Source organism: Helianthus annuus, chromosome 16 (assembly GCF_002127325.2).
Source record: "Helianthus annuus cultivar XRQ/B chromosome 16, HanXRQr2.0-SUNRISE, whole genome shotgun sequence".
NCBI classification, from domain to species: Eukaryota; Viridiplantae; Streptophyta; class Magnoliopsida; order Asterales; family Asteraceae; genus Helianthus; species Helianthus annuus.
In genome coordinates, this window is record NC_035448.2 from 202,299,145 (window position 1) to 202,371,233 (window position 72,089).

Sequence of the window (72,089 nt, forward strand, 5' to 3'; positions counted from 1 at the left end):
AAAAATAATAAGTGTTTGGTTGAAGTCGCGTGTTACGCGGGCATTAGGCTAGTATGTATATGTATATATATATATATGTATATGTATATATATATATGTATATATATGTATATGTATATATATGTATATATATATATATGTATATATATATATGTATATATATATACTAGCTTAGAACCCCGTGTAATACACGGGTTAAATAAATGTAATTTTATATATCAAATAAGAAGAAAAATATCTTTAAAAACCTCGTTTCACGGGTTGAATAAATGTAATTTTATATATCAAATAATAAAACAATATATCTTTAAAAATCTCGTTTATTACATGTGTTGAATAAATGTAATTTTATATAGTAAATAAAAGAAAAGGTATATCTTTACCAACCCCATGTATTCTATGAGTTGAGTAAATTTAATTTTATATATTAAATAATAAAAGAGTCACATTTTTAAGAAACTTATGTATTTTATGAGTTGAGCATATCTAATTTTACATATCAATCAATAAAAAGTTATATCTTGTTATATCTTTATAAACCTTTGGACTAAAAAAGACATTTAACACTTTACATTATATTAATTTATATTTAGTATACGTTTTTTTGTTAATTTCAAGACAAATAAGTTTGAAATCTAATAAATATTTCAAAAGGGTAAAGTATCTCCTATACGAATTGTTTAAATTTATATTAAATTTTATTTTATAATTATCTTTTAATTAATATTAGTTATAATTAAGTAGGAGATAGAGATGAGAAAACTAAAAAAATAGATGGCTCCAATGAATGACACGTGTCCCCTTATTGGTTCAATCACCTTCAACCTCCATAAAACACTATTTTAACCCAACAGTGGTTTAAACACTGTTATAACCCAAGAGTAGTTTCAACCACTGTTTTCTCCACAAAACTCTGTTTTAACCCAACAATGGTTCCAAACATCCATTTTCATACATCTGTTGACCAAAGTCAACAGATGTATCAACCACTGTTTTATTTTCAAACATCTGTTCACCACAACAGAGCTTTCAAAAGATAAACAGACCTTTGCCACTATTACAAGCTTTTAAACTCTCAATCCTAAATATTTATTTTATTAATTTAAATAACAAACATGATTAATAATTTTAACACAACTAATTATATAAAATATGAGAGTGTAATACAGAGCTAACTATATACCAAAGAAAGTTCGAAAAACCAAACACCATTCAGTAAAAGACAGCATAATAATTTCTAATCAATGGGCGCAACAGTAGCCTCGATAAATAAAGCTCCTTTCGGACCATTGTAGTTTTCAACATGTTGGAGGTATTTTAAAACATGATTGCTCAGATCAACTTCAACCATATCCCCCCCCCCCAAATTCTTGTTATCAGCCACTTGTTTTTTTCAATTATATTAGTCCTTCGGCGCCTATCTACATAATCAACTACACGAGGATTATTGAAAGCAAACACCTTGATCCTTCTTCATATCTGAGCAAATCAGCAGTTAGCTCAGCAGACTTTCCAACAACAATCAAATGCAGCCTCTTTGCGATGGTCAAAAAATGCCCTTGGCAAGGATTGACTCCGATACTCTCGGGAAAATGAAGCATTCTGAAAGTCTCGGAAAGAACATTGAAAGCAACTATGTTCCTCTCACCTGGTGGATACCAATAATTTGAAACCATGAAATATATGGTTTTACCGGTATAAATTCTGGGAGACCATGAATAACTGCTTGAACCATAATTATCTACGCTCAAGAAAGTTATTGTTCTCCATGACTCACGACGTCGTGAGTAAACACGAGCACTAACCACATTACGGTAACATCTGATGTGAAGCACTTTCAGATCAATGGATTCATCAAAATACATTCCACTTGTATCAGAAATTCGATCATGACTATTATTAAAGTAGTCGTCAGATAAAACCTTATAGCGCCTGGTTGTTGGATTCCAAAGGATCAGCTCACAACAAATCCGTTCATTGCAAACTAACAACAGCCCATTAAATGATGATAGAATACGTAAGAAGGTAGGGAGGACATTGTTAGGAAAACTTATGGTTTTGCTTGTAACGACATCCAAATTACCAGCTACTATGTTGTCAACGATAATTGACGTGTTTTTAAATGAGAGTAGTGTCTATTGTAGTGAATCTCCACTTCGGAGAAAATGTATCATCTCAAATGCATGACTTGACAGTTCCCTATGAAAATTTTTGGAAAGACATATCAAACGACCAATAGCTTCTGCAGGAAGCCTTGTGAAAATTTCGTCAACGATCATTTGAAACCTAATGTTTTCCAGTTTATGATCTATATGTTCTACAATAAAAAATACAACAAATAAAATATAATTGTATATGTAAATGTTTATAAATAAGAAATAAGGATGTTACTATATATAAATATATCAAAAATTTAAAAAACAAACATCATATTTGTAACTACAAAACCGATCATAATTTTGATGAACAGAGTAACTACAATGACAGCTAAAACAAAGAATTTTAGAATTAGATAAGATACATTTTTTGTGGAAGCAGAGTTTTAATCAATATTCTTGATTACTTTAGGATTCATAGTTTGATTGTAAAATCTCAAGAGAATAAAAAAAAGAGACATTTTTACAATTGTCAAGTGAGACTATACTGTTAAAGAATATGATGCGACGATGCTTCAGTTTGTGTCTTGATTTTGCGGTGAACAAATGTGTGTTTGGAAGCCAAAGAGATTGTAATTATATTGATAAACCAAAAAAATTGAAGATGATTGAGTAGATGAATGAAAGCGGTAATGATGAAAGCAGTTTCCGAATGTAAGGCAAATAAATTTATTTTTATATACCCAATGAAGGCGGTTGTGATTAAATAGATGGTGAGACTAACTTACTGTTAAAGAATATGATGCGACGATGGTTAGGCTTTTAATGCAAAACATTTCAAAAATAAGTTTTCATGGGAAAACTATAAAATTAAATATCAAGATATCCAAAGGACAAATTTTAAACCTTAAAAAAAAAACAGGTTATCATAATTACAATTAACCTCTTCATTTACCATAAGACGCATTTTAAACACTATAAATGATTATTTACCATTATCCGCATTTCAAAACTTCAACAATTGTCTTTTAAAATTTTCACATTTGTTGACTTACGAAACATCTGTTCAAGCACAATTCAACATCTACATAATTTAATCAAACTCACAGACAATGAGAAGAATGCTTTCATCATCATGCTTTTATAAAGATTGCAATTACATCTAATAGCCTAACAAAATCCCTACATCTACTATTAGCCAAAGCACTATTACATTAAAAACCTCTGTTGAGCAGCATCTACTGAATATCATCTGTAGTTCTTTAACATCTGTTGACCCATAGTAGACATTTGCTTCTTCAAACTTTCTTCAGACTTTGTCTTCATCAACAGATGATCACTTCAAACAGATGTTCTCTTTGGGTAAAATTTACCTTTGACAGACACTTAGAGTAGCAGATGTTGAGTATTTGTAATTGACATGAGGAAATTCTTCAAAAAACTGTTTACTTACCAAACATCTGTTCAGAAACAATTCAACATCAACATAATCTAAATCAATGATATTATATAGTGAAATATCTTACAGCCCGAAGGTCAGATTTCAATTCACTGTAGGTTAAACAATCTAGCAGGAAAAAAACGTGTACATTTTAACATAAACATGTAAAATTATATTAAAAAACAACAGCTTTTAATGCAAAACATCTATAGCCTAACAAACTCCCTACATCTGCTATTAGCCTATGCACTATTACATTGAAAACCTCTGTTGAGCAGGATCTATTGAATATCATCTGTTGTTCTTTGAGATCTGTTGACCCATAGCAGACCTTTGCTTCTTCAATCTTTCTTCAGACTATGTCTTCATCAGCAGAGGATCACATCAAACAAATGTTCCCTTTGGGCAGAGTTTACCTCTGACAGACATTTAGAGGAGCAAATGTTGTGTATTTGTAATTGAGAGGAAATTATTCAAAAAACTGTTGACTTACCAAATAATAAAAAAATAATAAAATTTCAAGCCTCTGGCATAAAAAAAAATAATAAGAAAAATATCTTCATTTAAAGACCAACAATACTTTACATAGTAAACAAATGCTTCTACAACTTCAGTAGACACGGATGTTGGGAACCTCTGTTAAGCAACAACAGATGTTGGCAACAGTAGCAAGTCAAACAACCGTTAGATTAACAGAGTATCAATTCAAACAGATGTTCTCTTTGGGCAGACTTTACCTTTGACAGACATTTAAAGTAACAGATGTTGGCAACAGTGGCAAGTCAACAGTCGTTAGATTAAACAGAACTTATGAGAATAGACAACACCCTTCAGCATTGGATGACTTTTTAGCCAAACAATGGTTTAAAAAAACAGATGATGATTTCGAGCAGATGTTCTCTTTTGGCAAACTTTAACTTTGACAGATCTATACAGTAACATAAATTGATTCTTTGTGATTCTTCAAAAAATTGTTCAAGAACAATTCAACATCAACATAATCTAAATCAAACTCAGCGATAATTTCACATCTACATCAATATCGATTTGCAATACTTGATATTAAAAATTACATAATAATACTTATGCACCCTAAAATTAGTAAAAATAAAATGCTCCACAAAGATTAATATGATTAAAATTTAATTATGACACTAAAAGATCAACAATTACATCGAGTACTGAACAACGAAACTTTAAAATCTAACAACAACACCAAGAAATTTAAGAATCTAACAGCAAAAATCTTCCAAATTTAGCTTCAACTCCATCGAGTACTGAACCTCTCGATGTATATCTTTGAGCATTACCATGAACTCCATGGAAGTTGAAAGCATCGCCATCAGGTTTCTGGAAACCTGGTCTCTCGTGAACAGACCAAGATGTAGTCCATCAAAACATCTCTTCAGCTCCTGAAGAGTAGCCCTATCCTCATATACTTAATCCCCAACTTGCTTGATAAAGAGCTGCTTTAAATCATCGGAGTTTGTAGAAGTGTATGCATCTTATATGTATACATTCTATACATCAAAATTCCCAACTTTATGCATCTTTTAATACAAAAAAGACAGAAAAAACAAACATAATCTACTTATATATCTTTTTAAATAAAATCTAATCTTACAGCAGAAGCAGATACTTTCTTGCGTTTAGTAGGAACCACTGTAGATTCTACATCATCATCGTCTGCCCAAATCATTCATAATCATCATTTACTCATAACCCAGATTAATTTAACTGTACATTTAATAATATTTCTTTGTATTTAATTCATATTAAGTTTTTAGTCTTACTTTCTATTTAATTTAATACTATCATTATCCATATTAACATATTCTAAAACCATTATGGCTCCACAAATGCTTCTACCACTGGCCACTCGAAATATATGTGAAATATATTGATAGTTTAAAATAAAAATTATCAACAGTTTAAAAAATCCACAAACCTAAAATAACCCGCAAATGATTGTATGAATTTCAAACAACTGTGATTAGACTGAAATATAAAGCGAGAATTAGAGTGGATCAGTTCAAATTTCAAAACTACAAAAAAAAAACATACTTTCAACGATGTTGGAACAATGATGCTGGAACAATTATATGAAGCACAAAGATCTGTAATCGGAGAGTTTCTTGCAGCAGAAGCAGAGAGTTTCTTGCATTTGGTAGGAACAACTGTAGAACAATCGTCATCATCATCTGCTCAAATCATTCACAATGTATCATTTAGTCATAACTCAGATAAAAAACAATTACGAAAAGTCAAAAACAAAAACAAACATAATTATATATGACATTACCATCATCAAGTCAAAGGACATATCCCCAAAATTTGTTCTGAAAGTGGGTTAGAGAGAGCTTCGGTTTTCTCATTTCCTTTATGAACAAATGTCGAGTATTGAGAAGAATGATTTGAGGGAGAGATACGTTGGAAGTGTGGTTTGAAAATACAAAAGCAGAGAACACGAGAGTGTAAATATTAAGAGGGAAATGAGAAAGAAGAGAAAGTTAGTACACAGAGTCTTCCCCTGCCTAATTGATCTAATGATAAAGAAGTAGGCTAAGTAAAATAGAAAGTGTGTGTAAACAATAAGTAATGACTTGCAATCAAAAACAAAAACAAACATAATTATATATGACATTACCACCATCAAGTCAAATGACATATCCCCAAAATTTGTTCTGAAAGTGGGTTAGAGAGAGCTTCGTTTTTCTCTTTTCCTTTATGAACAAATGTTGAGTATTGAGAAGAAGGATTTGAGGGAGAGATACATTTGAAGTGTGGTTTAAAAATACAAAAGCAGAGAACACGAGAGTGTAAAAATGAAGAGAGAAATGAGAAAAAAATACCTTTATATAAGAAGATTTTTGATAGAAGTGAGTGAGTGACATGCATTAATTGCAAATTACGTATCCCCAGGCATTTTGAATTTGAAATTACCGGCAATTTCAAAACATCTGCTGATATATATATGCATACAGATGACCTTCAACCTCTGCTGACTTTAAAAGATAGATATGGGCAGAGGTTTTGGATGGCAGAAGTTTATATAGATTTTAAATGATTTTATATATTTAGGCTTTATGATGCACCAATGACATAAGAAAAGCATTGTTGGACAGCCTTTCTGGCTGCCACATCAGCTTTTCTTGTGTCACTCAGAAAATAAACCTACTTCACCACCACCCAAAAACATAAAAAAAAACCTACCCTCCCCCCTACCCCACCCCCAAAAACCTAAAAAAAAAACCTAACCTTCCCACCCAAGCTAAATGCTAAAAACTAAACCATAAACCTAAACCCCTCAAAAACTGCTAAAAATTAAACCATAAAGATAAACCCCCCAAAAACCTAAAAAATATAAAAAAAACACACATAATTCATTTTTTAAAATTTTTTATAAAAATTCGCTACCTTTTGTCAAAAAAAAATATTTTATGACGAAAGTAGCGATTTTTTATAGACGATAAGAAAACGTGTGTTTTTTTAGATTTTTTAGTTATTTTTTGTGGTGTTCACATTAGTTCTCGTAATAAAAGGTGGTTCCTAACGGAAACTTCTCCTATATATATATATATATATATATATATATATATATATATATATATATATATATAAATATACACACACAAACACACGTTATTGGGTCTCTTTTTTATATTTTTTTTTGTCTAATCACTAACATGTGATTTACTTAACATTTCACTTATTTTACCCGTTATGGTTTGCACAATCGGGTCTCTATTTGTATAATTCGTTGGTTTACACCAAAAACTCATTTTTACTTTGTATAAACAAAGTTTTAATCGGTATATATATCACATATAATGGGTAGCGTTCATGCGAGAACCGTGAGAACCAATGTGAACACAGCAAAATAAACCCACTACACTACCCAACACCTAACAAAACCTAACCCCCCCCACCACATGTCACGTACGTTAAAATAAAAGTCAATACATAAAGTAAAGGTGAGTACACCAGTTTGCATAGATATAGTATAAAAGCGTTTGCGCATAACCAGCATGTAACACGTAACGGGCGAAGCATGTAACTACCAACAATGATACAACCTAACCATGTGACTGTGATGTAGAGTATGCGCGACACATATTCACCGAAGCAAACACGTGAAGTAAAGTAATGTGATCCATAGGAACCCCTATCACAACAGGTGCTGAGTCCAAACTATAGTACTATCGTTGCTACATGAGCTCTGTCATAACATTGTGTAAGCATAGTTTCGATGGGAAACAAAAGCTTCGTACGAAGCTGGCGCCTTCGTATGAAGGTGGGTCTTCGTGCACGTGGGGCTTCCGTTGTCCAAAATCGAGTGTCGTCGCGTCTGTCTTCGGGAAATCGAGTGTTCATCCCTCCAACCTTAAGCTACTGATTAAACTTAAAGTCGGAGAGGTCTTTGATTATGTCACGAGTGGGAATCGGGCTGTTAGGTGTAAAACCAGTGCCTTCATACGAAGCTGACTTCGCACAGAACAGTCCCGTTCACAAACGAGATTGTTTTTGGCATTCGGCGCTGTGTTTTCGCCTGAATTGGATGTGTTTCTGGGTCATTTTCAAGCTGGTTTCGACATTACCTCGTTCCACTATTCGGTGAATGAGATACATGTCGTTTTTCGTCCGGTTTGGTGTAAAAATCAAGTTTAAGAAAGTTTTGAAAGGTTTTCACTTAGACCTAACACTTGGTGAGTGAGAAACCAACAGATTTCTAACTTGGGAAACCGAAGTAAGTCCCAATACACTCGGTTAATTGTAAATCAATGATGAAAGAAGAAGTTTTGATGAAAAAGATGAAGAGTTTTTGTAAAAACAGGAATTTATGAAGAAAAGAAGAAGCTTAAGTGTGAAGAAGATGAAGTTCTAGATGAAAACCTTGATGTTTTGATATAATCAAAGTGATTCTTGTGGAATTCGAAGTGGAAAATGTTGTATAATTGAATAAAACTGGTAAATCTTACCTGAAAATGGTCGGACAACAATTCAGCAGAGTTTCGGTATGAAATCAGCAAGTGAGTATGAATGAGGGGTGAGGGAGTACTTATAGAGGAGCTGGGTTCGAACAGAATGCCTTCATTCGAAGTAGCTGCCTTCGTACGAAGGCAGTGCCTTCGTACGAGGCAAGCTGGCTTCGTTCGAAGGTGTTGTTATTGCAACCTTTTCCTCGTTTCACATGCAGGATGCTCGTTTAATGCGTTTTGTTGCATTTGTTAGTATTGGTACTTTAGGTATTTTAGCGTAACATCGAGTTTCGAGTTGCGTTGTGTTGTGTTGTGTTTTTAGAGTGATAGTATCGAGTTGTGCGAGTAGCGTTGAGTTTGCGTTGCGACAGTGCTTGCGAGTGTAACCATGACAAATAAAGCACACACAAGTAAGACACATAATAACACACAACAAACATTACTACTACTAATAACAGCGTTTGCGATTTAGCGTGTTAGTCGTGATAAGCGTATGCGAAGGCGTGAGTGGTTACCGAGCAAACAAACACACTCGGTAATTTAAATAGTATAATTCTCCGTAATTCATGTTGCATAAGCGTTTGCGAATAAACGTACAGTGGTGCGGTGTGATGAAAATGCATTTAGTATAACATAACCCTTTTTTTATATCGAATCTCGAAATACAAGACGATTACAAAGCGAAGCAAAAGCTAACGGGTAACGATCCGAAAAGTCGGGTTGTTACAGCCTCCCCTACTTTAGGAAATTTCGTCCTGAAATTAAGGAGCAGACGTAATAAAGAGTTGCGGATATCTAGCTTTCATATCACTTTCGAGTTCCCAAGTGAACTCAGCGCCGTGTTTGCCTTCCCAGCGAACGGGAATGCGTGGGCGTCGAAGTTTCTTGGTCTCTTGATCCATGATTTCTACAGGCGTTTCCACAAAGTACAGGGTTTCGTTTACTTGCAAGTCTTCGAGAGGTACATGAAGATTCTCTTCGGCTAAGCACTTCTTGAGGTTAGAGACGTGGAAAGTCGGATGCATGTTGCTGAGTTCAACCGGTAATTCGAGTCCATAGGCCACTTTACCAATTCTTTCCAGAATCTTAAAGGGACCCACGTATCATGGCGCCAGCTTTCCTTTCTTGCCGAATCGGATCACCCCCTTTCCAAGGTGAAACCTTTAGGAGTACGTGATCGCCAACTTCAAACTCAAGGGGCTTGCGCCGTTTATCAACGTAGCTCTTTTGACGACTACGAGCTTTTAAGAGATTTCCCTTATTTGGTGGATCTTGTCTGTCGTTTCTTGTATCAGCTCAGGACCAGTGATTTGTATGTCTCCGATCTCGTCCCATACAATAGGCGATCGACATTTTCTACCATATAATGCCTCAAAGGTGCCATTTGAATGCTAGCGTGATAACTGTTATTGTACGAGAATTCTACTAAAGGTAAATGCAAATCCCAATTACCACCAAAATCTATAACGCACGAACGAAGCATGTCTTCAAGGGTGCAGATCGTGCGCTCAATCTGACTGTCGGTCTAGGGATGGAAAGCGGTACTGAAATAAAGAGTCGTACCGAGAGCGGACTGAAAAGTCTCCCAGAGACGTGAGGTAAAATGACCATCGCGGTCAGAGATGATGTCACGAGGCGTCCCGTGTCGACAAATGACTTCGTCGGTATAGATTCGTGCTAATCATTCTACCTTGAAGTCTTCTCGTATCGGTATAAAGTGAGCGGATTTCGTAAGACGATCAACGATAACCCAAATGCTATCGTGACCAGAAGGCGTGCGAGGAAGTTTTGTAATGAAGTCCATTGTTATACTCTCCCATTTCCACATCGGGATTTCGGGTTGTTCGAGTAACCCAGAGGGTCGTTGATGTTCGGCCTTAACTTTCGAGCAAGTGAGGCATTTTGAAACGTATAGAGCGATATCCTTCTTCATTCCCGGCCACCAATAACTGGAACGAAGATCTTGGTACATCTTGTCGGCATCGGGTGAATGGAATATCGGGATTTATGGGCTTTAGTTAGCAAAATCCCTCGGAGATTATTGCGACTAGGGATTCAAATACGGTCGAGATAATGATAAATAACATTCGATTTAGTGATAAGCTGAGTTTCAGCACCACACTTCATTTCCTCTTTCAAGGTATTCTCTATGAAGCATGCATGCTGGGCGTCGCGAATTAGGGCTTCAAGGTTATTCTGGGCTTGGATGTCGCGAACGCTATACACATAGCTTCGTCGACTGAGCGCGTCGGCTACGACATTTGCCTTGCCTGTATGGTAGCGTATCTCGCAATCGTAGTCGTTGAGACGTTCAACACATCTGCGTTGGCGCATGTTTAGTTCTTTCTGGTTTAAGATGTGTTGTAGGCTCTTATGGTCGGTGAAGACCGTACACTTGGTACCGTAAAGGTAGTGTCGCCAAATCTTCAACGCAAAAACAACTGCACCGAGTTCGAGATCGTGGGTAGTGTAGTTCTTCTCGTGGAACTTGAGTTGTCGAGACACGTACTCGATAACCTTGTCTCGTTGCGTGAGAACGCAACCAAGACCTAGGTTAGAGGCATCACAATAGACAACGAAATCGTCGTTTCTATCGGGAAGTGTAAGGACGGGAGTGTTGCAGAGCATATAATTGTGAGTTTGGAATGCTTCCTCCTGTTTGGAACCCCAAACAAAAGGTTTGTCCTTCTGAGTTAGAGAGGTAAGCTGTACGGAGATTTTCGAAAAGTCAGCAATGAATCGACGGTAATAACCTGCTAATCCAAGAAATAAACGGATTTCGGATGGAGACTTCAGCATAATCCAACTCTTAACGGCTTCGATCTTTGTGGGGTCGACGTGAATCCCTTGACAGTTAACGATATGACCGAGGAATTGAACCTCCTCGAGCCAAAATTCACACTTGGAGAACTTGGCGTAGAGGCGATTTCCTTCGAGAAGCTCGAGAACCAAACGGAGATGTTGCGCATGTTCAGCTCTTGACTTTGAGTAGATAAGGATATCATCGATAAACACAATAACAAAGCGATCTAATAAGGGTTTACACACACGGTTCATCAGATCTATGAAGACCGCGGGTGCGGTTGTGAGACCAAAAGGCATGACCACGAATTCATAATGGCCATAACGGGTACGAAAAGCGGTTTACGGAATGTCTTGCTCTTGAATACGCAACAGATGATATCCAGAACGTAGATCGATCTTGGAAAAACAGGTAGCGCCTTGCAGTTGATCAAATAAGTCGTCGATTCGGGGTAGAGGGTAGCAATTCTTGATTGTAAGCTTGTTGAGTTCCCTATAATCAATGCACATTCGGAACGATCCATCCTTCTTTTTCACGAAAAGGATGGGTGCGCCCCAAGGAGATGTGCTAGGGCGTATGAAGCCTTTATCATGTAACTCCTGGAGTTGGCTAGAAAGTTCACGTATTTCGGACGGTGTGAGGCGATAAGGAGATTTTGCCACAAGGTTAGCATCGGGGATAAGGTCGATACAAAAGTCGATATCGCGAGTAAGGGGTAGACCAGGTAAATCATCAGGAAAGAAAGTAGGAAAATCACGAACCACAAGTACCTTTTCCATCTTCTTCTTTTCCTCCTTTGCTACTACAATGTGGGCTAAGAAAGCCAAGTATTCCTTACGGAGATACGTGCTTACTTGGATACAAGACATCAGCTTCAATTCTTTCGAGGATACTTCGCCATAAACACATAATTGATCACCGTTTGAGAGGGAGAAATGAATCATCTTTTCGAAGCAAACGACTTCTGCATGATTTTCGCGAAGAAAATCCATGCCTACTATGACATCAAAGCTACCAAGTTGCATAGGAATGAGATCAATCGGGAAAACGTGATTGTTGAGCGTAAGAGTACAATCACGGAGAACGGAGCGGACGGTGACAGTTCTTCCGGTGGCAACTTGTACGTCGAAGGTCTTTGGGAGGTTAGTGCGTTTACGTTTTAAAAGCTTTTCGAATTCAAACGACACAAAACAGTTATTGGCTCCAGTATCAAATAAGCAAGAAGCATAAATACCGTTAACAAGGAACGTACCATTGACAACATTGTTGTCAGTCTAAGCCTGGCGGACATTGATATTGAAGGTTCTTCCGCGGGCTGCTTGTTGTGGTTGCTGCTGCGGTGGTTGCTGCTGCGGTTCTTGTTTCACAACGCGCAGAGGCCAGACATTAATTTGGGTCACCATAAGTGTAGCAAGCTCATGCATGAACAGCGGGGGCGGGAGCTGCTTGGTTGACCTGAGGAGCAGGAAGTTGGGCTGGCGAGGCAGGAAGAGGCTGAGGAGCTTGCTGATGACGGCCTGAGCGTCGGTGAGTGGTGAAGTGCCCATAGATGTTGCAGTTTACACAGAAACGGCAGTTGACCCCTATTGGATGATGATAGGTATTTGTAGGGCACAAAGGGTGAGTACCAGTGTACGCACGCTTGGCAGGCGGTGCGTTGGTAACAGCAACTTGGCGATTCTGGTTGTTGGGCGGTGCGGAGACTGCGTGGAGTGGTGCTGCGGCGGCAGTCACAAAGTTCTTGTTGTTGGTGTTCCTTCGCTTGCAGCTCTGGCGGCTAGACTTTGAACCTTGAGATGCTGCATTGTCGGTATTGGGAGAAGTAGTAGCTTGATTGAGACTCTTGGTTAAGGTTTTGAAAGCTCCAGCCAAGACTCGATTGTCGTTGATCTCAGCTATGATTGGTAGGTTTCCTCGATAGTAGTGGGTCTCGCTGCCTGAACAAAATTAGCTACACAATCGGGAAGAGCGCAAATATACTTCTTGATGGTCTTATCAGGAGTGTCCACCTGACTAGGACAAATAATGCTCAACTGTTTGAAACGAGCGGTGAGAACAGCATTGTCACCTCCTTCTTGCTTGATGTGCCAAAATTCATTTTTCCAGCTTCTGGACTTCGTGGGGAGGACAAAATTTCTTCATCATGCTGAGCTCCTCCCATGAGAGACCATAAGCTGCATCATTACCACGCCTGTTGTGCTCAGCGGTCCACCAATCCAGTGCCCTGGACTGGAAGACGCCCGTAGCAATAACAGTGCAGAGACTTTCAGTACATCCGCTTTGACGAAAGGTGACTTCGATCGAGTCAAACCACTGAAACATTGCACTAGGTCCATCTTCACCAGTAAAACTTGCTGGACCACAGGCTTTGAATTGTTTGAAGCTGAATAGAGTTCTAGGCGCTTCATTCTTAGAGTTAACAGAAGATTTACTGCTAACCTCATTGATTTCACTGACAATTTGAGGTATAACCTTGGCTATTTCCTTGGCCACAAGTGAAGCGATTCGTTTGTCCGCTTTGTTCCTCTTGACATTTCGGTGAGTGTGAGAGCCAAAGGAAGACATTATCGAGTGTAGGTTCTGTAGCAGACATCATCCCGAAGGATTAGACGAGATCCTATTATATAGGGTTTTGTTTGAAAATTTTAGCGTTTTGACGACCCTTTTTATTATTATTATCATTATTATTACTCACGTAAAGCTCAGGAACACGTTGGCACATATTCACATATACACATAATTCACATAAGCACGTATGAGCACATAATTCACGTAAACACATATTTTGCACGTATTCACCTACATATTTTGCACGTATTCACCTATCTTTCAAGGTCGCGTAGTGCGTTCGAGAGTTGCGAGAGATGGCGAGTAGCATAAGCGTCGAGTATAGCGTATCACAAGCGAGGAGTTTAGCGTATGAGAGTTCTTAGTTTGTTGCGATTAGTTAGCGTTTTAGGTTGCGGAGGCTGTGCCTGTGCGATTTGTGCGCGTTTTCTAATGCGGAGAGCGGAAAGCGAGAAATCGAAACCATACATCGTAAATTTAAAACACATAATCATAACAAAATCGATGACGCGTAAAATCAGCGATTGCAGGCTAGAAATAGATGGAGTGCCTTGGGTGTTAGACATCGACTGCCCAAAGTGATTTGACTATTCACAACGAGTTCGAGTACACGCTTTGGTCTAATAGACTTCTCACCGTATCACGGTGAACGACATGCATCCTTCCAGTTACTACGTGACTCAGCTCATTGGAATAATCAAGACTATGGTGAGATCTTTGAAAAGAAAAGCAAGGAGTGGAATAAGTCATTCAGATGCGAGTTTCACCCCTAACTTAACAACTTCGCTCCTAATGGCGTGGGAAAACCACGAGATAGAGATGGAGATTCCCGTTGAGATGTGGATATCACTCCTAACTCAACGAAGATTCTAATGCTGAGAGTAAAATACGCGGGGTGAGTGATCTTATCGAGAGTTCTTGGTTTTCACACCTAATCTCGACCCAATCACTCGGTTGTGTTATGCGAGCGTTTTCAAAACGTGTGTATTGTGTTAGCCTTAGGAAAGGCATGTAGCATTTTGCTTTAGGAAAGGCTCCTTCGTACGAAGCTGTAGTATGTGGGTTCGTACGAAGGTGCAACATAGTAGGTTCGAACGAGAGCATCACAATATGTGGGTTCGTAGGAAGCCCCAATTGGGTTCTTAGAAGGGTCTGTTTTGGGTACTTAGACTATAGACTAGGTCAATTCTACACGACTCGACCTAATTCCCTATAGTTATGGCTCTGATACCAATATGTCACACACCAGCCGATGGCAGAATCATCGGGGCGCGGCACTAGGCGAATCAGATTGCTCAAGAGAATCCATAACAACTATTCATTACCAATATTTTTAAGGTTCACCATCTCATACTAATGAACAAATATCCAACAAACAGTTATTACAGATAGCGAGTTCTCATAAACAAAACATGATCCGAACCTAGATTTTTATTTGCGGGTTACTAGACTTCCTAATCCATTGTAGCAAACAGACCATCAACCTATCACATACGTTAAAATAAAAGTCAATACATAAAGTAAAGGTGAGTACACAAGTTTGCATAGATATAGTATAAAAGCGTTTACGCATAACCAGCATATAACACGTAACAGGCAAAGCATGTAACTACCAACAATGATACAACCTAACCACGTTACTGCGATGTAGAGTATGCGCGACACATATTCACTGAAGCAAACACGTGAAGTAAAGTAATGTGATCCTTAGGAAACCCTGTCACAACAGGTGCTGAGTCTAAACTATAGTACTATCGTTGCTAAAGGCGGTCTGGTATAACATTGTGTAAGCATAGTAACAAGCATTCAACAAATCACGTATGGCATGTGGGAGTGGTTAGCGTTTATAAAGTGTTTGCGTTGAGTGTTGTGTTTTGATAGAGAACGTATATAACACCCAAAAGTGCGTTAAACGAAAACGGGTTCGAGTATACTCATAGAGCATGTACTAATCAAGAAACACGATCCTCAATGGATTGAAGGGAGCGCCAGATCAACCTGCGTACGGGAACAGAAGCGTGAGTCCTCCAAAGTGCTGAAACGGTCGAAAATCAGAGTTTCGGTGGGAAACAGAAGCTTCGTACGAAGTTGATGGCTTCATACGAAGGTGTGCCTTCGTACGAAGGTGGGTCTTCATGCACGTGGGGCTTTCGTTGTCCAAAATCGAGTGTCTTCACGTTTGTCTTCGGGAAATCGAGTGTTCATCCCTCCAACCTTAAGCTACTGATTAAACTTAAAGTCGGAGAGGTCTTTGATTATGTCACGAGTGGGAATCGGGCTGTTAGGTGTAAAACCAGTGCCTTCGTACGAGGCCATGTGCCTTCGTACGAAGCTGGCTTCGCACAAAACAGTCCAGTTCACAAACGAGGCTGTTTTTGGCATTCGATGTTGTGTTTTCGCCTGAATCGGATGTGTTTCCGAGTCTTTTTCAAGCTGGTTTCGACACTACCTCGTTCCACTATTCAGTGAACGAGATACATGTCGTTTTTTCGTCTGGTTTTGGTGGAAAAATCAAGTTTAAGAAAGTTTTGAAAGGTTTTCACTTAGACTTAACACTTGGTGAGTGTGAAACCAACAGATTTCTAGGGAAACCGAAGTTAGTCCCAATACACTCGGTTAAGTGTAAATCAGTGATGAAAGAAGAAGTTTTGATGAAAAAGATGAAGAGTTTTTTGTAAAAACGGGAATTTATGAAGAAAAGAAGAAGTTTAAGTGTGAATAAGATGAAGTTCTAGATGAAAACCTTGATGTTTTGATAAAATCGAAGTGATTCGTGTGGAAATCGAAGTGGAAAACGTTGTATAATTGAATAAAACTGTTAAATCTTACTTGAAAACGGTTGGACATCAATTCAACATGTTTCGATATGAAATCAGCAAGTGAGAATGAATGAGGGGTGAGGGAGTATTTATAGAGGAGCTTGGTTCGAACAGAATGCCTTCGTTCGAAGTAGCTGCCTTCGTACGAGGCCAGCTAGCTTCGTTCGAAGGTGCTGTTTTGTGCAACCTTTTCCTCGTTTCGCGTGTAGGATGCTCGTTTAATGCATTTTGTTGCGTTAGTTAGTATTGGTACTTTAGGTATTTTAGCGTAACATCAAGTTTCGAGTTGCGTTGCGTTTTTAGAGTGATAGTATCGAGATGTGCGAGTAGCGTTGAGTTTAGTTGGTTAGCTTTTGCAAGTGTAACCATGACAAATAAAGCACATACAAGTAAGACACATAATAACACACAGCATAACATTACTACTACTAATAACAGCGTTTGCAATTTAGCGTGTTAGTCATGATAAGTGTATGCGAAGGCGTGAGTGGTTACCGAACAAACAAACACACTTGGTAATTTAAATAGCATAATTCTCTGTAATTCGTGTTGCGTAAGCGTTTGCGAATATAAAGCGTTTAATCGTACAGTGGTGCGGTGTAACGCCCAAATTTTTTTCTTTTAAATTATCTAAATAGTGACATGCTTATTCTAACGAAATTTGGGCATGACCCGTTCGTAAAACGATCGGTCCCCTGTTTTTCACATTCAAAATATATGTTTAACACAACACTTTTCAAAAGACATAATGTATACCATCAAACGACCTTGACACACCTACGAGAATCATTATGTTCAAAATACATAACAAGAACTAAGTTTTTTAACTACTAGATATAAACAAAGCGACCAAAGTATTAAACATTGCCTTCTTTACAAAAGTAGCGGAACATGGGACGGGCCTTGAAGTGCGTTCGAACCGGGCGAAGCTTGAAAGCTAAACTTGAGATTTACCTACATCGCCACAACAAAGTAAACTTATTAGCCTTAAAATTCTTTCCTTTAATTCAAGAATTCAACTTACCGACTTGTAACCATTATGACATCCGTAAACTTGTAAAATTACTACATACTTTCGTTCTTTCGCACTAATATGTTAAAAATGGAACTTCATACCATTCTTTCTATTCTTGCATTCTCATCCTTCGACCCGTTCATAAAAAGGGTCCACACAAATACTACTTTCATACATGATTCAATTCGACACATCTAATGTTAAACACAACAATATAATAAAATCATGAATTGTACAAGTAGCGTACCTCGATCTTGATTCCCTTGTTGCTTTGCTTGACTTGAAATTTCTTCCTTTATACCTAAACAATACCATTCATACTCAGAATTTATATCTCATACTCGTCTATATACCCTACTTGGCAAGACATCATGTAATCTACATTTACATCATAAACACATTCAAAACACATAGCGTTTATGACTAACATGGCTGAAATCTTTATTAAGGCATTTCATCAAACACTTGGTGTGCACAACATCAACAAAGCACAAGGTACAAGTATTCATAGCATAATTCTACTTGTTCACCTTCTAATCTAACAAGAATCAATCAAGTTCATAGCTTTCTTTCATCCTACACCATCTTAACTAAATTTCTCTATCTCTATTCAAGATCATGTAGCAATTTTCACCTACTAGCTTTTCTTTAATCATCATGTTCATCACACTTTCACAACAATTGGGTATAAAGCTTAAATCATTCAAACAAATCTGAAATCAACAATAATTTCGACTACTATGAAACCCTAACTCTCAATTACATGAGATTTCCACATAATTTCATGATTGGGTTAAAACCCACTTCCTACAAATCATTCAAATAAAAAATTCCTACTTACCAATCGTTGAACAAGCTCAAATTATTCGAATTTTGAGTTCATGCATCCATTTAGGCTCTTAATTCCCTTTTGATTTTGAGAATTTCATGATGTTAGGGTTTGTCTCCTTGGCCCCCTTGCTCTGATCGGTCCACACAAACACACCAGAGTGTGTGTTTGTGTTTTTTTTCTTTATTTATTTGTTTTTATTAAAACTTCCATCCTTTTTCACAAGTTTAGTCCCTCTATTTATTATTGTTATCTATTATCACATAAACTATCCCACTTATTGAATTTTTAACATATTCATCTAACTTTGTTGACAATACATAACTAGGCATTTAGAATAATATAATAAATTACATATTTTGGGGTGTTACATGCGGTGTGATGAAAATGTATTTAGTATAACATAACCCTTTATTTATATCGAATCTCGGAATACAAGACGATTACAAATCGAAGCAAAAGCTAACGGGTAACGATCCGAAAAGTCGGGTTGTTACACCACACCCCTAAAAACTTAAAAAAAAAAACTAACCCCCTCCCCCAAGCTAAATGCTAAAAACTAAACTATAAAGCTAAACCTCTCAAAGACCTAAAAAACCGAGCCCCCCCCCCCCCCCCCCCCCCCGCTAAATGCTAAAAGCCAAACCCCAAAAAACCTAAAAAAAATCTAAATAACACACAAAATTTAATCTTAATAAAAATCACGAGTTTTAGTCTCCAAAAAAAAATTTTTTTTTAAAAAAATATTGACGAAAAGTAGCGAATTTTATTAAAAATTATTCAAAAAATTGTGTGTTTTTTTAGATTTTTTTAGGTATTTTTGGTTGTGTTCACATTGGTTCTCGCGGTTCTTGCGATAAAGGGTGGTTCTTAACGGATCCTTTTCTTTTATATATATATACACACACACATACGAAATGCCGATATGTATAGAAAAAGCGTGGTTCGACTAGCATCTACTAATATCAGCCAAAATTGTTAAAATACTTTTATGAGAGGGTTTTATCGAAAATGTGAAAAAACATCAAGAAAACCACAAAGATTTTTTTGGTTTTAACTCAACGACATAGAAGGAATAGGAAAAGGACTTATCGAAATCTTTTAAATTTAAAACGGTTCAGTCGGCCGGGTTTGCGAATCTATTCTAACTATCAAAGAATTCCTAGGAGTTTAGACGGGATGGGAGTTGGAATTCTTTCTACCTCTCAGGGTATAATGACAGACCAGGAGGCTCGACTAGAAAGAATAGGCGGACGAATATATATATATATATATATATATATATATATATATATATATATATATATATATATATATATATATATATATATATAAACGGGATCAGGAGAGAACAGTGAAAAGTGTGAGAACGGTAAGAACGGATCCTGGTCCAACACGTGACAGGGGGCGCTAATTGTTATGCGGGGGTACGATTGGCCTTTTATACGTTCCCTCCTTATTCGCGTTATAAATCTCTTTCAAATTAAAACTCCAAAGATTTCTTGTTAGTTGTTACCTCCTTTGCAAGCTTTCTTATATCTATGGCGTCTAACGTGGATTCTGTTCGACAAAGTAAAATTCGTTGGTGTTTTCTATTTTTGTTTCAGCAAATCATGCAACAGATATGGCGTTTTGTTCTTTTATGCTTGTTTCATTGTTTTTTTATAATGTGTTGTATGGTTTTCAATGGTGTTATTCAATTATGCAATTTAATCGCGTTTTAATTGGTATTTAAACAATTACTAAGAACTGATAATTGGAGTTTTCAATATTAATTTTAATTGTCATTTTTGATCTAGTATTTTTCTTATGATTTTACGATCGTTGGCATTTTACATCTATTTGATTAGTTTTGAATGTTATTTTGTATTATTTGTAAACATCAGTTATTACTATTTGTTAATTTGTGTAAACATCAGTTTTATTAATTATGGCGTTTTCATTATGATGTTATATTTTGTTAGTTATTCATCTCATGGCGTTTTCATCATGTCATTTTTAAATTATGTGTTTAATATGTCTTGTTTATTATTCAATTAATGGTGTTTCAATCTAAAATGTTATTACGAGACATTTTCTATTTTTAATGGCGTTTTTCTGATTTTTCTGTTCCTCACTGTGTTTTCTCAGACGAAGTTGCTTCCTCGAGTCAAAGACTTTGCCCCAAAACTGGATTACCATTTATCATTCCTGACGTCAGTGAAGAAATAAAGCCCACAATGGATTCTCAAGCCTCGACGATTGTTATTCAATGAATGTCAAGTATGCCAAGGAGTGTGGGTTTTCAGTCAGGAAAGGTACTACAAAGACAAACTCTAAAGGTGTGTTACATATTAAGTATTACTTGTGTACGAGATCTGGGTTATATAAGGACAAGAAGGTTGATACGTTGGACCCCAATCAAAAGGAGCGATTAGTGCGATCCAACTTTTCAAAGAGGACTGATTGTGGTGCACTGTTAGGTGTAACTTTTGAGGATGGATCATGGAAGGTGTATAAGTTTGTCGAGGAGCACAACCATTATCTTGTTGAGCGTCCTGATAAGCATTTTCTTCCAACTGAACAACACCTCACTCAGCTCCAGAAGCATGTTATACACGGCATGTCTAAGCTGAATGTGGGTCCCGTGAAGGCGTTTAATGTTATGAAGACTTGTTTTGGCAGTTTTGAAGATGTGGGTGTAAGTAAAGTTGAATTTAAGAACTATAAGAGGCAAATTAACTTGTTTATAGGGGAATATGACGCCGATATGGTTGTGAGACATTTGAATGAAAAACAACACATTCTTAGACTAATTTCTCGTATGATTGCTTCACAGACTAAGAGAATCGTTTGAAGGGACTTTTTTGGTATGATGATCAAGCCAAACGAAATTACCATGTGTTTGGTGATGTGATTTCGTTTGACGCCACGTATCGTTCCAACAAGTAATATTTTATTATTCAACTTCTTCTGTTTTTGGCGTTTTATGAATTTACATGCAATGGCATTTTTATTAGTTTACATGATATGGCGTTTTATTAGTTTACATGCAATGGCGTTTTATAAACTTACATGCAATGGCGTTTTATTATTGTTTCAGTTTCTCATGGCGTTTTCATATGCAGATACTCTATGGTGTTTGTACCGGTATAGACAATCATCACTGCAATGTTACATTTGGTGCAGCATTATTGGCGTCGGAAACTGCTGATACGTATATTTGGTTGTTGAGAGTTTTTCTAAAAGCTGTTGGTTCTCAACCAAAATTTGTCGTCACTGACCAAGATCCATCAATGAAGAAGGCTATTTCTATTGTATTTGTTGACACGAGGAATCGGTTATGCATGTGGCATGTGATGCATAAACTTTCTCTGAAGGATGGTATGCTTATTTTTACCTTTTGCGTTTTAGTATACACTGCGTTTTGAAATACATGGCGTTTTGTAGCTTGTTGATGTTTTTTTTTTAATTAAGGTTTATCTTTGTGTAATTTTATACGTTTTTTTTATGCATGGCGTTTTCGTGTTATACATAGGTTGGTGTTAGGCTATGCAATTCCACCAATTTTAAAGAACGTATTTGTGGTGTTGTGTGGATGGATATTCTCACACCTGAAGAGTTTGAATCAGAATGGGAAGCAGTTATCGCAGAGTTCAATTTAGCAGATAATGACTGGCTATCTGATATTTTTGCACTCAGGGAATCTTGGATCACTTCATACTATAGAATGGAAGAGATGTCGGGTCTTATACGACCGACATCGAGGTCGGAGAGTGAGAATCATTTTTTTGGTTAAGTGTGCAATTCGAAAGCTACTCTTGTTGAGTTCATGACTCATTATGAAACTGCAATAGAAGCACAGCGTCACACACACCGGAAAAATGATCAAGAATCTCGATACAAACGACCCCAGTTGAAGAGTAATTACCAATTGTTGGAAGGCCAAGCTGTTGACATATACACAAAAATATTTTTTGTGACGTTCAAGCTGAGCTAATTAGAATTGCGGATTGCATAAATCAACGTTATGAAGATCAGCCTGATGGGTTTGTTAAGTTTTACGTAAATGACTTCTAACAGGCTTGTACATCCTTATTTGAGGTAAACAATGGCGTTTTGTTTTTATATGGCGTTTTCTGTTAATGGCGTTTTTTCATATCCAATGTGTTTTTTTAATTTTTTTTGACAAACATTCTCTGCATGGCGTTATTGAGATATTGTTTTTGGCGTTTTTCAGGTAATGTTCCGTAAGTCTGATTGCACATGCAGTTGCTCATGCAGGCGTTTTGAACAGTTTGGTTTGCTATGTAGACATATATTCTATGTTTTGAGAATTATGGACATAAGGGAATTTCCAAAACAGTACATTCTGAATAGATGGCACAAAGAGGCTTCCCCAAATTGTTCTCCCCAATTCTCAATTAGTCGGGAATACATGACCGAACTTGACCCCGATGTGCAAAGTATGATGCGAGATTTTATTTTTTCAACGGAATATACTTTGAACCGTTTATCTTATCTGGTAATAAAGAGGAGCTATCCTTATACAAGGATCATGTTCAATCTTATATGAAGAAGGTTCAAGATATGCAGATTGTTGCTCCTCCCGCTAGTACTACGGATAGATTTGCCGAGATAACTGGTCAATACAAAAATGACAAGAATCCAATAAGAGTCCCTGTTGGATATAAATCCAAAGGTTCTGGTTCTCGGAAGCGCCTGAAATCTAAACAGGAGATAGCAATCGAGAAAAAGAAATCAAAGTCGAAACCCGGGGCCAAAGAAAGACAGTGTCAGAACTGCAAAGCATAGGGACACTATGCATCGACATGCAAACAGGCTGTAACTAAGAGAATATCGACAAGGTCTTGGAGTGCTAGTAAAGAGTAGTCTGGCGTTTTGTATTTTTCATTCTTATAGAACACACATAGATGGTCTTCGAGAGCCACTGTAGAATAGTTTGGCGTTTTGTATATTTCATTCCTATAGAACACATACAGGTCTCAGTTTGGCGTTTTACATCATTTTTATACATCATTTTTTTCCATTCTTTCTCAGTTTGTCCATCTTGTTTATCTAAACTTTATTGAGAACAAAACTGAATCTCCATGAAATGGCGTTTTTGAATTTTTGTGGTTTTTGTATGTTTTGGCATTTATATTGAGGAAATAGTGTATATCAAAGAAACACGAATTGGAATCTTCGATATTCGGAGTTATTTGGGGTTTCTAAGATGAATGGTATAGAGGAAAATATGGCGTTTGGGATTTTGGTGTGAATTTTAGAAGGTCTGAGAGGTTGTTTATATAGGAAGTTTTTGGCGCGTATTTTAGGAGCGATTTTTATTATAGTAAATGCTAGTAATTAAGTTCCGTCGTTTTAGTACTGTTTTTTCAGCTTTATTGGTTAAAAACAAAGTTTGGCGTTTTATATCTAATGGCCTTTAGATTAGGATGAAGTGTGCTATGTGTGTTACGGCGGGGATTTTAATAGCGTTTTATTCGTGAAGTCAAAAGACCCTTTTACCCTTAATGAAGCGCGCCCCCTTTAAAAAGTTTATGTTATTTACGAAAACGCAACCGCGCCATCTAGTCCATAGATTGTTTTGATCTGACGATCCATAATCGTTCTCACCGTTCTCACACTTTCCAGCGTTCTCTCTAAATCCTTACCCTATATATATATATATATATATATATATATATATATATATATATATATATATATATATATATATATATATATATATATATATATATAGGGTGGGGTTCATGCGAGAACCACTCTTATTGCGAGAACCGCGAGAACCAATGTGAACATGGGGCAATTGTGTAAATACATAATAAAATCCATAACAGCTGCCACTCCTCCTTTTTATGGACTTCAAACAACAACTAAATCCTCTTTTTTTATTCACTTCATGTCCAGATCCATCAGTTTCTACACAATTCATCATCTCAATTCACGTCACACTCCAAATCCCCTAAAATTCATCATATCGATCTTATAATGCACACTCCAAATCCCCCAAAATTCGTCGTATCGATCGTATAATTCATCATGTATCCATCGTATATTCAAATTAGGGCTATAAGAAAAGAATCATCCATCATGTATCCGAAATTAGGGCAATAATAACAGAATCATTGAAGATTTCGGCACAAATAAGGAGAAACTGGCGCAAATAAGAAGAAACTGAAGAACAAACATCAAATGGATTCATCGTAACATGATGCTACACAGTTATGTGAATTCGTAAGTTTATACAATTTGTTTTTGCACTTTCATATGTTAACATGATGATTAATTGTCGATTCAGATCCTTTATATTTTAATATGACGATTAAATTGTAGTTTCATACCTACATTAGCGAAAATGGTTTGATGTATATGATGTTTTAGGGATTCGGGGTAATTGTTGTGATACACCGACTTGTAATGTGGTAGGTATGTGTGTTTTTTTTGTATGTAGGTTTTGTTACTGAATAATTTTAATTATATTTGGTGGTAATACCGAATTTGAGTTGATAATGGTTAGGTTATTCTATTGAACCAAACATTACCTGTTGATACTGTCAGTCATGTTAATGCACATGTGCACATAGTTATACACATGTGCATAATTAATATGGTGATGATAAAGCTGATGTATAGATTGTTAACAAGGTCGTTTATGTTGATGCACATGTGCATAGTTAACGTAGTGATGATAAAGTTGATGCATATGTTGTTAACAAGGTCGTTTATGTTTATGCACATGTGCATTGTGTATATGGTGATGATAAAGTTAATGTTAATGCACATATTTATTGATAATTTATGTTTATTGATCTTATTTTTTATTATTTTATTATTTTTTTTTGTATATTATTGGATATCAACAATAGGAAAAAATCGAAGAAAGTAACTTTTGTTTTGAAGTCAATGGATGAAGGGTCAAAAAAATGTCGGATGCAATGGAAGATGCTTATGCGACATGCAATGGAAGATGATCACGCGACAGTTAAACAAAGAGGTAAAAAATTGAAAAAATAACCTTTGTTTTGTATATTATTTTTTTATCGAAGCAAACCTGTTGATAAACTCAATCATGTTAATGCATATGTGCATAGTTATACACAAATGGATATTTTGCCAGATTATTTCAATTAGGTCAGTCATATGAATGCAAACGTGCAGTTAGGCACATGTGCATAATTTGCCAGAATATATAAATAAGGTCATTCATGTTGTTGTACATGTGCATAGTTATGCACATGTGCATAGTTTTCCAGAATATGTTAACAATGTAATTTATGTTGATGCACATGTGCATAGTGTATATAGTAATGATAAAGTTAATGTTAATGCACATATTCATTGAGATTGTATGTTTGTTAACCCTATGTTTTTTTTTTTGTTTTTTTATTATCGTAGATTGATAATGGAAAAAATTCAAAGAAAGTAACTTACGTTTTGAAATCAAGGGATGAAGGGTCAAAAAATGGTCGGATGCAATGGAAGATGATTACGCAACGGTTAAACAAAGTGGTAAAAAATGTTGATTAATATTCGATGATGCAGTTGGGAGTTTATTCCAACATTCCGTTCAGAATCCATTCCAACATTCCGTTCAGAATACATTCAATTGCGTGAGAACGAACACTGCCTAAGTTGAAAGTTATTCATTTGTGGAAGTTAAGTTTATGAGTTTTATTTGTGTTATTGTTATTAGGTATGAAGGTACATGTTGGGATGATTTGGCTCATAGGAAAGGTGTGTATGAAGCTAAACAATGGCTGGTCAGGTTCGGTTACGTTGTGTGTTTTATTGTCTTATTAGAAGTTATGTTAATACAATGTGTTTGAGTGTTTGGTACGGTTACGTTGTGTGTTTTATTGTCTTATTGGAAGTTGTATTAATACAATGGGTTTGAGTGTTTGATTGACTGATCCTTGAGGTTGATATGTATGTGCATATTATGGGATGATTGCAGATATGAAGGTGAATGGTTGCAGAACAATCCAGAGGGTCACGTGGTTCTTGAAGTTGACATACCAACTTATGAACCTGTTCCTGGTTCAGAGTATGTTTGTGATTCGAACTATGTTGTTATGTGTTTTTGGTGACAAAAGTGTAAACGATGAACGTTGATTGTAATAATAAATCAATATGCACATGTGCATAGTGTGCAATAACATGTGAATAAAGTAGTTAATATTGATGCAGGTGACATTGAATAAGGTATTTAGTTGTATTTTGGTGTGATGTATAGATTATGCACATGTGTATTTGATGCGATTGGGTAGAGATGCACATGTTCATTATTTTTTAGTTTTTATGTTAAATGATGTTGCCATTCATTTAAACAAATATTTTATACCATATGCAGATGTAGATATAGGAAAAGACATACAAGGAAGGCAAGTAAATATGCAGATGTAGATACAGGAAAATATATACAAAAGAGGACAAGTAAGCGGAAGAATAATGAAACATTGGGAAAAGATGACAGTGAAATGTATGTGGTCAAGAAAAAGAAGGTTGAAAAGTCAACATTAAATAGGAGACATGAGAATAATGACGATATGGTGGACAACAACATTAATGGTATGTGTTGTAAAGTTGTGTTAATATAAAGTTGAATCTGCACATGTGCAAAATTATGTATGAAAATTATATAACGTGTGTTTCTGTTTTTTTTTACACGTGTTATAAATTTGGCAAAGGATACCATACACGGGCTGACGGATGAAGAATCTAGGAAAAAGTTTAGAGGAAGAATCAACAAAGCAGGAGGACTATTGGAGGAGGTTGAACAAATGGGAAGAAGATAAAAATGAGTATTTGAGTAATCACTAGGAGTGTTGTAGGTAGGTGGTTGGTGGAAACAATATTTCGTGTTTTTGTTTTGTTGGCATTGACGGTGATATTGAGTGGTATTATGATACAAACAAGTTTGTGTTTTGAAAGATGATGTATGTACATATGCATAGTTTTGGTTAATTTTAGATGGTGGTTGTTGGTTTAGTTATATTGGTCAGTTGATGATGTACTATGTTGTTTGGTATCGTATGAGGTTATTGAATGCACATGTGCATAATTTGAAAATGTATACATATTGGTAATTTATTTACGTGTTTGGTATGGTATGAAGGTTTTTGGATGCACATGTGCATAATTTGAAATTGGTATACACGTTGGTAGTATATCCATGGATGGTAATGTAGATGATGATGTAATAGGTTGTTTGGTATGTTATGAAGGTTATTCAATGCACATGTGCATAATTTGAAAATGTATGCATATGTGTAATATGTTTATACATTTGGTATGTTAGAGAGGTTTTTGTATGCACATGTGCATAATTTGAAATTGGTATGCATGTTAGTAATATATCCACAGATGGTAATGTATATGGAAATGAACTGGTATAGGTTATGTTAAAGTGGTATGTCATATGCACAATTGCATTATTTAGAATAATAATACATGTTAGGTGTTTAGGAATTAAAGTACATACGATTTTGTTTAATAATTGAGTGATAAAACAACATCATCCATTCAATCATAAACATCGGAAATTTGTAATCATAATATCATAATACATAGTTTAAATGGTGTTTAATCGAGTAGTTCAACATAAACATGTAGGTCAAATTGAATGTAAACAGGTTAAATTAAATGTAAACAATAATTCAACATAATCAAATTGAACGCAGTCGTTTCAAATTAAATGTAAACAAGTTCAACGTAGACGAGTGTTTCAACTTGAATGTAAACCGTTCAGACTAAATGTAAAACAAACAATAAAAACAAAATGATCGATATTTGACGACGAACTTAATCAAATTTAGGATGGTTGGTTGCATTATGACGTCTGGATGAACATATAAGGGGTTGTTCATGTACATTTATGTATGTAGGGTCTTCATAGTCATCATAAATATCTTCATCAGTATCATTATCTTCATCATCTTCATCAATATCATTAGCATCATCGGAACAAGAATCTGTTTCATCTGTCCGGAATTCTAGTAGCAATGGTGGCAGCTTAGTTGTGTATGAATGTTCCTGAATGTTCCTGAATATAAAAAGAATGTCAAACAGTGAATAATGAAGTGGTAAAAAAGTGATATTTAATAAGGTAAATGTTATGTGTAAGAATGTTGTATAAATGATAAACATATTATTGGTGATGATTATAGGGTAATGGTGACGTGATGCACATGTGCATGATTATGTACTAATATTGTGAACAAATTATTGTTGATGATGATAGGGTAATGGTAACGTGTTGACATGTGAAGGATGTAGATTATTGGTGATGGCTATATGGTAATGATAAAGTGTTGCACATGTGCAGGATGGTGTATTTATAGGGTAATGGTAAAGTGATGCACATGTGCAATATGGTGTAGTTATAGGGTAATGGTAAAGTGTTGCACATGTGCATGAGCAAATTCTCAGCGGATGCATAATATTTCAGCGGATGGACATCAGGTTTGAGCAAATGGACAGTTTTGTGAATGGACACATTTTCAGTGAATGAATCAGCAGCGAATATACTTGTTTTTCAGTGAATGAACCAGCTTAAACAAAATCCTAACTTTGGGCGAATGAACTTAAATCTGAGCCGATGAAGTCTAATCTACGGATGTACTTATTCCTAATAAGCAGACGAGCAATACTGCGAATGAACGTTAATGAAACGGATAAACAATTTAATCCAAACCCGTTAAATTCGATCCGTTAATTCTGCAGATATAGTTAAAATCTGTAGATTGATTTAACTTCTGCAGATGGAATGTTCAGCGACTGGACATATATACTGCGGATGGTGTAATCTATGCGGCGGATGTACTTGAACAGTGAATAAACCAATTTCTGCGAATAAACTGATTCCATCGAATGGACTGAATTGATTCCAGCAGATGAAAGTTTTGTTTCTGCGAATGAACTAAAATGCAAATGAACTGATTCTAACAGATTTGGGTTCGTGCTTATGTAACAATGTACTTGATCTTGGTCAGTGATTGTGCAAACAGACAACACAGTAACACAATCACTTGTGAACCGATGTAGTTCTGTCACAAACTGATTCAATGCAACAAACAAAATGTAGATCTGTGAATGAAAACCTGGAGTCGTGTGAATATGTAACTTGCATATTCGTATATAACCAATCAGATTATAAATACGAATACAACACTTCGTATAAGTATATGGTAATGGTAAAGTGTTGCACACGTGCAGGATGGTGTATTTATAGGGTAATGGTAAAGTGCTGCACATGTGCAAGATGGTGTATTTATACAAAAAATCACGTCCGACACTCGAATTGCATCAACAATTCTCAATTCTCAGGCATCACCAGTTCTCAGTAGTTCGTCTTCACCCCAATTACATTATTAACAAAAGAAAAATTAATACAATGATTCATTTGTGCATAAACTTAGATTTAATTACTAAAAAATAATAAAAAGAATACTAAATAATCAATAGCTTCTAACCTTTTTGTTTAACATTCACATATTCGTCTTCCGTTGCACATGTGCAGGATGGTGTATTTATACAAAAATCATGTCTGACACTCGAATTGCATCAACAATTCTCAGTTCACAGGCATCAACAGTTCTCAGTAGTTCGTCTTCGTCCCGTATTCGTCCCGATTACATCTGTAGTTCGTCTTTGTCATATCGATAGCAACACACCATAAACCGTTCGTCATATCGATTTCACCATCTGATATTCCAAAATTCGTCGTATAATTGAAATTTTTGCTCCAAAATTCGTATTGTAATCGATATTATTGCAGTATGAACGTGAACAGTGGCTGGAAATACAGAACAACATCGCGTGTAAGAGACGATCTCTCGAATGAAACCCTAGATTGTAAGAGACGATCGTCAATGTATACAATCTCCATCGTGAAATTGGAGAGATTAGTCGCCGTCGTAGATCGCCGTCGTCAATGTATAAAATCTCTCGAATGAAACCCTAGATTGTAAGAGATGATCTTGAACATGGGATGGAAATACAGAATAGGCGCGTGTTTTTTTATTAGATGCCACTTAATTACAATTTTGCCATGTGTTCACATTGGTTCTCGCGGTTCTCGCAATAAAGGGTGGTTCCTAACGGATCTTTATCCTATATATATATATATATATATATATATATATATATATATATATATATATATATATATATGCAAATATGCTTGTATGCAAACTACTATAAAAGTCAATATGCAAACCCGTTTTGGTTTCCGTCAGCAAGTGTTTACACCAAAAAACTCATCTTTACTTTTTGACCCGTTTCTTGATTTACACCATGGGGTCTCATCTTAATTAACTTTTATGTATCACCAACATTTGTTCATCTTAATTTGACTCGTTTTGACCCGTTTCATGGTTTACATCATGGGGTCTCCTCTTAACATTTATTCAGCTAACCACATCTTAACTAAAATACTTCCATCATATATATTGCGATTCTATTTTAGAAAGTGTAAGCTTTACATACCTTATATCCGATCATGCATTCTCGCGTTTTGACCCGCTTGACCCGTTCCTTTCCAAGCTTCCATCTAGCTTGTCAAGAGTCAAACTATAATAAAATATCCGCAAGATGGTTAGATTAGTCATCATATACCATGACCATCACCTTCTGGATTTTTATACCATCTTTTTCATTCTAATATGTTACAAGTCAGTTTGACTTTTAAAAGTTATACTGCCAATTGACATATACTAATGCATTAACAAGTTCAATAAACTCATTTAGGCAATTTATAAAACACTTGGTGGACATCATTTTTAGGCGATCATATTAGGCTATTTTATCAATACTTGCTAACAACCATTCATAGGATTCTTGACCAAAGTTTTTCACGATTTGTTAGCATCTAGTTTTCACTTGGGCATTTCACCAAACACCTTATGTGCGTAATTCCTAAGCTATTCTTATTAGCTCAAATTGGCATCATCCTACTACCTCATTATAACTCAACATTCCATACTTCAAGTAACAATCAATAAACATGTAATTTCAGTTGTTATAAGCAAATACACAATTTGACCATCATAATCATGGGTTTAACTCTTATGTCAAAACCCACTTCTAATCACTTATGAACACTGAACAAAATTCCTAATTTGTTCAAGTAGTTCATACATACGAGTTAGTATGATGTTTATAGACACCAATACCACATGAATTTACATTATCTTGCTACAATTTCTACTAGACGTTTCTAATTCATGTTTTTTCTAAACTAGAAAACCTATCAAAAGTTAAATTGTAGCATACCTTAGGCTTAGTTGATGTTGTGTGATTCAATCCTACAAACATTTAACAAAACCAACTTTGATTCCATCATTGATTTCAAGATTTTGTGTTTGAAGGTATTAAGGGATTTCTCCCCTTCTCTCTCTAAATCACGACACATACACTCTTGCGTGTGTGTTTTGTGCTTTCATATTTTAATACCCACATTTTTTCTCCATAACCCTTTTAGCCCCTCTGGTTTGGTTTTATTAAGATTAAGGCACCATTCACTCTTTTAGTTAACTAGGTTAAATATTTCTAGTTACCACACTTATGTTATTTGGTTTAAACCCATTTATTTCCACTAGTAGATAGCAAATCTTTAACTAGGATAGAACATTCCTAGTTATAACACATCATGTCAAATATCATTATAAACCTGATAACTGAATTTAGTATTTTTGGGGTCTTGCACGCTGCTGCTCATTAGACTACGGTCTCTCTCCGTGCCGCCTACAGAATTACGATCTGCTACTCGCCGCTGCCGCTTTGGATGATTGTTGTAAATTTACAGAATCACTTAAAATTGTGGAATGTCATTGAAGATTATGGATTGAAGTTTGCTAGGAGTTTGGCAGAAGTTTAGACTACAAGTCAAGGACCGAGATCGAAACTAGTTTTGATAATTGTTTGTTTATGTTTATTGTTGTTTTCTAGTCTGATATTTAGCGTTTTATTATTGAGCCCATCGGGCCAGTTTATCTCTATATATTGTAACTTGAATGGAATACAATCAATTCAGTCTTTACCATCTTACAGTAACTTCGTCGCATGATTGGTACATTTTATATACACCTAAGAATTTATGAAATCCTTTATTTACTATAAAATATAATGCTTTTACTTTTTTTTTTTTTTTTTTTTTTTTTGAAGTTTAAGATGATAATGAGCTAAAGTGATCAAATTCCATGAAAACAAATTTTTGAAAAGCAACGAGGTATAAAAAACGGATTATCGTCAAATAAATGTTAGGAAAGTTGTTTGATTGAATTGCTGACAACTTCACAAAATGATATTAGTTGGCTGTGTGTGAAAATAAAAAAATTGAAACTAATTGGGCTAAGTTGGAGATCTTGGGCTGGGTAATACACAACGAGCAGGAAAGCAAAGCTAAAAGGAATTGGCTGTAGTTGGGTCTAGTAGCTAGGCGGCCCATAAAGAAAGTCGGTGTGGTAATGAAATAAATGAATAACAGATGACTAGGTCAGCAATTTTAGAGGAGGGTTGGGCGGTTCGATGGCAGCACCTTTGGCTGCTGGTCGGCCCAAGGAACGAGGCAGAAATATTAACGGGGGCGTACCCACTTCAAGCTGTGGGTGAGCGAACGCACCCCTTAAAAAATATTTTTTTGTGTTATTTTTTACCGGAAATTACAACAGCACCCTTTGCAAATTTTCACCTGCACCCCTTAAAAATTTTCAGCCGCCTCACTTAGGAAAGAAAATATTATGACTTTCTAAAAAAAAAATAAATACTGATGATTATTCAATATATAAGTATATAACACAATTTATATAATTATTCATTAACCACTTATTCAACTAACTACATAACTCAATCAAAGCTTAATCTACAATCTATTTTTATTAACCCAACCCAAAAGAAATTTGAACTAAATAAAATAACCCAACCACATCCACCCATTCCAATTCCAATTCAAATCCCGCCCCAATGAAAACCCAAACGACTTGACGCCACTACTGACGATCGGACGGCTTTTTTTGCCGGAAAAACCAAAATTCCGGCAAGATCGACCCATAACGACAGAATTCTGATATAGAAGTAGTATAGTTTCTTTATTCATTTCTTTTTGTTATTTTATGTGATAATTAAGAGAAAATACAGATGTATAAGGGTTTGGTATTTTTATGTTTGTTGATGTTTTTTTTTTTTTTTTTTTTTTTGTTGTTCTAGACTTGTAGTTAAATGATTTTGTTGTTTTAATTATAGCTTTGTTTGTTTAAATGATTAGTTACAAGTAATCAACATTTAATACTAGGGGTTGAATGTTTGAAAATAAAATTGAAAACTATGAACTATGGTTGAACATGATTGTTTATTTGTTTTAGTGTTTAGTGTTGTTTATGGAGCGATTTATATGTGATAGGAATCATGAGTAAGAATGTAATGAACTTATGGAGTGTTTAGTATCTCTAGATGTTGTTTTGGATAGATTTCAAAAAAAAAAAAAAACATGTAGGACACAATTTTAAATACGTTTGTAATGACGTTTGACGTGTTTTTGATGATTATATAAATTTGAGTTTGATGTTCTTTTGTCTTACATGACCTGACCCGACCCCGATGCGATCCGACGCGCTATAAACCGATTTTTTTTATATTGCCAAGTGCCTAAAATCTTTAAAAATATTCCACGCCCAAAGGAAAAAAAATCCTAAGTCCGCCACTGAATATTAATTCTATATTTATGACTTGCTACTTATTTTCCCGTTAAGTTTGATGCTTCGTATATGAATGTTTATGAATCATAAAAATAGAGTTTGTATTTAGTTATGTATGTCTCGTTTGCGATATGCGCATATAATGTATATATGTGTAGGCTCTTGGGAGGCAAAAGTGAAAGTGCACTAATTTTAACGTTATTTTACTAATTTCGTGAAAATAACGTTAAAAAGCGAGGCACGGTTAATCGTGCATCATGGGGTGACGTTGATAGCCGGAAGACAAAGGGGTAAATGCACTAATCGGCTTTTGTCCAAATTGCTGAGTGTTATGTGCCTTATGTTCAAGGCTTGATGTAAAACTACTATCGAGGCGTGGGTCTCACTAGAAGTAGCCTCTCTATTTCTATGGGATAGAGGTAAAGCTGTATACATCTTACCCTTCTCAGACCCTATCTTAGCTTTGCTATTGGTAGGATGATGATGATGATGATTGTATTAAGTTATGTGATATTGTTTACATGTGTTAATAGGTGAATGAAATATCTGATTCCATTCTAAAGAAACTATAGATGTATAGTAGATCTTGTTAGAATCATTGATGTTGTTTGCATGTGTTAATAGGTGAATGAATTATAGTTAAATTTGTCGATATTGTGATTCCATTTTAAAGAAACTCTAGATGTATAATAGATCCTGTTAGTATCGTTTAATATGTTCGCATCTAAACATAATTAATCAATGAATATAACTTATGTCTATGTAACTATTCAGATGCATATAACGAAACATTTAAAAAGATGTTGATAAATGAAGATGTCAGAAGAAGAAATTCAGGTGGATCGGGTGATTTAATGCATGTTGGCAGAGGTAGGAAGAATAACAGAAGTAGTGGCAGTAAGAACAGAAAGAGGAGTCAGTCCAGGGCTCGAAATGATGTGACCTGTTGGAACTATAAAAAGGTTGGACATTTCAGGAATCAATGTCCAAACGACAAGAAAGAAGTTAACGCCGCAGTAGACCACTCAGATGATGAAGTTTTGATCTGTAATGTGGAGAGCAGTGTGGATTCCTTGGTTATGGATTCCGGTGCTTCATTTCAAGCTACCCACAACAGTAAAGCACTACGGAATCTTAAAATTGGGGATTTTGGTAAGGTACGACTTGCAAATGATGAAGTCCTAGATGTCACAGGCATGGGTGATATTGACTTAGTTACTTTAGTCGGATCTACTTGGACTTTAGAGACGTGAGAGTCATTCCAGGCTTGAAGAAAATGCTTATTTCAGTCGGGCAGCTAGATGATCAGGGTCACGAGGTTAAGTTCGGTAGTGGCAGTGGAAGGTAATCAAGGGAAATTTAGTAGTTGTGCGTCGCAAGAAGAGGGGCTCATTGTACATGGTCAGTGTACCGCCTGAGGGAGAGGTTATCCAAGTTCAGAAGAAGACCAAGATCCGGTTCACAGAATCTCGTGGGCAGAAGAAGGTTTGCTTTGCAGATGGCAAACCCAAAGTCACAGGTCAGATTCAGGTTGAACGTGCTAGAAAAGGTTCAGTAAAACCAGTCAGGGGCATTCGTGGCAGTGGGAGCACGGGTTGTGCTTCAGTCAGAGTTACCAGATGACAGTGGGTTAAGAGAACCAGTATTCTAGTTGTCAAAGTCTATCCAGTTGATTATCTGCTTTATTCGGAGAGTGTTTGTTCTCAGAATGTTCCAGGATCGGACAGTTCGTGTCAGTGGGAGCCGATAGGGATAGAGAACGAGTCACGAGTAGTGACTGATGAGTTGAAGCTCAGTGGGAGCTTCAATGAGCCTTCAGGTTAATTGATGAGAAGGCAGCCCACAACTAGTAAAGATGTTGAGTTTACAGAGATACTTATGAATATGAAGTTGCATGGAGTGCAGTTTGAAGTCGTCAAAGCCTCCAAGTGGGAGATTGTTGGGTTGTGGAGGATTTGACTAGAAAGTGTCAAAGCAACAGATAACTCAGATGACAACGTCTGGGTTATGCCTCAGAAGCAACTGATAACCCAGATGACCAGATAATTCGTCTGGGTTATGCCTTAGCTACAACTAATAACCCAAATACCCAGATAACTCGTCTGGGTTGTGGCAACTGATAACCCAGATGTGGATTGCGAAGTTTTTGTCTAGAGCTGAGGTTTGTTTGTTACTATACCTTAAAGTCAACAACCCTAATTGTATCCCCTATAAATACTTCTCATTCATGTACTGTAACTTTTGAGCACCTAATACAAAGAAGAACTAGTTATAGAGAGTGGATGTAGATCAGATTAGACCGAACCACTATAAATCTTGTGTTCTTGTTCTTGTGATTTAGAGTGTGTGAGTGTGTGTACTTGCTGCAGATTGTTCTAATGTTCGTGTGATTCGTGTTCTGACCCTAACACCGTCTTTACCTATGGTTAAGCCCCGGAGTTCTTGCTCTAGTTTTATGCCTTAAAACTTAGAATTATCAAAGCCCGTTCCATTTTATAGGGTTTAAATATTTTTTTAGGAAAGTGCCTCATACACAATCCAAGTATCTCACATAACAAACAAATTCCCCAACATGAACGATGTTCTCTTTGGAGGATAGCTAGTTTCTAGATACATATACCTAGTATGTAATAACTATTTATTGGAGAATATGGTTTATAGCAGGTAAAAAAATAAAAAACATAAATTATAACATGATTAGAAACATCACTAGGTAAATGTGCTAACCTTATGAAAAATGGATTATTCAAGATTCAGGCTTCAAACATACATGGTTGTGTACATTAAAATCACATTAACATGGAAAACACACTTCAACTTTATTTCATAAACAGAAAAAAAGTACACGAAAACGAGTGGATAGACATGTACTCAGAACATTGAGTTTCATGAAGACCATGCTATTGCTACTGAAATCACCATAAAAATTTCTTATATTTGACTCGCAAACCTTGTAAACCCAGGAATTTTGAAAGCAGATGATCGACTTAAAGAGCACGTACACTATCAAGCTTGATCCATTGAGACAGTGCTAAGCAAGTTGAGATTATGTTTAGGAGGAAGAATGTTTAGAAGAGAGGCTCTTGTTTTGATCAGACTCCTAAACATGCACTCCAGACCATTCTCCATTTCTTCGAAAAGGGACTCAAGATCTCCATTGAAAACTTGTACCTGATTTTTTTCCTCAATTGGTCCTTTGTTAATCATTTTGGAAACTAGTGACCACCTTGTCCCCTTTGATTTTGCAACAGATCCAGACAAGAACAACAAGAGAGACCTGTAAACCGAAGACCTCACAACACCAACATCCCTTACTACTTTAATAACTGACAAAACATGATGATCTAAATCTACAGGAGGCATGCCTCCAATCTTTTCATCAATTTGCTTCAAAGATGTAATAGCCTTTTTGGTGTCTTTCTTGAGGTTCTTCATGAAGGAAGTGGCTATGCTTACATCTCCTTTTTTTCTCCTGACCGCAGATTGAATATCTCTAGCGTTTTCTTTCGCTTGTGACACCAAATCTCTTGTGGACTCGCAAATATCCATAAGACTGATGGATTTGTCGAGCAACGCATTGACGAGGTTTGTATATTGGCTATGAGTAAGCGCTTGTTGGGTCAACGGCAGACTGAGAAGACTGTCTACACATTCGTATAATCCTTGCAGCCTCACTAGTGCACCGCAGATATTGTCTGCGGTTGGAACGTTTGATGTGGATGCCTCCCATTTTCTGAATTCACATATCTCTTCTTCAGCCTGAATTGTGCTTGGATGTGCTAAGGCTGGTAAACTCATTGAGCGGATGTGATGAATGCTATCTGTTGAAGGGAAGGTAGAAGCCATTTTTTTTTCTTATGGTTATGACAAGTAACTTTGAAGTTTTTTGTGGTGTTGTAGATGGGGTTCAATGCTTATATCTATCTCTATATATACACACACACACAATGTGAAGATGGAATGTATCAATTACAGAAAATGAATGCCATGTGATACCTGCATGTGCAGTCCATAGAGATAGTTGACATTTTACTGGCATCAGAAGCTTAATTTTGTTTTATTTGTTACTGACTATGGAATAGATGCTATTCTCTTTTTGAATGTCTCATGTTTGCTTTACAAATTTCGTTTTTAATTCAATAATAATGTGGTGAGATTAATAATTTGGAAGTATTTACATTTCAAACACAAAAGAAATTAGCTGTATGTACTAGTCATAGTAATGACCCAATCATGGCATATAATAAAATAGTGGATGTTGAGAAATGAATCTCATTAAAACATTAAATAAATTCCACTTGATTATTTTATGTTCTAGATGCCTTCCATTGACTTACAAAATTGATTAAGTTTTAACAAAACAAAAATTCTAAGCATCTTATAATGCTGTACCAAACAAGGTCATTAAGTTCATCATGCATGACTTTCGCGTCGAATATTAACCAAATGCAATTATTTAGCCTAGATGGTGATCTGGTGTGTCTTCCATTTCTTACTTTGCCAACCAAATTATGCAACAGTTGAAGGAGGTTTAAGTCGCTGGGAAACATTAACAAATCATGTCAGGATCATCACAAGAAGGCTACAGAGGTGAGATGAAACCCGCGAGATGGAAGTTTATTTATTTCTAGGTGAGGTAGAAAAATTATAAGCGCTTCTAGCCTGAGGTGGAGGTTTTTGAATTTGTTTTGGTTTTTAGGGAGTCTGCTCAGACCCATTATTTTTTAGTTTTGTCATGTCAGTGTCAAGGTTTTTTCTAAAGTTCGCTACCCTAGGTAACGAACTCTTTAGAAACCGCAATAGTTATAACTAAAGGCCTTTGTAGAAATACTTATCATTTTACTAAAACACTTAGATATAATATATATATGACCCAAGTGATAGAGTGGGTCTCATCTCATCTTAGAATGTAAACAAAGGGATATTTGTGGTGTTTTTGATGCAACGCAGGGGTGGCATGCATGCAGTGGCGGAACCAGAAACTTTGATCTGGAGGGTCAATATATACACACATATATGCTAGCGTATGATAATAATCATCATTATTTTAATATATAAAAAGTCAGTAAAAGCTAAAAGAATGATAAACCGAAAAATCTTGACATTTCTAAACTAAATGAAATAAATGAAGGGGAAATAATAAGTGCTAAACATGAAATACATACAGTTATTATTTATTTGTACTTTTATATCACTTTTAAAAGAATGGAGCATAGGATAACTACTACGTTGACTAGTAGCTAGTAGATCTTAGGCTTTTTTATTACATGCTATACGACAAAAACCACTTGCACCTTCTCCAATGTATCTTCTTCACTTTTCATTTCTTCTGCAACTACGGCACCTCTCGAAATTATTCCGGTGATCGTTTTTTGCCCTTTTTTTCTTTATTCTCTTCGCATCATTAATTGTAAACTAAAAATCTAAGGGGTCAAGATGCAAAAACTCAGTAGGATGACGGATTAGAGGTTACATGACCGGCCGACGACCGGAGGGTCAACGGACCCTCCGGACCCCCCTGTAGTTCCGCCGCTGCATGCATGGGTAAAACTTGTAGCCAACCTCATCTCTAAAAAATCGAGTTTACTAAATACGAATACATGCTTCTAGATAATATGTCAGTATTAGCTGTAGCATAGTTGGTCACATGAAGCTATTTTATAATTTAGGAAAATCACTAAAATAGACAGACAAAATTAATAAGATAGAAATTGACTTTTACCATTTGCAAAATAGACATGTTTAAAATAGAACCCGTCCGTTGAGACGTCTAGAGGTTAGACGTCAATGAAACACACGGTGAAAGAATAAAGAAGTCCACATAATAGCCATTTAGATTTATACACGTGGAAAGCGTGCCAAATTTAGTCGGTAGCTAGGATATAACCGCCGCTTTTCATCCACCGGCTAAATTAGCTCTTACTTTTCATTCGTCTTCTCAATTTAGTCTCTGTTTTTTTCATCCGCAACTAATTTTAGTTTGTACCTTTTACTTACTGACCGAGTTTAGCCTGCCCTTTTATTCGCCAGCTGAATTTAGTCTGCGCTTTTTCATCGCCGAGGTACATTTAGCCCATGTTTTTTTATTCTCCAACTGAATTTAGTCTATGCCTTTAAATCCGCTGGCTTAATTAGCCCATGCATTTCATTTGCCGGGTGAACTTAGTCCACGCTTCACACGCGTATTTTGATTGGTTCTTTTAGTTCAATCTAGTTTTCATGGTTTTTGGTTTGTACCGGCTAAATTCTAGCCATTATAGGCGGAGGATCCGATTCGTCATCTCTTGATTGGCTAAATTCTAGCCATCTTAGGCGACACGCATGATTATTTTGGCATAAGCTAAAGTCAAGGTCTGTTTTGTTAATTTTGTTGGTCAACGTACCTATTTTCATGATTTTCCCTTAATAATTTTCATAGTGATGTTTTAACTTTTCCTTTACTTCTTAGTGAATTTAGCCCGCACCTTTTCATCTGCCACCTGAATTTAGCTAGCAGTTTTTATCCGTTGGCTGAATAAGCCGCTGCTTTTTTCATGGTTGAACTTACCTCACGCTTTACACGTGTATTATTTTGATTGTTTTTTTGTGACCCCATTGTACCTTTAAGATTTTTTGTGCTGGCTAAATCTAGTCATCTTAGGCGGTAATTTGAAAATGTCTATTTTCGCACATGCTAAAAGTCAATGTCTATTTTGTTAATTTTGTAGTCAACACATCTATTTGGTGATTTTACCTTATAATTTTGTGATTTTACCTTATAATTTTCGTAGTGATGTTTTAAATTAATAAAATAGAAACTGACTTTTACCATTTGTAAAATAGACATGTTTAAAATAGAACCCGCCTGCTGAGATGGCTAGAGCTTAGACATCAACGAACACACATGGTGAAAGAACAAAGAAGTACACATAATAGCTATTTAGATTTATGCACGTGGAAAGCATGGGCTAAATTTAGGCCATAGCTATATAACCGCCGCTTTTCATCCACCAGCTAAACTAGTCCTTACTTTTCATTCGTCTGCTCAATTTAGTCTCCGTTTTTTTCATCCGCAACTAATTTTAGCTTGTACATTTCATTCACTGGCCGAATTTAGCCTGCCCTTTTATCTGCCAGCTGAATTTAGCCAGCGCTTTTTCATCGCCGAGCTACATTTAGCCCATGCTTTTTTATTCTCCAACTGAATTTAGTCAATGCCTTTAAATCTGCTGGCTTAATTAGCCAGTGCATTTCATTTGCCGGGTGAACTTAGTCCAAGCTTCATACGTGTATTTAGGGCTGTAAACGAACCGAACGTTCAGCGAACAGTTCGTGAACCGTTCGGCGGGAAGTTCGTTTATGTTCGTTCGATAAGCTTAACGAACGAACACGGACAAAAAATTTCGTTCGATAAGCTTAACGAACGAACACGAACAAAGGTCTCGTTCGTTCGACTGCGTTCGTGAACGTTCGGTAATATGTTCGTTCGTGTTCGTTCATTTATGTCCGCTCGTGTTGTTTTTTATGTTTATTTTTCTAAAAGTTTTTAATGTTTTATTAATTTTTTACTTTCCCCAATATGTATTTCCCTCTCTCTGGCCCTCTCCCTCTTTGATATCACGCTCCTTCATTCAGCCTATCTCCAATAGCTTGAACCCACTATCATCCATCCCTTCAATCTTTAAATGGTTATATTTAACTACTTTCTTTGTGTACAATGTTTAAGATTAACGGTGCCTTTTCTAATTTTCAAAATTAAAGTTCATTTGTGTTCGTTTGTGTTCGTTTGCGTTCGTGATTAGTGTTCATGAACTGTTCGCGAACATCCAAATTTCCTTAACGAACGAACACGAACATAGGTTTGTTCGTGTTCGTTCGGTTTGTTTACAGCCCTATGTATGATGTGTATTATTTTGATTGATTCTTTTAGTACATTCTAGTTTACATGGTTTTTGTACCGGCTAAATTCTAGCCATCATAGGTGGAGGATCCGATTCGTCATCTCTTGATTAGCTATATTCTAGCCATCTTAGGCGACAAGCATGTCTATTTTGGCATAAGCTAAAAGTCAAGGTCTGTTTTGTTACATTTCTCGGTCAACGTACCTATTTTCGTGATTTTCCCTTAATAATTTTCATAGTGATGTTTTAACTTTTCCTTTTTACATGTTATAACAAGCTACCAAAGACTTCTTAGTGAATTTAGCCCCCATCTTTTCATCCGCCAACTGAATTTAGCAAGCAGTTTTTATCAGTTGGCTGGCTGAATAAGCCTCTGCTTTTTTGTTGGCTGAACTTAGCTCATGCTTTACCCGTGTATTATTTTGATTGTTTTTTTTTGTGACCCCATTGTACCTTTAAGATTTTTAGTGCTGGCTAAATTCTAGTCGTCTTAGGCGGCAATTTGAACATGTCTATTTTCGCACATGCTAAAAGTCAATATCTATTTTGTTAATTTTGTAGTCAACACGTCTATTTCGTGATTTTACCTTATAATTTTCGTAGTGATGTTTAAATTTTCCTTTTCACAAGATATAACAGCATACCAATGACTTCATGTGTCGATTTAGCCTAATGTATCCTACATCCCCTCTAGATTTGAACAACTTTTACATATCTACTTCTGGATATTATGGACCTATACCGAAGATGAATGCTATATAAGAGGATTGATCCAAGATCATGGACAGAACAAATTAGCTGTACTATTGATTATATAGTAAATTATCTTCTGTAACTTTCGCTCAAATCAGAAATGTGGATCTGTATGCACTCGTGCATTATTGTTTTAGAAATAAGATCATCGTATTATATTTGAAACCATTGAAGAAATCATACAGGAGCAGCCATGCACACATGTGCATACATTTATTAGCATTATCAATCTTGTGTACTTTTTTTTTCTCTTTTTTAACTTTATTTAACCTTGCCTTTTAAATGTTATTTTTCATGGCTCTCACTATCTGCACACCAAGCCAGGCTATCTGCACACTTAGGGTTTACATACGCTGCGTATTGGTCAATACGCAGCGTATAGGGTTACCTGAATACGATGCGTATTGACCAATACGCAGCGTATATAAGTGGTAGGTACACGACCAGACAGTCAAACCTCGTACCATGTCAAATCAGTCTTACATAGGGTGCGTATTGATCAATACGCTGCGTATTGGCAGACTGATTTGACCTGATACGATGTTGTCCAGGGCACGTGAATAAAGTAATACGGTGAGTAGGGATCAATACGCTGCGTATTGACATGCCAGATGAAAGTCTATTTATCCCTCCATTCATGTCTGTTACCCATCATCCGACATATACTTTGCTTTCCTTTTCATATACTTTGCTTTCCTTTTCATCTTCTTCTTAAGTAAATTGTTTGTTTTTGGTTCAACCTTGTTAAAATGTCATCTTTTGGAAGGATAATTATTTCGGTAATCGCTATTCTAACGACACATGGGGATCAAATGCTGCCAATGAGGAGGAGGAGGTTGTGTCTGGAGTCCCTGTTGATCAAGAAACACAGTTGCCAGACTTGAACAAGACTCCCACTCCACCTGTTGATGAACCAAATTACCCGGTGCATCAAGTGTGTCCAGATTACGGATACGGGTATGAATCTCCGTACGTGCAACAAAGTGGATACGGTGCTGAGAACGCACCTGTTGATGAACCAAATTATCCGGTGCATCAAGTGTGTCCAGATTACGGATACGGGTATGAATCTCTGTACGTGCAACAAAGTGGATACGGTGCTGAGAATGCACCTGTTGATGAACCATATTACCCGTCGCAGCCATCGTATCCGGGTTATGGGGTATACGGGGACGAAGGTGGATACGGAAGTTACAGTGGATACGGTGGTGATGGTGGATACGGGGGTGAAGGTGGTTACAGTGGATATGGGGGCTACGGTGAATACGATAGATATGGGGGTGACGGTGGTTACAGTGCATACGACAGATCTAGGGATGAAGTTGGATATGGTTATGAGTCCCGTAACACATCACTTTATGAACCATCTACCCCGAGCAATCCATTTCAAGTAAATGAGGTATCACATTAAAATAATTATTGTTATTATTATTATAATTATAATTGTTATTATTATTATTATTATAGTTAAAAATAATATAATTATAATAATTATTATTATTGTTAAAATACTTTAATTATAAATATAATTATAAATATTATTATTATTATTATTATTATTATTATTATTATTATTGTTGTTGTTGTTAAAAATATTATAATTAATTAACAAAATAATTATAAGATTTAGTAAATAAACAAGTTTAGAAAGTTAAGTTAATAAACAATTTATTTTTCTTTTCTAAATAAATAAATTAATAAAAAATATTTTAAATAAATTAGTATTGTAAATAAATAAAAGAATCATGAAATTGATTTTTAGTTAAAATGGTTAGTTTAAACCTAACTTAGTTAGTTAAATCATAGTTAAAATGGTTAGTTTAAACCTAACTTAGTTAGTTAAATCATAGTTATATCCTAACTAGGTTAGCATTTAATACAAGGGACCACTAACTGAGTTAGAGAACTCAGTTAGTCCAGTTAAGTGCCAAAAACAAAAAAAAGTCCCTGAAGTTTCAAATTTTACGAAAATAGTCCCTGAAGTTTCCAAAAATTGACAAAACAGTCCCTGAAGTTTTGAAAAATTGACAAAAATGGTCCTGAACTTTCGAAAATGGACAAAAATGGTCCCTAAACTTTCAAAAATTGACAAAAATGGTCCCTGAACTTTCGAAAATTGCAAAAATGGTCCCTAAACTTTCGAAAATTGACAAAAATGGTCCCTGAAGTTTCTAAAATTGAAAAAAATGGTCCCTAAAGTTTCTAAAATTGACAAAAATGGTCCCTAAAGTTTCTAAAATTGAAAAAAATGGTCCCTAAAGTTTCTAAAATTGAAAAAAATGGTCCCTAAAGTTTCTAAAATTGAAAAAAATGGTCCCTAAAGTTTCTAAAATTGAAAAAAATGGTCCCTAAAGTTTCGAAAATTGACAAAAATTAGTACCTGAAGTATGAGTTTCGATTATATTATTATTATTATTATTATTATTATTATTATTATTATTATTATTATTATTATTATTATAATTATTATTATGGTTATTATAATTATTATTATTATTATTATTATTATTATTAATATTGTTATTATTATTATTAATGTCTTTTTGACACAAATGGTCCCTGAAGTTTCGATTATATTATTATTAACGTAACCTTTTTTAGCGTTTCATGTCTCTAACTGATTTGAAGAATTGGGTACAAGAAACGGGAAAGGATAATGGTTACGTAATTGTTACCCGCCGATCAAAAAATATTGGCGGTCCTACTGGGATGGTATGGCTTGTGTGCGACCGTAGTGGTGAACACCGTAGTAAAGCAACAGTTAGGAAAACTGGTAGCAAAAAAATCGGCTGCCCGTTTTCATTACTCGCCATCCGGGACGTGACGAACGACACGTGGGAGTTAAAAGTGGACTGTGCGAACCATAACCACGAACCTACGACGAGTCTGTTGGGCCACGCTTTTGTGCGAAGATTCACTAAAGCCGAATACAAGCTAATGGAGCAGCTAACTGCTCAAAACATGGAGCCACGTATCATATTTCAAACCCTAAGAAAGCAGTTCCCCGACAGCCTGCACGTTCAGAAAGACGTGCAAAATGCGGTACAAAAAACTTAGAGCGACAATAATGGACGGAAAGAATCCTATTCAGGCACTGGAAAGCCTGCTGCATGACCGCCGATTCATTTACGACACCCGACAAGATCCCAAAACAGATGTCGTAACAGAGATTTTCTTTGTTCATCCTTATTCAATCACTATGTGGCGTGCATTCCCGCACGTGATGTTGATCGACGCGACCTACAAAACAAACCTCTACAACATGCCATTTGTCCAGGTTGTGGGTATGACGTCGACTGGGAAGTCTTTTTGTATCGCACATGCCGTTATTTGTAAAGAACGAAGGGGTAACTACGTGTGGGTGCTTGAGCGGATCAAGTCAATATTGCATGAATGTATGATGCCGCGTGTGATAGTCACGGATAGGGAGCTTGCCCTGATAAACGCGTGTTCTAAAGTATTCCCGAACGCAAAAAGGCTTCTATGCCACTTTCACATCCAACAAAATATAGCTAGAAAGTGCAAGGAAGGGTTCGATAAAGAAGATTGGGGGAAATTTATGTCGTACTGGCGGACATTGTGCGAATCTTCATCAGAGCCCATGTACAAGTACAACTTGGAGAAAATGTATAACCGACTCGTGGTTGCCAACCGAGAAAGTAAGTGTTCCTTCAACAAACGACTCACCCAATCTATTATATTTCACACACGCTTTTACATTTCATTATTTTATTTTTACAGGTGTCTATGATTACGTCTACGAAAACTGGCTCAAAGACTATAAAGAAATGTTCGTTTATGCGTGGACCGATAAGTGTCGCAACTTTGGTCAGCGCACCACCAACAGAGTTGAGAGCCAGTACGCAAATTTAAAAAGATACATTACGCGCGGGAGTTCATTGGAGCGAATAGCAAGATGCATCATTGATATAGTTGAAACTCAGTATGATGAAATACAAAAAAGTTTCACTGAGAGCATCGAAAAAACGATGAACCACCATAGACACCGAATGTTGGACAACCTACGTGGAAAGGTTTCCCATGAAGCACTTGATTTGCTGGAAAAAGAGCTACTGAGGAAGATGGATGTGTTGCGGAAACTTAACGCATCATGTGGTTGCCATATGTGGCTTAGCAAAGGATTGCCGTGTGCTTGTAGACTGGAAAACTACAACCGTACAAGTAAAAAATATTAAAACAACAAACCTTTTGTTATTTTGTACGATTTAGCTGTTTCTCACACCGTATTAACTTAACTGTGCAGGGCGTATAATACAACTCGACGAGATAGATGTATTCTGGCGTAAGCTTGACTTGCTCCCTTGTAAACTGGTAGACGAGGAGGTCGATATTGTAGCAGAGCTCAATAATGTGCGGCAACATTTAGAGGCGCAGTCCCCCGTTCAGCAAAAGAGTATGCTTTCAAAGATAAAAGCGGTTTTCACCCCGAAATCGTCAACCAAGAAACCACCGATCGTCCAGCAAAACACTCGCGGTCGGCCTACATCAAAGAAAGTACAAGAAAGGCTAGATGAAGCTGCGAGGTTAGACCAAGCTGCGAGATACAGCTCCTATGGCGAGGACAGCAACGTAATTACCGCTTCCCCCAAGCATAGGTACGATTTACCCCGACACAGCTCATACGTACCGTCAGAGGGCTCTCGTGGAACTGGTTCGTTTGTGAAGTCTGAAAAACCTAAAATGCAACCAAACAGTTCAACAAGTTCTAAAAAGAAGGAGACGAGGGATGATAAGGTTTTTCCATTAATAAAGGGGGACGAGCACTTGTTATGCATTAAGAGGTTTAAGAATCAAATTCCATCAGAGTTTCGCTCTTACATATCGCGTATACAAGATGTGACCCCAGACGGTCATTGTGGGTACAGGTCTGTGGCTGTCGGGTTAGGTTTTACGGAACACGCATGGCCCAATATTCGAAGAGATTTACTACTGGAGATTGACCATAACAAACCGCGTTGGAAGCATGTATTCGAAACATATAACGAAGGAGACTTTAAACGAATACGTAAGAGCATCGAATGGCATTCAGTGAAAGGGTGCGATGAAAGTCATTGGATGGAAATGCCCCACGTAGGGCTTCTCATAGCGCAAAGGTATAATATTGTCCTCCACGTGCTAAGCATTGAATGGAGCTCTACCATCTTCCCATTAACGGATGCCCCACTAGATCCACGACCTCAAGCGATAACGCTTGTACATGTTCACGGGGGACACTTCATACATGCTAAGTTGGAAGGAGACTACCCCATGCCTTTAGTGAACCCGATGTGGTCGGCACATTGATCAATAGCTGCGAAACGGTGGGAAGAAATGTATACACCGCAGTTAGAGCACTACTACGAGTTAATGCATCCTAAATCAGACCGAGACAAAGACAGAGAACCGAGTTTAAATGTTATCGAAGATTAAGCGGAAACTTGTAATTTTGTAAATTGTAGAAATTTTTTAATTTATTAAGTTTTTATCATTTTTAATTCATTTATAATTTATAATTTATAATTTATAATTTATAATTTATAATTTATAATTCAAATTTTTATAAACATAATTTTTGGATTATTTTTAGTTTCTCTAAATACAAACCAAGAAAAAAAAAAAAAGGTCTTCTAAGGTGCGTAGGGATCCCTACGCATCGTATGTTATCCAAATGACAATAAAGCCCCTCTTTTTGGCTTCCTTTAGCCTCATAACAAGGGTAAAAAGGTAAAATGAGAAAAACTAGGCAGCGTATTGATCAATACGCATCCTATGTCAAAGGCGGACAATTTTCCCCCCAAATTGAAGTTTGAAAATATAAACATGTTAAATTACTATTTTGCCCCTCTTTTAGGGCTATACGGGGCTAAAAATAAGGGCAAAAACGTCATTTTCGGACCTTTAAATACGCTTCGTATGGGTCTCTACGATGCGTATTTAATTGTCATCATAATGACCTTTATGCCCTTCTACAGATGATGACCTCTTATATACGTATCGTAGAGATCAATACGACGCGTATATAAAGGTGTACAATGACGTTTTTGCCCTTATATTAAGCCCCGTATAGCACTGATAGAAGGGCTAAATCGTAATTTAAGACATGGACATACGCTTCGTATTGATCACTACGCTGCGTATAGCTTCTGATATAAATCAGGAAAACCCCTACGCAGCGTATGTTCTTCCCCAAATTACAAACAAAACCACTACGAACCCCTACGAAGGCGACTACGTATTTCCGACCGTATACACGCGAATTCGAAGTATAAACGAGGTATATACTCAACCTATTTAAGTAATTTTGATTTTTTTGGTATTTTATCCGTAAATTAGGGCTGTATCATAGGTAAATTAGGGTTTACAGTGAATTAGGGGTGTTTGTTTGATGTGTTTGATTAGGGTTTACAGTAAATTAGGGGTGTTTTTTTGATTTGTTTGATTAGGGTTTACAGTGACCATTTTTGTAAATTTATCAAACCTCAGGGACCATTTTTTGTAAACTTATCAAACCTCAGGGACCAATTTTGTAAACACATCAAACCTCAGGGACCATTTTTGTAAATTTATCATCCGTAAGGCGCGTATGGGCCTACGGGCAACGACGGGCTTAGTTTCGACGCCCGTTACGCCCGTACGCGCCTTACGGACGACGTCGACTAAATAATATTTTTTTTATTATTTAGTCGACGTCGTCCGTAAGGCGCGTACGGGCCTAACGAGCGTCGAAACTAAGTCCGTCGTTGCCCGTTAGGCCCGTACGCGCCTTACGGACGACGTCGACTAAAAAAACTAAGTGCGTACGGGCCAAACCAGGTTCAGGTAAAAAAAAATCTATTTCTAAAAAAATGGTCAATTTAGTTTTCGGGATAAGAACAGGGTCTGGCAAAAATATTATTTAGTCGACGTCGTCCGTAAGGCGCGTACGGGCCTAACGAGCGTCGAAACTAAGTCCGTCGTTGCCCGTTAGGCCCGTACGCGCCTTACGGATGACGTCGACTAAATAATAAAAAAATATTATTTAGTCGACGTCGTCCGTAAGGTGCGTACGGGCCTAACGAGCGTCGAAACTAAGTCCGTCGTTGCCCGTTAGGCCCGTACGCGCCTTACGGATGATAAATTTACAAAAATGGTCCCTGAGGTTTGATGTGTTTACAAAATTGGTCCCTGAGGTTTGATGAATTTACAAAAATGGTCCCTGGTGTTTCCAGGATTTAATAAAATGGTCCCTTGTGTTTCAGAAATTGACCAGGGACCATTTTTGTAAATCCTGGAAACACCAGGGACCATTTTTGTAAATTCATCAAACCTCAGGGACCAATTTTGTAAACACATCAAACCTCAGGGACCATTTTTTTATACATAAACTTAAATTGTTTTTTTTTTTTTTTAAACAGAAAAATATATATTTTTAAACAGAAAATATAAATTTTAGTCGACGTCGTCCGTAAGGCGCGTACGGGCCTAACGAGCGTCGAAACTAAGCCCGTCGTTAAAATTTTAACGACGGGCTTAGTTTCAACACTCGTTAGGCCCGTACGCGCCTTACGGACGACGTCGACTAAATAATAAAAAAAATATTATTTAGTCGACGTCGTCCGTAAGGCGCGTACGTTATTTAGTCGACGTCGTCCGTAAGGGGCGTACGGGCCTAACGGGCGTCGAAACTAAGCCCGTCGTTAAAATTTTAACGACGGGCTTAGTTTCGACGCTCGTTAGGCCCGTACGCCCCTTACGGACGACGTTGACTAAATAATGTACGCGCCTTACGGATGACGTCGACTAAATAATAAAAAAAATATTATTTAGTCGACGTCGTCCGTAAGGCGCGTACGGGCCTAACGAGCGTCGAAACTAAGCCCGTCGTTAAAATTTTAACGACGGGCTTAGTTTCGACGCTCGTTAGGCCCGTATGCGCCTTACGGACGACGTCGACTAAATAATAAAAAAAATATTATTTAGTCGACGTCGTCCGTAAGGCGCGTACGGGCCTAACGAGCGTCGAAACTAAGTCCGTCGTTGCCCGTTAGGCCCGTACGCGCCTTACGGATGATAAATTTACAAAAATGGTCCCTGAGGTTTGATGTGTTTACAAAATTGGTCCCTGAGGTTTGATAAGTTTACAAAAATGGTCCCTGGTGTTTCCAGGATTTACAAAAATGGTCCCTGGTCAATTTCTGAAACACAAGGGACCATTTTATTAAATCCTGGAAACACCAGGGACCATTTTTGTAAATTCATCAAACCTCAGGGACCATTTTTGTAAATTTATCATCCGTAAGGCGCGTACGGGCCTAACGGGCAACGACGGACTTAGTTTCGACGCTCGTTAGGCCCGTACGCGCCTTACGGACGACGTCGACTAAATAATAAAAAAAATATTATTTAGTCGACGTCGTCCGTAAGGCGCGTACGGGCCTAACGAGCGTCGAAACTAAGTCCGTTTAACGACGGGCTTAGTTTCGACGCTCGTTAGGCCCGTACGCGCCTTACGGACGACGTCGACTAAATAATAAAAAAAATATTATTTAGTCGACGTCGTCCGTAAGGCGCGTACGGGCCTAACGAGCGTCGAAACTAAGTCCGTCGTTGCCCGTTAGGCCCGTACGCGCCTTACGGATGATAAATTTACAAAAATGGTCCCTGAGGTTTGATGTGTTTACAAAATTGGTCCCTGAGGTTTGATAAGTTTACAAAAATGGTCCCTGGTGTTTCCAGGATTTACAAAAATGGTCCCTGGTTAATTTCTGAAACACCAGGGACCATTTTTGTAAATTCATCAAACCTCAGGGACCAATTTTGTAAACACATCAAACCTCAGGGACCATTTTTGTAAATTTATCATCTGTAAGGCGCGTACGGGCCTAACGGGCAACGACGGGCTTAGTTTCGACGCTCGTTAAGCCCGTACGCGCCTTACGGACGACGTCGACTAAATAATAAAAAAAATATTATTTAGTCGACGTCGTCCGTAAGGCGCGTACGGGCCTAACGAGCGTCGAAACTAAGTCCGTTTAACGACGGGCTTAGTTTCGACGCTCGTTAGGCCCGTACGCGCCTTACGGACGACGTCGACTAAATAATAAAAAAAATATAAGAATTAAGTTCCAGGTTCTGTGTGAATTTAAAGTTCAGAAGGCTTTATACGCTGCGTATTGACCAATACGCAGCGTATACTAACTGTTAGTATACGCTGCGTATAGGTCAATACGCAGCGTATTAGTAGTCACTGCATATAAGAATTAAGTTCCATGTTCTAACAGCTCCGGAACGGAGGATAAACTGGTTAAGGCGTTACGGTTCTAAATGAAAGGTCACGAGTTCGATTCATGCTAAGGGCCGGTTCTTTAAATAAGACCCCCTTTTATTCTGATTTTATATATATTTACACTTTGGTCCCTGGTGTTTCATTTTTTATAAAAATGGTCCCTGAAGTTTCATAAAATTACAAAAATGGTCCCTGAGGTTTCATAAAATTACAAAAATGGTCCCTGATGTTTGATAATTTAGATAAATGGTCCCTGATGTTTCCAGGATTTACAATAATGGTCCCTTATGTTTCTGAAATTGACACAAAATGTTTCCAGGTATGAAGTGTCAAATTTTACCAAGTTTATATACGCTGCGTATTGGTCAATACGCAGCGTATAGAAACCTGGCAAAAATTTGACACTTCAAACCTACCAAAATGACCCCAAATGAGCATCAGTTTTGTATACGCTGCGTATTGGTCAATACGCAGCGTATAGGGACCTTGTTTTCTGTGCAATGATTGGTAATCAGGCACTGAGATCTATGGTTTATCTACGCTGCGTATTGGTCAATACGCAGCGTCTAGGGTTTACCTTATAGGCTGCGTATTGACCAATACGCAGCGTAGATAAACCCTAACTTTTGCTAGGGTTTGGTGTGCCAATAGGCACTTTAGTGTGCCAATAGGCACACTCTTTTTCATTCCAGTTGTTAGTAAACTATTGATTTTATCGCCCAACCCCTCCGTACCGAGTGTTATCATGTGGTGTCTTAGTACCAACAAACTAACAATATTTTTTTTTACTAAAAGATTAACTAATAAAACCCTGTATTTTTGCTTATTAATTCAATACCATTTTCGAAAATTGTATTTTGTCGTAGATCTGGTTTTATTTAATAAAACATTGTACATGTTTTGCATCAAATATAATAAATCACATACCAAAACCTATTTGATAAAATGATCTATAAAAAGAATGTGGACCCAATAAGTGTTGATTATAAATTAGCTGAGGTTTAACTTTTACTCAGAATACAAAATCCAAAACTAGCACTATACCTTATTTAGTTGACACAATCAAGATTTTACATAAAATATAACAAGGTAAAATCTCGAAAATGTTCCTTTCGACCGAGTTTCCAACAATATGTCCCTTAAACATAGGCAGCTAAGCCAGTGTATTAAGGTCCTCGAACACTATCATTCCATATCAATACACCGGTGTCACCGCCTGTGTTCCAAGGACATTTTGTGGCATAGTCAAAGAGACGTTATGCTGGAAACAAGTTAACAACAGACATTTTCGAGATTTTTCCCATATAACAAAGGACATATAGTACCAATACTAAAATTTTTAAAAGAATTAAATGCATCATTTAGAACTTCATTATAATGCTTGTCTCATTGAGATTAATCCTTCTACTTGTGGCTTAGTGGTAAGAGGCTTGAGTTTTTCAATAGAGAGTCAAGTTCAATTCCCACTTGTATCATATGGCGTAGATATAGGCAATGAAGGATTTGAACTAGGACTTGTGTGAGGTTGTCAGATCGATTCCTGAGGCTAACCGGGTTTTTGTCCCACCGTGTGTTACGTCAGAGACTTCTGCTCTTGTGCTGGCACAACGACTGTCAAGTGGTAGCTGGAGGTACGGTTTCCCGGGGGAACGCCCAAAAAAGCCAAATTTGAAGCCAACGTAGCTCGGTTAAGACAACATAGCCTGATCAGAGTGGGGAATACGGAGCTCTTTGATTTGGAGAGTGTGGTAAACTTATACACGAAGTTCACCGTACAAAAAAAATATCTCATTGAGATTACATGCCATAATTGGAACCTTATACACGAAGTTCACCGTACACGAAGCTATATATTAATGTGTTTTATTCATCATATGGAACTAACGTGTTTCCATCATTTGACAAGTGAAAGGAAAAACATATCTTAATGTAACTTTAGTTGAATAAGCTTTAGATTTTTCATGCAATTCTCGCATAGCACTTGGTGATTTCTGTAGTTACTCACAATGATCACATTTTTAACAGTTGCATGTCATTTACGATCAAGTGCTATGTATAGAGTTTTCCAAAGCACAAGATGATAACTCATTTATATAGAATATCTAAGAGCTAGACATTTAAGCAAATATGATCACATTAAAGACATGAAGTTGCAACCTTTCGCAAGTATGAGCTCTAACCGAGATCTTTGGGGATGATTCCGTACTACAGTTCGGTGGAGGAACTTTAGGGCAATTAAAGTTCTTTTTTTGCCTAATTATCGATTAGAGGAGTTAGCTCTCAAGATGTAGAGTTTATGGAAGCCAAAGTTGTTATGCTAAACATGAACCTATGCTACTGCGCTCTAAAACTGATGACCATTATGTTATCCTTATGCTAATAGATTAAGTTTTCACGGTCTTCACCAAATCAATGATGTGAGAACTGGTTATTTTGAATTAAATGGGATATCATCCACAATTGTGTGTCATCTATTAAAGTTATTATTCTACACATTGAACGACTTAACCCTCCATTGGATAAGAATGGACGTTTAAACTACAATAAAACCCTCGAGGCATGACAAGGTCTAGGCACAACACATTGAGTCAACTGCGAAGATCATTTACCAAACACGAATCTTTGAGTAGTTGGCCGCCTTTATGTGCGAGGTGTGCCACCCCTCCCCTTCCCCGTTGAAGTTAGATAGGTTATTTTGATTTATAGGATATTATTACAAATTTTGTAACCTTTTTATTCCCAATAAATGGTAAATTATCTTCTTACAAATAATACTTACCGATGAGCTAGACCTTTAGTTATCTCTCAATGAAAAAGTCATTGCGGTGGTAAACTTGTTGATGTGGCCATCAATGAAGATGCCATTGATCGGTAACACCTGTCATTCTCTCGTCTATTCTCTTCTTTTGTCTATTCCATTATCACATCTGGTTATAGATTCACTTTCATTAGGTTATATTGCTAAAAGCCACCGTGAATATCTCTCAAATGAGGCCCGCACATGAATAAGTCATGTGGGCTCACATCGACAATTAAATGAGGATTTAAGGTTCTTGAAGAAAGACACGTCCTTGACAGACAGGCAACACTAGTGTGTTTAAAAAACCTTATTATTTGTTAATATAATTTAAGAAAATGAGGTTTGTGTGGCATTAATGAGGTGTGACGTGGGGATAAATAATCTAGACAAGCACTGCAAACAACACATGATATCGAGAAAGGCATCTTTCTACTTGATCCGTAACCAATGGCAATAATTAAATCTTAGCATTGTTAATTTGTTAACCAGTAAGAAATGCCAGCAAATTCTGGGGAGTGCACATGCACCTTCATCATCATGATTGATCATTAGTTTATGAATTTTTGATATGTACACACAGTGCATGGGAACTCTGGTTATCATTGGGAATCGGTGAATTCTATTCTTGAAAACATCAAATTGTATTGTTGTGTTGTAAAATACGAACTGTCACAGCAGCAACACTGAATTTACAGCGATCTATAAAACTTACAAACACAGCAAGCTAGAAGTTTCTACAGAAAAAGAACAGCTGGTAAATTGCTCCATAAAAAAAAAATGTAAACGAGACACAAAGATGGAATAACCATGTTATTTTATTTGTGTTCTTTTATTTTTTATTTTTTTTGAAAGGTATACATCATTAAAAACGGTCGGCCTGACAAAAAAGCGCAGGACCGCACCAACAACCGACTACAACATATACAAAAGGAAATTACACCAATCTCTCAAACTACGTTACAAAGTTTGGACCTACTCTTAAACCATAAGAAGCTAATCGACTTAACTTCCCCAAAGATCTCGTCACTAGCACCTCTACCGTTTGAGAAAATCTTCGCATTTCTAGCTTTCCAAAGACACCAACAAGTCACCATAATCAGCCCCCACACAATTTCCTTAGCTTTCTTGTCGCCGTCAAAAACTTTATGAGAACCCAGAAGATCCACAAAAGAAAAGGCGAAAATGGGAGGAGAAGTAATGATAAACAAAGTTTATACCAATCAAAATCTTGAAGACTTGTTCACTAAGCCAGTTATGCTACAAGCGAAACATGAGAAGCATGCCAGAAAGATAGGGCTTAGGGGGTAGGGGTGGTCATCACTTGTACAAATTTCATCACTCCCAACATCCAATCAAGTTCCGCCATTTCATCAACCATTATTCCATCACTCACAACTTTTTTTTAGTGGAAATGGCCATCACTCACCACCACACCCAACAATTTCCCCCCAACCAACAATTTCCCCTCAACCAACAATTTCCCTGACAACAATCAAAACAATAACGCGTTAAAAATATAACACGTTTTATTATTGACGCGTGATCCATTTTAGTGGCGGTGGTGTTTTGTACAAGTCCACGCGTGATATACGTTTATCACGGACAAATTTGATGACACCCGGGTGGCCTTAATAGCTAGTGATGGGATTTGATTTGTATTTGGTGTTTGAATGTTTTTAACCATATATAATAGTAACATTGTTTTGATTTGAATTAATGATTAAGTTCCTTTCAGTAATGTTCAAGTTCTAGCACGTTTAAATCCTTGAATAATTGTTATTTTAAACTAGGTGTTTTCATCATTGCGCGTTGCGCAAGTGCAACGATTGTTGGTTCCATTCAGTAATGCAGGTGGTGTACAACATTGAAAAGGTGCTTAAAGAATGGCCTTATCACGCCTGCTACCTACTGTACTTGTCCTTTTGTCGAATCGGAACCAATACCACTGCATTGCGCTCGAACAGTTGAGCGGCCGCCGGCCCTTCCATGCACAGATGTAGATTAATTCTTCGTACCTGGTCCAGCCTCACAACTCTTCGCGGATTGGTAATAAGTCAGTCTTGTTTGGTAAGACGGAATTTGACAAAGAAAAGAGAGTGCTCGCCCCGGCCAACAAAGGTCTCTTCGCGCATGAGGTCATACGTGAGATACTATATTACCACAGGCGTTGCGTTGGGGGATTCCCAGTGTTACGCTTTCGTCTTTGCATGATGTAGTTGGGTTAAAGCAAGACCAAAGAACGTTGAGTGTTTAACCAAACCGATGTAAGTAGATCAAGGCCATCAAAAACATAATATACCAATATAAAAAATCAAAACGACATTTTACCATTTCCTTACATTATGACATTTGGAGATAAATGGAGATTGGTGCAAAAAATAATCTTTTGATACCGGTGTAAACCTTGCTCGATCTTTATGATGGTTCTCCACATCCCTTGTCTCATTCGCAATTTTGCAAGTTCCCATGGGATGTCCATGTCTTCATAACAGAAGAATATGTCCAAAATTTGCGAAAAAAAAGGGTCAACAATGTTAAAGGGGGAGATAAGACATATAAAACACGAAGGTCGCATAACTTAAAACTTGACATATAAACTAAAAAAGATTAACTTAAAACTTGATATATAAACTAAAAAACACTACAAAGAATTCTGGCAATAGCGGCGACTTTTCTCACCGCTAATACTTCCAATTGTCGCCGCTAAAAGTATTAGCGGCAACGCCGCTAATGAACCGTCGCTAATGCTTGTCATGTCGCCGCTATAGTATTTGTCGCCGCTAATCCCGTTAACTTTTAGCGACAACTTTTGTTTTTAGCGACGATTTCTGTGGTCGCTAAAGCCTTATATGACACGTCAGCAATATTATTAGCGACGACAATGTCGCCGCTAAAAGTCAAAAAAACCAATAAATTCTTTTTTTTTTTCTCGCTTAATCCCAGTTTTTGCAAATAACCGTAACCTGCTGTTTCTTTTAATTTTCCATACGCAAACAATAATTCAAACAACTCTTCAAACAAACCAAGTTTTAAACATAAAACTACAACAAAGTATTTTGTTTGATTAAGTTAAAGTTTTGAAACCCCTAAGTTCAATACAAAATACATCATTCTCCCTCCTCATCCGTGTCATTTTCGTTGCCTTTTCTTGATTCCTTCTTATCCATAGCTTGGTACAGTCGTTCCATAAATCTCGGGTCTTCAAACAATTCGTCAAAATATGCCTACAAAATAAGATATACATTATTAGTTTAACAATTTAAACACTTGCCGGAGCGCTTAATATTATTAAAAGGCATAAACTACTAGTATGGAGTTCGAATGGTTCGTTTTGTACAAAAATGGTTCGAAAGGCATAAACTGCAAGTAGTATGGAATTCGAATAATAAAAAGTTGACATTATTTTTGGCTAAAGTGCTAGTAGCATTAAACTCAAATAATACAAAGTAGTTGATGTTATATCCAAGAAAAATCATAGGGAACCATATTGTGTGTCCTATATTTACATACATCAAGTATTTACACACATCAAGTTTTTACAAACATCTATTAGCCGTAAAACAGTTCGAACTTGTCTAAAACAGATCAGTTTAACCGAAACAGTTCTACAATGATCAGTTTATTTATCAGAGAATCACCGAAATCAGTCCGTAATCAGCAAAAAAAATCTAAATCAGCCAAAAGTTCGAAAACTAAACACACATTAAGATTATCAACAACCAGATTCATTTTGTCCGTAATTCCTTATATTCTTTCATCAATATTGCCATTCAGATTGATATTAAAGCTAACTGTTTGAAGATTCAGATCTGCAACCTAAGTCTGAAAACTCGAAGTTAATGATTCAAACATATTATGTGATTCACTTGTAAACAATCGTACAATTTAAAACGCTTAAAATTGTTATCCATTGCAGATTTTGTTTTCAATTTTTCTGAAATTATTATGAGCAAAATTCTTTCTTTTTGTTTCAATTTCATTCATACAATCTTTAAGTGATAAGATCAATCTGAAATGATTGCAACTTTGTTTGAACCAAAGAAACTAGTCCGGAATCACACTGAAACTCAATCGAATCAGTTCGATATACTCAAACGATACTCCGAAACTAATCAAAATCCACAATCCACGGAAATAGTCTATAATCACTTAAAACGTTCAAAAATCAGTCCTGAATCAGATATGAATTTATGAAAAACAGATTTTAACAAACAGGATGTTCAAAACATGATCAGAACAGATCAAAATCACATCAAAACTCAGCTGAAAAAAAAATTCGGTATTAACAACTTATTATAAATCATAGGGACCAAAACAGCAATTTACTCTAAAAGTTATTATTAATAGAAGAAGTTTAAAAAATAAAAAATTTAGTGTTACCTCTGAAAATTGTGGACGTGTCTTCTCCTTCTCATGAGGACTCACGTCACTCGAAGCTGAAGATAAAGAAGGTTTACGCCCGAGTCCCCTATAAATTCCGCGCCGAGCACCAAGCACCTTTTCAAAAACTTGAACATTACTAATGGCAGGCGCACTACTTTCACCGAGTTCACCCTCATCTTCCAAGAATGGGTTATTTTGGGTCCTTTGTCTTTCAAATTCTTCCTTTAATAGGTTCTGTATTTTTCAAAGATAATTGAAAGACAACCCATGAATATACATGAACTCGATAACTAGCGTGCGGATTGGTCGTTTCGTTACCGTTGAAAGCAACAACACGAATCGACATCCTATTGCGAAAATTCTTTGTAAACACTTACAAAATTCGAATCGACATATTATATATATATATATATATATATATATATATATATATATATATTTAAGAATTATACTTTAAATAAACACTTACAAAATTCTCCTCTTCCAACGGGCTGGCAAAGGTCCCATCGGGTAGAGTATGAGCATGAGCGTACGTTTCCAAAGCTTCAACATTCTGTCAAACATTAAAAATTAGATGATATATTCAATAAACATTTATATGTATAAACCATTACCTTTTTAAAAGACCAGCTGCTATATGATGCCGACCCCCTGCGGTTTGCGAACTGTTGCTTTTCACGATTTTTTTTGTTAACTTCACACCTTTTTATATATTTCGGATCACCGAAAAGGTCTATAGTCTTCCTCCAATTTTTCACACCCATACCCGTGGGGGGACTGTCCCTTATTGTCTCTAAATTATCATGTCGCTTTCCTAATTCTACAAACTCCTTTTTTGCCATATTCTTCCGGTCTCTGTATCGCTTCATGTAGACCGACCGGATGCCACCCTTAAGCTGACGACGTTCGCAATCCCGCTCAATTTCCTCAAAATTGAAGCGCCGCTAGGAATTAAACGAAATTTAGTTAGTCAACTAAAAAAGAATCATAAACCAAGAACATATAAAATAACTTAAACTAAACATTTACTCTGAGATGTTGTTCCATAGCATTCTTTTCAGCTGCAGAAACATTAGCGTAAGAGTACTTATCAAATGCAAGGTTTTCCCACATATAAATCCCCACCTCTCGACCGAACATATCACAAGCGTCACCAACCAGGGTATATGTCGTGAGTCTATCAAAAGGGATTGAAACAAGCCCTCCCATCTTATTCGCCTGCAAAAGTTTTTTGTTTTTTGCTTTTCCCCTTTCTGCTTTGGGACAACTACATATATAATAAAAAGTTAGTTAATCACAATATATTTTTTTATAAAAATGAATAAATGTAGTAAATAAAAAAATTATAATAACACTTACGGTCCTCCTCGTGATGACCTCTTCGCCCAAAACCCCCGGGAGGTGGCTCATCCGCACCATCACCGCCATGGCCTCGTGGCATTACATCAGCCATGATATATAACTACAAAACTCACATTGAAATCATTTCCTAAAAAGTTACAAGATATAGAATAGATACATACCTATATAAATAATGTTTTATATTGCAACAAGAAAATACATATAGTTTCCTACGGTCAAATACAAATAGAAATTACAAGTTTTTTTAATCAAACTCTCCCTCGGAATCTTCGGTGTCTATCTCATGACCATCTGTGTGATAATCAGGATCGTCATCCCCGTAATTTGTCTCGGCCTCAGACAATTCATCTACGGGTACTGTTGGAGGATTAACTTCAGTTGAAGTCTCACCCTCAGTAACATGAATAGACTTGTTTTGAAAGTATTTCACAAAGTCAATAACTAGTACACTATTAGATGAAGAGTTGTTGTGAACGACATCAAGATCTTCGGCTAAGTCTAAGCCATTGTCAACTGTTTGAACATTCTTGTTACGGCCATCGAGTAATGAAGGTAGATCCCAAACTTTTCGATGATTAACATTCTCAACGGCCCACCGATGGTTATTGTTTTGGTTACCTTGAGAAGGTTCTCGGATGTAGAACACTTGTTTGGCTTGCGAAGCAAATATGAGTTGATCTTCTTTGTACCATTCGTATTGTGTGTTGATACTCGTTATATTGTTGTCATATGTAACACCCCTATGAGTATCGAACCACTTGCACCAGAAAAGTACAGTTGAATACCCAAGTGGGTAAAATAACTCAATAATCTCTTCTACTTGACCATAATATTTCTCCCCGCCCTCTCCTTTCGCTGAAACCCCAGAAGTTTGCGTTGTTCTGTAAGGCCTCCTAATCCAAGATCTCACTCAGCCAAAGCAACCAACAGGTGTGCGGAATCCACCTGATAATCAACCACTATAGATGAAACACAAGAATGCAAGGATTTGAGAGAGAAATCAAGAATACACTGAGTATTCTTGATGAAGATGAATGACGTCACTCACACAAAGCGCCGCCAGACAAAACACAATGATTAGGGCACAGAAATTCACACAGAAATCGTTACCTTGTCTATTCCATATTAAAGTATATATACAAGGTGAAACCCGGACTTTCAAGACTAACTAGAAAGCCCGGACAAAACAGATAGCACAAAGCTCAGAGCTTTTGCCACAAAACTCAGACAAAAGCTACACATAACAAAACTCTGACCTTAGTCCTATACACAAAACTCTGACTAAGGAAATCCTCCCAAACCTTGGACAAGTTGTCCCTAGGAACTTCTTGGGACAAATTGTCCCTAGGAACTTCTTGGGACTAAGTTTCCATAAAACTCTGACCAAGAGCTCCTTCCAAAACTTGGACAAATTGTCCCTAGGAACTTCTTGGGACTAACTATTGGCATTTGTACAATAAAGACCCTAAATATTGGAAGACTTGCACTTATCACCAAAAGTGCATTAACAAACTCCCCCTTGATCAGTGCATGGTCTTCATTGAACTTGAGATCTTCATCCTTTCATTGGTAACATGGGAGTCATGCACTTATCACCTAAGGTGCATTAACAGTTTGCATTAGGTGCATGGTCTTCATTGGTCTTGAGATCTTCATCCTTTCTTCGAGAACTGCTTCCTGTCCAGACCTTGTTCTTCACACAGAACTGAACCACCTTGATGAAATGGTCAGCTAGAACACGATCTTTTTCAATGTATTTTAGAGGCAGGCGCCGAAGCTTCTTCAGACAGGCCAAATCAGATCCAACACTTTAGCAATCTCAACCGTCACTTTCTTTTCAGAAATCACTGCTTCCCCAGTCTTGAGATGCATGATCCAGACGCACACAGCTTCTCCAAATCTTCCATCTTGTGATGAACGATCCAGTTGCACACAGCTTCTCCAAATCCTCAATCTTGAGATGAACGATCCAGACCTGAAACACTTAACCCCGGATTAAGAAACTTGACCCCGAAGACATCGGCCCAAACCTGGATCCCAAAAATAACTTCCAATACCCCAGAATAAACAATTGAAATATTAAACAACCAACATTTAATAACTTATTTAAACAATTTTCACAACCCTAGAGTATTCTTAATAAGATAACTCGCACATAGAAACAAGAAAGCAAAATCTTTTTGTGGTTTTTTTTTTTTTTTTTTGACTGAAATGAAAAAAAAAAAACCTAGAACGTATTTACACTAATTATCTTTTTGTGAAGTCGGAGCAAAGGAATCATATCGGTTTTACTGTCAGTACCCAACACAAGAACTATAACATTTAGCTTTAATGTTTTAGAATGATGTTGACAGTTCAAGACGTTCAACGGTATTGTGGTCCACTTAAGTTTTAGCACGCTTTCGAACACTGTTTTCGAGATATGGAATTAAGTGTATTAAGCTGACAGTAACTGGTTTACCCACCTCAGAATATACTCCCGTATCAAGGTATGCGCAAGATAACATCTTACTGGTGAGTATACCATTTATCATCTGTTTTTGACGTATAAGCTAATGTGAGATACTCACTTATTTGGGATTGAAAACAAGTCCTTTGTGATAGAATCACTTATTGAGGAGGAACTTGAATTTCAGATGCAAAGGGCACAGGAGCAAGTCCTTTGTGATAGAATCACTTATTGAGGAGGAACTTGACTCCCGCATAATTTTGTGGGACATGTGATTGTTTATCACTTATTTGGGTCGAATGCATCAAGTATTGAAGATATTTACACGTATGTATGGTATCATGGAAGATCTAGACTTGCGTCCCCGTTATTTTCCGGTAAAATAAGCAACCATGATACCCAGATGATAAACAGCATAAAGACCACGTATCTCAGAACCTCGGCAATCTATCAAACGAAATTACGGTACCAAGACCATATATCCGAGAGATGCGCCACACGAGTTACGCAGTTCATTATGTTTATATACCAAAGACAGGTTCTTATTTACGCGTAAAACCTACCGATGCAACGTATAATGAAGCTGTCACAATTAACAGTTAATCTCATATATATATAGCCATAGTCCTGCACCAGATACGACTAACCGATGTACTATCATTTCTCTTATATCTCAACACGACTTCATTTTAAATTTTTCAAATGTTTTTGTATTTTTCTGAAATTTATCCTACAACTAAGTAAAATATTTTTGGAGTTTTTCAATTTTTCGAAAGCGGTAAGAACTATACAGAAAAGATAAAATAAAGTTTCTATGCGAGTTTGGAGAGCATTTTACTCTGGGTTGATCATGCCAATCATTCGGACCAGATTTTCAAATCTAGCCCGATCGAATGTTTTCGTAAACAGGTCGGCAAGATTATCCAAGGTGTCTACCCTAACCACTTCTATTAATCCCTTCTCAGCACAATCACGAATAAAATGATGCCTAACATCTATGTGCTTAGTGCGTGAGTGATTTACCGGATTGTTTGTTATGGAAATGGCAGAGTTATTATCAACAAGGATAGGAGTTCGAGTAAAATTCAAACCGTAGTCCCTCATTTGCTGCTGAATCCACAAGACCTGAGCACAACAGCTTGAAGCAGCAATGTACTCGGCCTCGCACGTGGATAGAGAAACGGCAACTTTCTTTTTTGCATTGCCACGAGACAAGACGATTTCCAAGAAGTTGTGCGCCGCCAGAGGTTGACTTTCTATTCATCCGGCACCCTCCGAAATCTGCGTCAGCATACACCATCAAATCCAGACCACCTTCAGCTGGATACCACAATCCAAGCTTAGGCGTCCCTTTCAGATATCTGAAAATACGCTTGACAGCTTTCAAGTGCGACTCCTTCGGAGTTGATTGGTACCTAGCACACAAACAAACAGAGAACATAATATCTGGTCGTGAAGCAGTTAGATACATCAATGAACCTATCATTGCTCGATATAGAGTCGGATCCACTTCAGGATCTTTCTCATCATCGGGTGAAAGCTTGAGATTTGTCGGTAGAGGCGTGTCATAGGGTAAGCTATCTTCCAATCCAAATCTTTTGAGAATCTCGTGGACATACTTTGTCTGATGCACGTACGTCCTGGTTTTTTCTTGACTCACTTGAAGACCTAAAAAGAATGATAACTCGCCCATCGCGCTCATTTCAAATTTTGACTTCATCACCGCTTCAAACTCACGACACAATTCTTCATTTGAAGAACCAAAAATTATGTCATCAATGTAAATTTGCACAATCAGAAAATCTCCCCCTTTCTTCAAAATGAACAGTGTGGAGTCAATCGCACCACGCGAGAACCCATGCTCCAATAGATGCTTTGACAACGTCTCGTACCAAGCTCGAGGAGCCTGATGGAGACCATAGAGAGCCTTGTCCAACAAATAGACCTTGTTGTCTAACCCTGGAGCTTCAAAACCCGGTGGTTGGGACACATACACAGTTTCATGCAATTTCCCGTAAAGGAAAGCGCTTTTCACATCCAACTAATAGACTTTGATACGCATGTGTGCAGCAAAGGCTAGAAACAAACGAAAAGCTTCCAGTCTTGCCACCGGTGCATAAACTTCTGTATAATCAATCCCTTCTTCCTGATTGAAGCCTTGAACAACCAACCGTGCTTTGTTTCTGACAACGACACCCTTATCGTCTTTCTTGCACTTGAAAACCCATTTCGTGTTGATTGCATGTTGGCCTTTTGGAAGATCGACCAAATTCCACACCTTTAACTTGTCGAACTGAGCTAACTCTTCTTGCATCGCCTCACACCAAGAATTATCCTTCAGAGCCATTTGATAGTTCTTCGGCTCTATCTGGGAGATAAAACATTCATGCAGGCTAAGATTGTAGATTTCTTCTTTCTTGATAGCAGAGAACAGACATTGCATCTCTGAAATACTCCTTCGCGTTTGCACTCCCGCACTTGGATTCCAAATAATATTATCAACAGGATGATGAATATTTGTTCTTGGAACTGGGATTGTCGGAGCTTGAAGATTGTTTCCCAAATTTGATTGAATCTCCCCTTCAGCATGTGCATTACTACTAGAAGCTTCACCATTGCCAGAAGACGCATCAACATTTGGATATGCTGAAAAGTCAACGTATAGATCTCCACTTGTAGTTTGAGCCGCTGCATTGGGGATCTGCTCAGCAACAACATCATTTACGGACGAAGAATCAGCGACTGGAATACTCGAAGACACATTAGTAGGAATACTCGCTCTCCAGCTCGCATCCACTTCATCTTTATTCACAAGATGTGTGTATACAACCTCCGAATCTTCTTCTGAAACATCAGGAAGATCAAATGAATCAAATAATTTATCATACTCATAACCACTTTTGGGACCGAATTCGGACGGTGGAGGATCGAAACTCAAAGGAGTTATGTCAAACACGATCTCCACTATTCGCTTCTTGATGTTATAAACGCGTTTGTTTGGAGTTCCATTGGCATAACCCAAAAAGAACCCAATTTCACCAACTTCCCCCATTTTCGGAGTATCTTTGGTGCGTTTGATAACACACTTAATCCCAAAAGGCTGAAAACCAGATAGGTTAGGTTTCCTGTTTTCTAGCAATTCATAACAAGTTTTATCTTCTCTTTTGACAGTAAGCACATGATTTAACACATAACATGCAGTGTTCACCGCCTCGGCCCAGAAGAAAATTGGCAATTTTGATTCAGAAAGCATAGTGCGGGCCGCCTCAATTAGGGTACGATTCTTCCGTTCTGCAACTCCGTTCTGTTGAGGAACATATGGAGCGCTGAACTGATGAATTATTCCCATTTCCCGACATAACTCATCCATATGCTGATTCTTAAACTCAGTGCCGTTGTCACTTCGGATTTTCTTAATAGGAAGTGAATAATTTTTCTCAAGTTGTTTGAATAAGTCTCTTAAAATACCAGCAGTTTGATCCTTAGTTTTTAAGAAAAATACCCATGAGTAACGTGAGAAATCGTCAGTGACAACTAAGCAATAAGACATCCCACCAATGCTAGCAACATGGATCGGGCCGAAAAGATCCATGTGAAGCAATTCAAGTGGTTTTTGGATTGAGTTAACTGTTTTCGGTTTATGAGGCTTTCGTTTGATTTTTCCTTTTTCACATGATTCACATTTGTTGTGCATATTGAAACTACGTAACGGAACCCCCAACACCAAGTTGTTTTTCACTAAGTGGTTCATTTTTCGTAGATGCACGTGGCCCATTCTCCTATGCCAGAGATACGATTGATCTTCAGTCGCCTTTGAAAGTAGACAAGTCACTGGAGCAGATGAGTTAACCAACGGGCGCATGTCCATGACATATGTGTTATTCACCCTTGGAGCCCTCATAACGATCCAATCTTCAGGAACAACAAATCCCGGACGCAAAACGAAGCAAGCTTTATCAGTGAACAACATCGTGTACTTGTTATCACAGATTTGAGAAACCGACATCAAGTTGTGCTTCAGTTCTTCAACGTAGTTCACTTTATGCAGCGTGATTTTTCCATTTGACACAGAGCCTTCACCGGTGATATAACCACCCTTTTCACTGGCAAAATTCACATAACCACCACGAAATTGTTTAAAATTGTTTAATAATTCTTTATTTCCTGTCATGTGTCTGGAACAGCCACTATCGATATACCAAATATAGATAGCCCTCTTCAGCTGCTCCTACACTCCCCAACAAAAATTTAGTTAGAGTGTGGGACCCAAGCCATGATGGTCTTGGGTCGTCCTGATTCGTCAACATAAGAAAACTCTTTGAAATAACCATCATCGCCTCTGAGTCCACCATTTCCATTTCGGAAATTGTTGGAATGAGTCCCCGCAAATCGTGGATTATACGGAGTTGACAATCTGTTGGTATAACCAGAGTTTCCATACCCTCGGCTTCCATAGTTTTGGTAACTGTAATTTTGATTCCTGGGTGGCTCAAAATTCCTACCAAATCTAGGAGCATCTTCGTGTCTTGAGAATGATCGTGGATGATTATCCGAATGCGGTCTTTGATTTGGAAATCGGGGGGGGGGGGGGGGGGTGACGCATTTCGATCATTCACGAATCTGTTCTGTGCATGAGGTCTAACATAGTTGTTGTTCGAACCTCCAGAACGTTTGTCATTCTCAACTCCTTGAAAGGTGACATGATTTTGTCGTCTGTGAGGGGTTTTCTCACGAGTATCATGTCTTTGAGGTACATTTTCAGATCTGTCCCCACGGTTAATAACAACGGGTTTCTCCTCTTGATCCTGATTTTGTTGTGATTTAACATTTGGTTTAACATCAGGTTTTACTTCTTGTTTAATCACTTTGTTTTTCTCAACCTTTTGATTTTTACCATTTTTCTTTTCAACATTAACTGATTCATTTTGTGGCTTGTTAACAAAAGGTTTCTTTTGATCAGGATCAACAAGTGATTTACCCCTGTCATCTAGGCAGTCTGCTGCTAAGTGTCCTTTCCCACGACACTTGTAGCATTTGCGAATTTTCGCGGCGTTCTTCGGACGTTCCTCATGATCGGTCGAAGATGATGAGGCGTTGGTGGAATTTTTCGAAATTCGGTTCACAAACTGAGAGTTGGAACCTGTTTCGATTTTTACTTCCTCTTTAACAAAATCCTCCCCTTTAACAAACTCAGTTTTAGGGACATTTTTCAAAGCCTTTTTATTTTTCCCACGTGACTTTGGTTTTGATTTCTCATTTTGAACTTGATTGAAAATTTCCAAAATCTTGTTGCTTATCAAATTTTCAATGTTTTCAAGGTTCACCTCATTTTTCTTTGAAATTCCACTCTTCTTCGACTGATCTGAGTCTGTAACTTCATCTGGCTCAGATTCTGACTCACTTTGTGGTTCAACTGTCAGAGGAGTCGTTGGCACAAAGTTTGCCAGTTCAGGATCAATGCTTGGCATTGATGTATAATTATGGTTTACCGGTGGAGGCACCTTATTATAACCAACACCGAACATTTCTTCCTCAGATTCTTTGAGACGTTGGCTGTTAATACAGAAGTTCATCACTTCGGATGAATCCCTGAATTTTTCGATCTTTCGTTGCAAATCTAAAATCAGATTATCTTTTTCCAAAATGATTTTGTTCTTTTCCAAAACACAATTTTGATTCATTTCAAGTTCAGATTTTAATTCCTGATTTCTAAGATTACCCACAGCCACAAGTCTCTCAAATTCAGAGATATCATTTTTCAGTGCTTTATCTTAATTCGGTGTTCTTTATCCGAATTAGACAAAACAGCAATGAGTTCTCTGGATTTTTCTAAATCTGCAATTAAGTTTGTGTTATGAAGTGCATATCTATCTATCTTAGTCACAAACTCAACACATCTAGCACATCGCTTATCTACAGAAGATGATTTTACCTCAATGCCAGCCATGAATGCACAAGCCTCGTTTTCCACGTAGTTTTCTTCCAACCTTTTAGCTTCTGCATCCGCAAATTGTTGCATTTCAGCTGTGGAGATGTTGAACTCAAAGCGTTCTCCCTTTTCTCCATCTTCTGTCTTGCTAGACTTCTCAACAGTCTCTTCGATCGAAGGACTTTCATTCTCAGCAACATTCCCCGAATCTAATTCTTCCCCAATAACCTCAGCTACAACTGCAAGCTCCTCAATGCTAGCCTCTTCTACAACCTCTTCATACACCTCTTCATTCACAATTTCTGCTATAAATGCCTGTGACACAATTGCCCCTGAGATGTCTCCAAAGCACAACCCCAGTCATAAGGCTCAGTCACACTCTGTAGAGGTTGAGCCACCATAGCATTGTTTGTCGAAGGTGTAAGATTTTCAGACCCACTTGAACGAGCACTTGAGTTGGAGGCAGCATTTGATGCATTGTTTTGAGGTCTTGAATTGTTTCCTCGGGAGTTGTTGTCTCTGTCAGATCTTTCCATCTTCGGCTTTCGACAATCACGTGCGAAATGCCCGTAGATCCCGCAGTTGTAACACTTTACCTTTGACATGTCGACCCCTATTCGAGTCTTTGTCTGACCTCCTATGAACTTCTTACCCGTCTTCAGCAGAAACTTCTTCGCTCTACGGACTAACAGTGCCATATTGAGCTGTAGATCAAGTTCTTCCATCTCGTCTTGATCTATCTGATCAAAGTCTTCATCGAGACTTGACGGTTCAACGAGTTTCCCAAGACAGAAGTTCTCGTAGGCAGTCATGAAGGACGCCAACAGACCCATATTTTCTTCAATCAACTTCAAACCGCTTGCATCTATCTTAGGAATGTTCACACTTGTTCCTTGAGATTTCTGAGTGCTACTAGAAGAGTACATCCCTTGATTTGAATTGGTTGTTCCACTTGAACTGACAGTGTTGCTTATGAAGGCGTGTTCACTTGCAGGACCTTCATTCTCCGAATACAAAGCAACACCGACACCACCATTACTACCCTTATCCGTTGGTTTCGAAGCCTTATATAACTGAGGATCTTGGATCTTCTCGAAATCAGATGCTTGATCTTCCATATTCCAAGCGTAACCCCTCAGCTTCTGAACAACTTCTTCCAATGAAAGCTCTTCGTGGAGAACACCCTCTCTGATCAAAGCGGTGTACATATTCCATTCTCTCGAAAGACAATTCAGAAACTTCTCAACCTTCTCGAATTCAGTGTAGATACCCTCTTTACTTCTATCAAGTTCGCTCAGCAGATGATAAAATCGATTCACAGTGTCATCAAATGATTCATTCTTCAAAGCCTTGAACACAACAAATTGAGTCTTCAAACGTTCGAGACGTCGCTTCTTGTACATTTCGTTTCCTTCATATCGTTGGATCATACTATCCCACAATTCCTTTGAGCTATTTCTCTTACGGAACGTATGAAGTATAGATTGCGTCATTGCCATCGTTATCATTGACATAGCTTTCTCTTCACAGTCATAAAACTTTTTCTGGTCGTCAGTGAGTGCCAAATACGTATCAATCGTCAACGTACGTACTGGAGTAGCTCCACATCCTTTAACGATGCACAACCAGATTTTGATGTCTTTTGCTCGTACATATCTTTCGAAACGCTCCTTCCACTCAGGAAAATCAAGTTCGTTGATCAACAAAGGAGGTTTGTCGTTACTTCCTACCTCAGCATTGTGCTTGAGGTTTTGCACCATTGTAGTCAGATTGTTGTTTGCCATTTCAGAAAACAACAGAGAACTTCAAAACTTCCAAGCAGTGAAGTGAGCTTTAGTCAGAGTGTGAACCCCGGATCACAGAAACCTGAAATAGAACACAGACAAAGAACTCGGACACAACACTGTTAGAAATTTAACCTCAGACCAACTATTTGATGAAAAAATTCGGACTCCAAATCTCTAAACTAATAAAATTCGGACACTAGAAACTTAAAAAGTCGGGACTCTAATATATGTTAACAATAAAAGTCGGACTCAAAGTAAGGAAATAAGGAAACTCGGACACTCACTGTTAACAATAAAAGTCGGACTCAAAGTCGGACACTAGAAACTTAAAAACTCGGACACTATGTCGGACTCAAAGTAAGGAAATAAGGAAACTCGGACACTCACTGTTAACAATAAAAGTCGGACTCAAAGTCGGACACTAGAAACTTAAAAAGAACTCTGACTAGAAAATTTAAAAGGAAGTCGGACACAATGAAAACCCAAAAAAAACTCGGACTTTAATATATATAAAATAAACTCGGACCTTTTAATATATATAATATTCGGACCTAACAACTAAAACTCGGACCTAAACTAAACTCAGACTAAGGACTTTAAAAGGAAACTCGGACTAAAGAACTCGGAGTATTAAACTCAGACACTATAACTACACAATAAAAGGAAACTCGGACCTAAGATGAAAATCGGACTTTAATACTTTAAAGAAAACTCGGACTCCACTTAACCTAAAACTCAGACTCAAGACTATATCTGGAATTTGGACTCTATATATTTGTAAAGAACTCGGACTAATCTATTATATAAAAACTCGGACAACACACTAATAAAAGAATTCGGACTCAGGAACTCTTAAGAAGTATATTAAACTCGGACCAAATAACTCTTAAAAGAACTCGGACAAACCAAAACCTAAATAACTTCGGACTATAACTTGGGATAAAAAACTCGGATACAAAATTTACCTAAAACAGAGAAATTCGGTCAGGGCTACAAGGAAACTCAGACTCTAGTAACTATAAAAGGAAAACTCGGACAAGGACAAAAGCTCAGACTGAATTTGAAAACTCAGACAAGTTTCAAAACTCAGAAGAAACCAATCTTCGGAGTATCTCCCCAATGTGACTACACACTGGTTCAATAATACCCCGGAGACACAAACACAAAGTGTAAACCACGGACCAAGCTTCCAAAGATCAAAACTCAGAATCTTTATCTCCTTCAAAGCTCTGTATG

The 72,089-nt window shown here is 37.1% G+C and overlaps 4 protein-coding genes and 1 long non-coding RNA gene across 8 annotated transcripts in view; 2 read left to right on the top strand and 3 right to left on the bottom strand.

Moving 5' to 3' along the window:
- Nucleotides 1–17,467: 17,467 nt before the first annotated feature.
- On the bottom strand, nucleotides 17,468–18,692 carry LOC110918758. The gene is made up of 3 exons (XR_002581537.2): nucleotides 18,563–18,692; nucleotides 17,969–18,022; nucleotides 17,468–17,660 (listed from the first exon to the last, which is right to left on the bottom strand). It is a non-coding gene; the product is annotated as an uncharacterized LOC110918758 (long non-coding RNA).
- Nucleotides 18,693–20,801: 2,109 nt separating this feature from the next.
- LOC110920399 (protein FAR1-RELATED SEQUENCE 5-like) lies at nucleotides 20,802–23,344 on the top strand. Its single transcript, XM_022164611.1, has 6 exons — nucleotides 20,802–21,380; nucleotides 21,658–21,846; nucleotides 22,068–22,305; nucleotides 22,770–22,779; nucleotides 22,880–22,995; nucleotides 23,064–23,344. Exons 1-6 carry the CDS (start codon nucleotides 20,802–20,804, stop codon nucleotides 23,342–23,344), a joined length of 1,413 nt encoding a protein of 470 aa, XP_022020303.1.
- A 13,907-nt stretch (nucleotides 23,345–37,251) lies between these two features.
- Nucleotides 37,252–38,091, bottom strand: LOC110920398. The gene has a single exon (XM_022164610.1). The coding sequence runs from the start codon at nucleotides 38,089–38,091 to the stop codon at nucleotides 37,252–37,254; it is 840 nt and encodes a 279-aa protein (XP_022020302.1).
- Nucleotides 38,092–45,654: 7,563 nt separating this feature from the next.
- LOC110915491 lies at nucleotides 45,655–48,182 on the top strand. The gene is made up of 3 exons (XM_022160200.2): nucleotides 45,655–46,537; nucleotides 46,620–47,060; nucleotides 47,143–48,182. Exons 1-3 carry the CDS (start codon nucleotides 45,916–45,918, stop codon nucleotides 48,180–48,182), a joined length of 2,103 nt encoding a protein of 700 aa, XP_022015892.2. The 5' UTR covers nucleotides 45,655–45,915.
- Nucleotides 48,183–57,964: 9,782 nt separating this feature from the next.
- Nucleotides 57,965–72,089, bottom strand: part of LOC118488048 — a 15,964-nt gene continuing 1,839 nt past the window's right edge. Inside the window, exons 2-7 of one of the 4 annotated variants that reach the window (XM_035985104.1) lie at nucleotides 60,686–60,788; nucleotides 60,356–60,593; nucleotides 59,941–60,270; nucleotides 59,796–59,879; nucleotides 59,324–59,560; nucleotides 57,965–58,167 (exon numbers count right to left, since the gene is read on the bottom strand). In XM_035985104.1, coding sequence (XP_035840997.1) covers nucleotides 58,051–58,167; nucleotides 59,324–59,560; nucleotides 59,796–59,879; nucleotides 59,941–60,270; nucleotides 60,356–60,535 — 948 coding nt within the window. In that variant the 5' untranslated portion in view covers nucleotides 60,536–60,593; nucleotides 60,686–60,788 and the 3' untranslated portion in view covers nucleotides 57,965–58,050. Of the gene's footprint in view, nucleotides 58,168–59,323; nucleotides 59,561–59,795; nucleotides 59,880–59,940; nucleotides 60,271–60,355; nucleotides 60,594–60,685; nucleotides 61,567–72,089 lie in introns of those variants that run through there. The other 3 variants (XM_035985105.1, XM_035985103.1, XR_004883467.1) reach the window with 3 other exon arrangements.

Coding starts and splice junctions, on each gene's coding strand:
- LOC110920399 (XM_022164611.1), top strand. CDS start 20,802: ATGAATGTCAAGTATGCCAAGGAGTGTGGGTTTTCAGTCAGGAAAGGT. Junction 21,381..21,657: donor CTTCACAGACTAAGAGAATC/GTTTGAAGGGAC, acceptor TTTCATATGCAG/ATACTCTATGGTGTTTGTAC. Junction 22,996..23,063: donor ACTTGACCCCGATGTGCAAA/GTATGATGCGAG, acceptor CTGGTAATAAAG/AGGAGCTATCCTTATACAAG.
- LOC110920398 (XM_022164610.1), bottom strand. CDS start 38,091: ATGGCTTCTACCTTCCCTTCAACAGATAGCATTCATCACATCCGCTCA.
- LOC110915491 (XM_022160200.2), top strand. CDS start 45,916: ATGCGGTACAAAAAACTTAGAGCGACAATAATGGACGGAAAGAATCCT. Junction 46,538..46,619: donor CGTGGTTGCCAACCGAGAAA/GTAAGTGTTCCT, acceptor TTATTTTTACAG/GTGTCTATGATTACGTCTAC. Junction 47,061..47,142: donor GGAAAACTACAACCGTACAA/GTAAAAAATATT, acceptor TTAACTGTGCAG/GGCGTATAATACAACTCGAC.